This window comes from Camellia sinensis, chromosome 3 (assembly GCF_055761805.1).
Source record: "Camellia sinensis isolate YWXY chromosome 3, ASM5576180v1, whole genome shotgun sequence".
Taxonomy (NCBI): Eukaryota; Viridiplantae; Streptophyta; class Magnoliopsida; order Ericales; family Theaceae; genus Camellia; species Camellia sinensis.
Genome location: NC_138963.1, coordinates 94,740,089 through 94,812,177, shown reverse-complemented (window position 1 = coordinate 94,812,177; position 72,089 = coordinate 94,740,089). Strand labels below are relative to the sequence as shown.

Here is a 72,089-nt window from a genome sequence, read left to right as displayed (position 1 = left end):
GGTGCAAACATTGCTTTGAAAATGCATTGCCATGTTCTGTCTGTCTTCTGCTGCAGCAAAATAGGATTTTGCAGGAAGAGATGGTCGGTCGACCATCTTTAATGCCGACCTTAATTGTTAGCCGAGATTACCACAAATGGTTAATGACCAATTCCCCATGGCCGGTGGCCTCACCTCTTGGTCGGTGACATCCCACAGTGCTCAGGGAGTGATTATGAAGCTTTCTTGGGACTTGTGAAGTTTTCAGAAGTACAGATCAGTGTAAACAGAGGCAGCATGAGTATGGCGCTGGATTTCCGAGCGGAGTCGAGCGTGCACGCATTCATCTCTCTTCCCGAGGCCTCTTTATTGCTTTCTTAGCTTAATTAATTCATTCAATTAATTAAGTATTGTGTAATATTTAATTAGCTTGTTAGTTAATTAATTTGTATTATTCTTTCGGTCCCTCCCTCGAGAGGGTGCGATTGTGTAATAAGCGTGCGTGTGTGTGATGCATGTCTTCCAACCCCCACTTCTTTCTCCCTTTTATTTAACCGCTTATGATGGTTAGTTTTAGGGCATATTTGATTTAGCATACCTTATGCTATGCATGTTTGCATTTATTCATTTGTATTGCATGCACCAGGCTCAGTACATCATACTAACTGCATAGTATTTCAATTCCAACTTGAATACGTGTATCGAATTGCCGCATATCATATGCCATCTTAGATTAGCCGAGCCTATTCTAATTGCATTTCGTGTGTGTTGCATTAGCCATCTTAACATGGACTTGGATCATACATTTGATTACTAACATGTTCTTGTTTTGGCTCGGAGTACACTGTGAGTGTTTATGCTTTAGCATCTTGCATGTGTGTAAGTGTTAACACGACAGCATGCTTGCCATGAGGCTAATTGCTTATGTGATATAACTGCCTGAATGCTTGTGGGTGAAGGTTGGATTACTTGAATTGGAACAATTCATCAAATCCGCATTTTAGCCTACTTGCGAGTAGCAAACTTCGAACCATTTCCAAACAAACGGATATGCGATGCTTTGTTCCAAATTAGGTAATCTAGTCTATACTTGTGTGTTGTGCGCATCACATAGTAATTCTAGCTAATTAACCGGAATAAGAACACATATGTTTTCAAAACTAGATATCATGCTTAGTACAGGCCGATCTTCGGATCGAGCGAGCAAGGGTGCTCATAGATGACCTCCCCAATCGTACCCAAGTTCCCGAGCTGAGGCAACTTTGGTAATGACGGACACGTGGCCTTAGGCACGAGTCAGGGTTTCCTAAATTCCTCTAAAATAAAATATTTAGGTGCCGACTCTGTATCTGGCAAAGCAGTCCATGTTTGGCACTTCTTTCTTAAAAATCTGTTTTCCAAAACGATTTGCCGGATTTGGACTCTTTGGTGATTTATCAATCTCACATCGCACATTGTGAGATTAGATTCAGAACCGTGACATATTGAGTCCGAACTGTGGGAAAGCATAAGCCCACGGTGCGCGTCCATAGTATGCCATGTTCTTAGCATTGAGTATGCCATGTTATTGTTTGCATTGCGTATGCCAAGGTGTTCTTTGCATTGTCTATGCATGCTCTTAGCATTGGTAGTTTGATCATGTTGCATTGCATGTTGTTGCATGCTTGTCCCTTACATGATTGTTTGCATGCTAATGTTGCATTACATTGAGTCGCATGTATTACATTGTATTTGGCATACTCATGTTGCATTGTGTTTGGATTGGGTGTTAGTCCAAACACGAGAAGCGAGGGATATTTCATACTTGAAGTAATGAAATGTGCCTCAATTCTCGGTCACCGACCCTCTTGATCAAGCATGATAGAGGTCAAGGCTTTATGTGTTTATGTGTGCATTCATTTCACATTGAATTGTGCAATTTGGCTTCTCGGCCATCATGCATTGAAATGCGCAATTGGTGGCCCGAGGGTCGAGAACCACACTCCCTTGAGCTTATGAAATGATAGGGAGGGTGGTTGTGCACACATACCTTGCAAATACATTGTCATGCCCTTTCTTGCTCTCTGTTGCAGCAAACTTAAGAAGTGCAGCAACAAGTGGTCGGCAGACCAGAAAAACTAGCTGGCCGACCACTTTTTCTGGTCTGCAGCAAAGATAACTAGTCGGCCAGTGGCTGGCAACACCCCTAGGTGGTCGGCCTTGTTCCTACAGGTTCCCATGATGGAGTAGAAGCTTTCTGGAGCTTGGTGCAAGGTTCTGAGAACAGTTGCAAACAGAGGCAAATCGAGGCATCAGATTGGATTTCCGAACGAGGCGACCGAGCATGCATGCACTCCATATCCCGAGGACCTCTCTTTACTGCTTTCCTTAGCTAGTTTATGCTTTGGTTCTGTATTTAAGTAGTTAATGCATTTAGCTGCTTATTTGTGTTGTAATAACTAGTTTGTTAACTTGTTAGTTAATTAGCTTCGTTTTGTACTTAATTAATTAACTTGTTAGTTAATTAGTTTTATGATGTAATAATTAGCTTATTTAGCTTAGATTAGATAGTTAGCTTCTTATTTGGACCCTCCGTCGAGAGGGCCAACTGTTGTAATAAGCGTGCATGTGTGATGCATGTCTTCCAACCCCCATTTCTTTCTCCTTTTTACTTAACCGCTTACGATGATTAGTTTTAGGACATATTTCAATTAGCATACTTATGCTTCGCATGTGTGCATTCATTCATCTGTGTTGCATCCACCGAGCTTGGCGCATCATACTAACTGCATTGTATTTCAATACATTTACTTGAATACGTGTTCAATAGCATGTTATCAAGTTGCATTTCACATGACATCTTAGAATAGCCGAGCCTATCTGGGTTGTATATTTGCATGTGTTGCATTAGCCATCTTAACATGAACTAGGATCATGCATGATTTCTAACTAGTTCTCTGTTTTGGCTTAGAGTACACTGTGAGTGTTTATGCTTTAGTATCCTTGCATGTATGTAAGTGACTGCCATGTTTAGCATGCTTGCCATGAGGCTAACTGCTTAAGTGATTAACTGCTTGAATACCTGTGGGTGAACGTTGGATTACTTGAATTGGAACAATTTAATGAAATCCGCGACTTAGCCTACTTGCGAGTAGCAAACTTTAAACCGTTTTCAAACAAACGAATATAAAATGTTTTGTTCCAACTTAGGCGATCTAGTCTATACTTGTATGTTGTGCGCATCACATAGTACTTCTAGGTTAATAACCGGAATAAGAACACATGTATTTTCAAAAACAAAATATCATGTTAGTAAAGGCCGATCTTTGATCGGGCGAGGGGGGTGCTCATTGCATGACCTTCCCCTCTCGTACCCAAGTTCTCGAGCCGAGGCAACTTTGGTGATGACGAACACGTGGCCTTAGGCACGAGTCCGAGTTTCTTAAATTTTCCAAAATAAAACATTTAGGTGGCGACTCTGTATCTAGCAAAGCAGTCCATGTTTGGCACTTCTTTATAAAAATCAGTTTTCTAAAACGATTTGCCGGATTTGGACTCTTTGGTGATTTATCGATCTCACATTGCACTTTGTGAGATTAGATTCAGAACCGTGACACTAGTCCGAACTGTAGTAGCCTAGAACAAAACGATTCGCGCCCTCGCAGCGCGGAGAGCGGAGTTCTCGGGGCAGTCTACACATTTTTCATCCCTCTCCAGATATGGTTGATGGATAAGTTGAAGGTTGTGGACTCATGCCCAGCATATTCAGCTCACATCTATTTCTTCCGGCGACGTCTAGTTGATGCCCCTGATGAGGGATGGCGGTGCGAATGGATGTGCAGTCTATCTACTACCAGTATTGCTTGGCGCTGCCCCTTGGCTCAATCTGCCGGTGATGAGTTACAGCACGTCTCGTCATCCTGGGATTCAGTTGATCAGCCTGACTCACTATGTCTTTTACTTCCCATTCCAATTCCGGCGCCAGTTTGGACATGATCAGACTTGCCCGGAAGAGGGGATAGAGTACTCTGCTGCATTTCCGGTCCAAGGCGCACAGCTAGCTCGGTGTGCCACAGCATGGTGGACGAGAGAGCTTCTGGCCCCGCTCCCACTTTCAGCTGCACCCTTTTTGATGAGTGCATAGCTTGGCTTGATGAGGAGGCGTAGATTGGGCCTACTTTGGCATCAGAGGCTTCCACAAGCTTTGGGAGGGGACGCAGGAACACCTGACGATGTCCCAAATTTATTTGCTTTAATCAGTACTTTCAAGTTTTCTTTATGAATGTAATTAAAAGCAACTTCAATTTGTATTCAAGAGTAGGAGAACTCTGTATTGAAATCAATATAATTGAAGGTTGTGAGTACTGAAAATTTTCTGTTTGGTCCAAAAATGGTCTAAGTCGTAAAAAGATTAATTTGAGCAAAATCAACTTTTATTAAAACTTTTCAAAATCATTTTCGATATGGATCAAAACCGGACACGCCTGAGATCTATCACTGAGATGCACGACCCCGGACCCCATCAACTGGAAAGTTGCCCCTAGTCTAAATAGCACTGCACTGGAGATCACAACCGAGCCCTTGAATGCAAAATAAACAAAGATGACCGACACGATCACATGGACAAAGTTGATTTGGAAGTGTTTATGGCTGGACTTCAGAACGAATTTGCCTACGTATCCCGAAGATGGGAATCAAGCCTTACATAGTTCGGTTCAGGTTCACTCGTGTATTAACTCTCTCCTTTTGCGCTCTAACTTTTGCCAAGGCCGCTCTTTCTGGGTTTTCAACCTTGCGAGCTCAGTTTTTATTATTTCAAATTTTTCATGCTCTAACTTTTGCCTAGGTCTCTTTTTCTGGTTTTCAGCCTAGCGAACCACTCAGGGATAGTATTTCTTCAACTTGTCCATGCTGATCAGTTGGGAAAACTCTAGGCCATCTAGGTCCATCAGAACGGCAGCTCCACCCGACTAGATAGACTTGATGATGTAAGGACCAGTCCAATTGGGTCTAAACTTGCCGCTAGGGTCGTGGATGGGAGCTCGGTTGTCTTTGAGCACTAGATCCCCTTCCTTCAAATACCTGGACTTAACCTTCTTGTTAAAAACCCTGGCAATTCTTCGTTGATAACCCTGAACGTGATACAGTGCTTTTAGCCTTTTTTCATCAAAGAGCATGAGTTCTTTGAACCTACTTTGCTGCCAATCTGCCTCAGCTATTTGACACTCAGTCAATACCCATAATGACGGAACCTCAACTTCGATAGGTAGAACAGCCTCCATCCCATAAACTAAGGAGTACGGAGTCACTCCAGTAGAAGTTCGAATTGAAGTCCAGTAGCCCCACAGAGCAAATGGCAGCTTATCTGGCCAGTCCCGGTAGGTTTCCACGATCTTCTGCAGAATGTGCTTGATGTTCTTGTTGGCGGCCTCAACTGCTCCGTTGGTTTGCGGCTGATATGTAGATGACTTATGAAAAGTCACGTTGTACTTCTCCAACAAATCGATCACCTCCTTTTTGAAGTGGGAACCATTATCCGAAATAATCTCATTCGGGACCCCATAGCAACAGATGATGTTGTTCCTGATGAACTTAGCAACGTGTGATGCCTTCAACACTGTATAGGATTAGGCCTCGACCCACTTTGTAAAATAGTCTATCACCACCAGGGTGTACTTATCCCGTTGGACCCCTTCGGAGTGACTGCCCCAATTACATCAATCCCCCAGACTGAGAACGGCCATGGCGAAATCATGTTGTACAGCTTCGACGGCGGAATGTTCATGCGGTTTGCATGGATCTGACATTTGTGGCATTGCCGGACAAAACCAATACAATCCTCCTCCATAGTGGACCAGTAATAACCTTGTGCAAGGATTTTCCGAGCTAGCATCACCCCGTTCATGTGCGATCCGTACTCTCCTCCATGGATGGCCTCTATCAGGTGCTTGGATTCTTCAGCATCAACACACAGTTTATGCATCCCGAGATGACCTCTCTTGTACAATTTACCCCCGCAGACGATGAACTGAGCAGCCATTCTTTGAATTGCCCTCTTATCTTTGGCATTTGCCCCTGGTGGATACGCTTCCTTTTCCAAAAAGTTCCAGACATCGTAATACCAGGGATTCTCATCTTGTACCTTAACTATGGCAGCAATCAGCTTGTAGGCCGGCACAAATTTCTGGTCGATGATGATCGGACGCATCCGGACTCCGAAAGGGATGTCTATCATAGAAGATAGAGTTGCTAATGAATCTGTGAACCTATTGTTCTCTCTTAACAAATGAGCGAAATTTAGTTTCTCAAACGAGGAATTAGCAAGTCCAAGGTCTGGTGGTAGATTCTCATCTTTTCTTCTTTAACTTTCCAATCTCCTTTAGCTTGAGATACAACAAGGTTCGAGTCCCCGATGACGTCCAACCGTTTTGCCCCTAGTTCTAGGGCGGCTTCTAAACCTGCAATACATGCCTCATATTCTGCCTCATTGTTCGATACTCTGAACCGGAGTTTGAGTGCTAGAGGTATACGGGAATTATCGGGTGCTATCAGCAACACCCCTATCCCATACCCGTATTGGTTTGACACTCCGTCAAAGTACATAGTCTAAGTTTCTTCTTCAACATGCAGATGGCCTCACCTGGGAACAGATACTCAACTGCTTTATCCCCTTCAACAGGGTGATCAGATAAGAACTCCGCTACCGCTCTCCCTTTCACTGACTTGCACATCATGTACTTCAGATCGAATTCAGAAAGCAGAAGCAACCAACGGGCTAGCCTACCTGTAAGTGTCGATTTCTTGAAAAGATATTTGATGGGATCTAATCTCGAAACCAGTATTACAGAGTGAGCTAACAGGTAGTGCCGCAGCTTCCTGGTAGCCCATACCAAGGCCAGACAAGCTTTCTCCAGCAGAGTGTAGCAAGTCTTGTAATCCAGCATTTTCTTGCTCAGGTAGTAGATAGTTTTCTCCACTTTGTCCTCAGACTCCTATGCAAGCATGCAGCCCATTGTAGTTTCAGTCACTGAAAAGTACAAAATCAACGGTTTCCCCGGCTCAGGCGGTGACAACACAGGTGGGTTCTGTAAATATTGCTTGATCTGTTCAAAAGCAACTTGGCATCGGCCGTCCCATTGGAACTTCTTTCCTTTCTTCAGGAGACCAAAGAGTGGTTCACAAGTTAAGGTTAATTTTTCAATAAACAGTCTTATGAATTGCACTTTGCCCAGAAAGCCTCGCACCTCCTTTTCAATCCTCGGTGGTGGCATTTCTAAGATGGCCTTGATTTTAGAAGGATCGACCTCGATAGCTCTCTGTGTGATCAAGTACCCCAGCATTTTCCCTGTTGTAACACCAAATGTACATTTCTGAGGATTTAGCCCCAACCGATATTCTCTGATCCGTTGAAAGAATTTCTGCAAGGCGGTGTAGTGGCCCTCTCTTTCTTTGGACTTGACAATCATGTCGTCCACGTACACCTCAACCTCTTTATGGATCATATCGTGCAATATTATGGTCGCAGCCCGTTGATATGTAGCTACAGCGTTCTTCAGCCCAAACGACATCACCCTATACCAATAGGTTCCCCACGGGGTGGCAAAAGTAGTCTTCTCCCGGTCTTTGGGTGCCATCAGAATCTGATTGTAGCCAGAAAACCCATCTATGAATGAGAGCAACGCATGCCCAACAGTGAAGTCCACTAATTCGTCGATATGCGGCTGAGGAAAGTCGTCCTTCAGACTGGCTTTGTTCAAATCCCTGAAGTCCACACATACCCGAATTCTGCCATCCTTCTTCGACACCGGAACTATATTGGCCAACCAAGTTGGGTATTCAGATACCAGCAGGAACCCTGTGTCAATTTGCTTGATGACCTCCTCTTTGATCTTTAGAGCCCAATCAGGGCGGATCCTTCTGAGCTTCTGCTTAACAGGTCGGGCCTCTGGGTCAAGAGGGATCCGATGTTGTACAATCTCAGGATCGATTCCAGGCATGTCTTCGTAGGACCACGCGAAAACATCTTTGAAATCTTTTAATAAAGCGACTAAGCGCTTGCGCTCCTCCGAAGACAACGTGGACCCGATCTGGACCAGCCGCAGGTCCTTCTCAGTACCCACATTAATTGTGGTGATTCATCAACCAGCGATTTTACAAACCTCTCCTGCTCTTGATCAAGCAAATATTTCAAAACTGAAGGAATTTCTTCCTCGTCGTTTTCATCAAAATTTTGAAAGTCTTGATTAATGCAATAAATTAAGGACACAGAAAAGTACTCAGAAGCCACAGCCGCAGAATTCTCATTAATCACTTCCAAATCGCCTGATTCCTTTGTTATAACAGACTCAAAGGAAAAAGAAAAGGATGACCTAGACAGGACTGTGGCATCCGGGTTGTCACCCCCAAGAATACCGGACTGAGACTCAGACAAGCTGGAACCTGATTCCGACTCCACAAACTCAGTGGAATTAGATTCCGGCTCACTACCTGACCCGGTGCTGCTCGATAAAAATCCCTCATCGTATTGCCAAACGAGGGAGGGTGCAATGGATGCATCCAGAATGTTTGAAGATGAGCTCACAGCCGTTTCATTCCCGATCATGGACACCAAGAAGTTATCCCCCAAACACTCATGTACGATCGGAGGATCTGAAAGTAGACAAGCCAGTGCTACCCCCATTTCAATCTTTGCGCTCTCGAAATCCTCCTCCCTGCACTGCTCAGCCTCAGCTGGTGGGTCTGTCTGCTCCTCGGTAACATCATCCCCAGACAATTGCAAGACAAAGAATATCTCGAATCCCGACAATCGATGCCTCTCTGCATTTAGCCATGGCTCTGGGAAGCCACAGAACGAGAAGTCTTCCCTTTCCCGGACAAAGCATCCGTTCAGGGTGCCCTGGATAGGTCGATGCATCAACTCATAATGCTTCCCGGCCTGCTTGGCTCTGGCTCTTCCGGCCATTTCTTTACCTTTCCTTACCCAATCCTCTTTGGTAGGCAGATAACCTAAGCCAAAGGTATATGGGTTATGCGGCACTTCGGCCGATGCTACAATGCCCTTCCAGCCACTTCTCCCTAATCCCATCCCGGGGATGTGCTGGAGCTTGTTCATGAGGTACACAGACTGTGCGCTGACATATAACCCCTCATCGATAGCTAGTATGTTTTGTACAACCCGGGCCTCGGCTAGGGTAAATCCTGACAGGAACACATCCTCCGCGCCATGTTCGATATCCAGAACCGATGTAGACACCTCTGGCGGCGGATGGATTGAAGAACTTACAAAGACAATGGCCACCGCAGGGTAGAAGAGACTGCCTTCACCTAGTGCAGCCACGACCGCCCTAGGAGTAGATTGAAGGTTGCAGGAACGTCCAAGACATGAAAGTCAATATCCTGTTGTCCTGGACCAACCTGAGTCCGAATCTACACAGTCCCCATCACTTCTCTGTTGGTATTGTCATATGCCCAAATCACCTAGGCAGTAGGCACAAAGTCCACGGGCTTCAACCCGATAGCATATGCCGTCCTCGACGGGCACACGTTGATGGGAGATCCTGTGTTGACAAGGACCACTGGTATCTATTTCTCTCTACACTCCACAGAGATGTAGAGTGGTTTGTTATGATTTACGCCCTCAGGCGGCAGTTCCTTGTCAGTTAAGGTCAACGTCGGGGAAGCTCCTCCTGGAAAGACCAACCCTACCAGTTGTTCAGGCGTGGTGTCGATTGAAAGCTTGGCCCTGTCCATCGCAAAAAGGACAGCCTATCTATGAAGTCTTGAGGCCATAAGCAGTCCCCAGATGGAGATGTCTGCTTGGATTTTCTTGAGCTATTTCAATACAGCCTCTTCCTCGAGTAACTTTTCTTTCTGCTTCTCTACCTTCTTGTCCGTCCCAGACGCCTCTAGTTGATCTAAGTGTGGGGGCTTGAAGTACCGCCCACTCTTAGTCATGTGGTCCACCTCTCCAATATACCAGGTATCATCCGGTTGGTTGTTCCCCCAGTCTTCGTCAGTATGGGCAAGACATAGGTCGTCGTCTTCCCACCACATACTGTCAGCAACCGACAAACACCTATCCAATTCCGTTATAACTGCTTCTATGCGCACGGCACATTCCGTCCTTGTGCTCACAGCACATTCCATTCCCACAGGGGCTTTGGCCTTTCTGGCTCTCTCAAGATCTTTAATATTTTCCTGTTCAAACTTCTTCAGCGCAGCCTACTGCTTAGTATCTTATGTATTCAAACTGCTCTGATACCGAGCAAAATTCTTAACACCGGTGCTCTCCGGTGGTCCATTCTGATTTCCAGCCACTGCTGATGTCCCCTTCTTTGACAGACCCTGTTCTGGCTGAGGCTACTCAACAACATCTGGCTCATCACTAAGTCACCCAGTAGCTTCCGCTGACCCTTCCAGATCAAACCAGTTGACTGTCACGTCCCCTGAGTCCTGTTCGTTGAAGAACTGAAGGTTGGCAATGTCGTTTCCAGCTCCGCTAGGTCATCTACCCTCTGATTAGGTCCATCCTCTCGAACTACACAAATCTCTGGCCCAACCGGCAGCTCTACTCTCGGCCTAACCTGGCTTGTTGAAGTAATGTAACCGCTCGGGTTGTACACAAAGCTTGCAGACCCCTCAGGCTCTGAATCCTCATTACCATCTACCTCAGCAGTCGTCTCAATTCTATCTTCAATAGAAACCACCACCAGTTCAGGTTGGGTTTGGGAGATGTCCAACATGCACAAGTTAGTGCTATCAAGAATGAACACCTCCGGCTTGGGTAGGTGGAAAGGGGTGATATATATGCTAGGGTCATATGACACAACCCCAGTTTGGATCAAGTTGATGCATTTAGGAAGTGGAGCTTGGTTATGTGGTGGGAATGGGTTGGTTATGACATTCGGCTTCTCCGAAGGCACGATCACCCTGTTGTCAATGAGATCCTGAATCTCATGACGCAATCGAAAGCACTGGTCGGTTTCATGACCATGTTGTTGGTGATAGACGCAGTACTTAGCCGGGTTATGGGAGGGAGGAAGTTTGTCTGGTAAGGGTCGCGGCTCTAGGGGCTTCAAGTGCCCTTTCTTGATTAAAACCCCCAAAGCCTTGGACAAAGACATGTATAGTGGGGTGAAGGTTCTTTGGCCTCGGGGTGCATACCTAGCTATTTGCGAGCTACTTTCGGACGCACCAGTAAAAGGTGTAACTGCAAGGGTTTTTGGAGTGGTGGTGGTGACCATGCCCACATCTGAAGCTCTGGCAGCTGCAGCACTACTTGTGCCTGCATTCGTACTGCGGTTGAATGCCCTCTTAGGCTACTCTCTTTCATAGTCAATCAGACCTTGTTTCATTGCGTCCTCTATCTGCACCCCGATCTCATGTAAATCTGCAAAGGTGGGTAGGAGGAAGACGATCATCTTTTGCATGAGCTTGGGCTAGAGGTTGTGCACAACCATCTGAATCTGATCTTTGTCAACGGGCTTGATGGTCATCATCGAGGCTTTAGCCCTCTAGCGGGTCACAAAATCAGAGAAGCTCTCCTTTGGCTCTTGCCTGGTTGTCTCAGAATCACGAGTTATGACCTCGGTCTGTGTGTTATAGGAGTATTGAGCTATGAAGGCCTCAGCCATCTCCTCTCAGCTTCTCTTAACAGAGTCCTCTAGCTTCGAATACCAAATAGCTGTTATACCCGACAGGGTCCAGCCAAAAAGGGAAAGCTTCTGCAATCTAGAGAGGCCCATCGGCCTTAGGATATCCGAGAACAGCCGTAGGTGTACCATAAGATCTCCATAACCATCAAAATGGTCCATGTGCGGCATCTTAAACCGGTCCAGCAAAGTCACGGCCGAATCGGTATACCCATCATCGATATCCAGAATTGATTTCACGCCTTGAGACTTCTTGAATAGCTTTTCTAGCTTGCTCACTTTTAGCGTTGTGGAATCCGCCTCGAACTCAAACGGTGTGTCCGCTATATTGGTCGGCGCTTTGGATAGCTGGGGTAGGATTGGGGGTGGAGCTGGTCCCGTTGGAACGTTCGTATTTTCCTGGACGCTAGCGGTCTCCCCGAGTATTGGAACTCTAGGTTGGGGAGGAGGTGGGTGCGAAGCAGATGCTCCGGTTTGCTGCTGTAGCCTGGAAATTAACTCTGCCTGTTGAGCCACTACTTCTGCTTGACGTGCAGCCACTTCTGCCTGGCGGGCAGCATCCCGCTGCATGGCTTAGTCTCCTGGAGCTTATGCGTCATCTCTTCCATACCTGCCATATTGTGCTGGTCTAACTGAATAACCGGTATATCTGTCTCTGCCGTAGACTAAGAAATCTCAGCTTGACTACTCAAGGACCACTGATCTAGCAACCGCTGTACTGATACACTGCGCCTTACTGACCTCCGTCTAGTAACCGGGGGTAAAAAAAGGAACACGGCTTGTCCGTCTATCAGATCCTCGAATCGATTAAGTCTTCGACCTCTAACCCAAAGTGCTCGGGGAATATCTGCCTGGTCGGATGCAATTGTGCTAAACTACCTTGCAAAAAGATAAATAAAGCATAATAAGGAAACAAACAACCAGAAAGTGCAGTGTGCTATGTTATGAGCTGAATAAATTAAAGACAACACACAATTGGCAAACACAAGCTGAAATAACTATTCTCAACCACTGATCACTGTTCCCCAAATCACTGCCTCGAATCTGATACCCTCAGGTAAAACTGATTCCCCAAATACTGATGCCCTCAGGCCTGATGCCGAGTCTTGCAAACTGATACACACAGCCCTGTAGAGACACACTTTGACAGCAAATATCATGCAAGTAAAAGCCAAAACACCCCTATGTTGGGGTAAGGTTTCCCTGTCCTATTTTGTCAGGAGCTAGGGTTTTACTACGCACGCAGTGATTTCAAACAACCTACAAACAGAAAAGCAACCTGTCCTAGTTTGGAATAGTCACTATGGATTCCGATATGCACTAGGTCGAATGGTCAAAAAGGGTGCCCTGGTAACAACCAGGGTTTGTGTTCCCATCATGGCAGAGCCCGTAAACGGTCTACCTTATGGCATACAACCTTTGACAGACCGTTCAGGAATAACAGACGGCGAACGCAATGACTTAGGCGCACCAATGCAAATGCAATGCAAAGAAACACATAAGTGTAAACAAAACAAGATATCACGAGTTCAAGTCAAGTTCTCTAAGTCCCCAGCAGAGTCGCCAGAAACTATAGACCGCCCTGAGAACTCCGCTCTCCACGCCACGAGGGCGCGAATTCGTTTTGTTCTAGGCTACTACAGTTCGGACTCTATGTCACGGTTCTGAATCTAATCTCACAAAGTGCAATGCAAGATCGATAAATCACCAAAGAGTCCAAATCCAGAAAATCGTTTTGAAAAATCGATTTTAAAAAAGAAATGCCAAACATGGACTGCTTTGCCAGATACAGAATCGCCACCTAAATGTTTTATTTTGGAAAATTTAGGAAACCCTGACTCGTGCCTAAGGCCACGTGTCTGTCATCACCAAAGTTACCTCGGCTCAGGAACTTGGGTACGAGAAGGGAAGGTCATGCAATGAGCACCGCCGCTCGCCCGATCAAAAGATCGGCCTTTACTAAGCATGATATGTTGTTTTTGAAAACACATGTGTTCTTATTCCGGTTATTAACCTAGAATTACTATATGATGTGCGCAGCATACAAGTATAGACTAGATCGCCTAAGTTGGAACAAAACATTGCATGTTTGTTTGTGAAAATGATTTAAATTTTACTACTCGCAAGTAGGCTAAGATGAGGATTTTGATGAATTGTTTCAATTCAAGCAATCCAACCTTCATCCACAGGCATTTATGCAGTTAAACACTTAAGCAGTTAGCCTAATGGCAAGCATGCTAAACAAGGCAACACTTACACACATACAAGGATGCTAAAGCGTAAACGCTCACAGTGTACTCCGAGCCAAAATAGAGAACTAGTTAGAAATCATGCATGATCCTAGTTCATGTTAAGATGGCTAATGCAACACATGCAAAAATGCAACTCAGATAGGCTCGGCTATTCTAAGATGTCATGTGGATGCAACTTGATAACATGCTGTTGAACACGTATTAGAGTAAGTATTGAAATACTATGCAGTTTGTATGATGCGCTGAGCTCGGTGCATGCAAAACAGATAAATGGATGCACGCATGCGAAGCATAAGGTATGCTAAACAAAATATGCCCTAAAACTAACCACTGAAAGCAGGTAAGTAAAAGGGAGAAAGAAATGAGGGTTGGAAGACATGCATCACACATACGCGCACTTATTACAACAGTTGGCCCTCTCGACGGAGGATCTAAATAAGAAGCTAACTAGCTAATCTAAGCTAATTAAACTAATTATTACATCACAAAACTAATTAACTAACAAGTTAACTAATTAAGTTATTACAACACAAATTGAATAGTTAAGCGCATTAACTAATTAAGTACAAAACCAAAGCATAAACTAGCTAAGTAAAGTAGTAAAGAAATGTCCTCAGAGGGAGAAGAATGCATGCATGCTCGGTTGCCTCGTTCGGAAATCCAACGCGATGCCCCGATTTGCCTCTGTTTGCAACTGTTCTCAGAACCTTGCACCAAGCTCCAGAAAGCTTCTAACTCACCTTGGGGACCTGTAGGAACATGGCCAACTAGTTGTTGATGTTGCCAACCACCTACCGACCACTTTTCTTTGTTGCAGACCAGAAAAAGTGGTCGGCCAGCTAGTTTTTCCGGTCGGTCGACCACTTGTTGCTGCACTTCTCCAATTTGCTGCAACATAGAGCAAGAAAGGGCATGGCAATGTATTTACAAGGTATGTGTGCACAACCACCCTCCCTATCATTTCATAAGCTCAAGGGAGTGTGGTTCTTGACCCTCAGGCCACCAATCACGCATCTCGATGCGTGATGGCTGAGAAGCCAAATTGCACAATTCAATGTAAAATGAATGCACAAATAAACATATAAAGTCTTGACCTCTATCATGCTCGATCAAGAGGGTCGGCGACCGAGAATTAAGGCACATTTCATCACTTCAAGTATGAAATGTCCCTCTCTTCTCGTGTTTGGACTAACACCCAATCCAAACACAATGTAATACATGCAACTCAATGTAATGCAACATTAGCATGCAAACAATCATACAAGGGACAAGCATGCAACAACATGCAATGCAACATGATCAAACTACCAATGCTAAGGGCATGCATAGACAATGCAAAGAACAACTTGGCATGCACAATGCAAACAACAACATGGCATACTCAATGCTAAGAACATGGCATACACAATGCAATGAACAAGATGGCATACTCAATGCTAAGAACATGTGAACAAACATGCTCAATGGACTTAAACCAAATATGGATAGACCTCAGTCATGCCTAAAACAATGGCCATTAATGTTGAAATAAAGGCATGAAATGCAAAACAAAGCATGCACATGTTATGGCTCTTCAACTAAGCGCAAGAGCACAACTCTCAAGAGTGCTCAAGAAGTGACAAAAGTGAAAGTGTAACAACACTACATGCACTGAAATTAGGTATGAAATGATGCCAAATCACTCAAACAATACAAGTATAGCATGCAAAGGTCCTTAAGCATTAAAGCTAGCGAAGAGGACTACAAAGGGGGCATGCGATACATGGTACAAAGGCATGAACCAATCATGGACAGAGCTCAAATAGATCTAAACAAAGACCATAACATGCTAAGATGGAGGCTCAAAGGCCTAGGCACGCATCCATACAAGCTAAGCCACAAACAAGGCAACAATGCACAACCCTCAGAGGCACTCAAAAGGTGAAAGAAGTGGGAGCATGGCAATGCTATATGCTCTGAAATGTCATGATAAATGATGCCAAATCATGTACATGCCACAAATTAAGGATGCTATGATGCTCAAAACTCAAAGCTAGCATAGGCACTTGCATTATAGCTATACAAAACATGAAGCATATGGTTGAGGCAACCCAAAATAGTCCTAGAACATATCAAAATGAGTCTAAAACATGCATGTAAGGAAGTCAAAACAAGCTAGCATGAAGGGCATAAGGCATGATGCATACAAGGCCAAAAGGAAGGATTACACTACACCTATCAAGACCAAGCATCAGATGACTTAACCAACAAAAATCAGAGTTATATCATGGCAAAATAACCCCAAAAACACACTGAAATGATAGCTCGCAAGCTTAGGCATGAAGGCATACACAATGGCTCATGCTTAAGGCACAAAGGACCAACCCTTCAAAGCATGGAATAAGTGAAAGATGAGAGTGTATGACCATGAAACATGCACTGAAATCTCATAACAAATGATGCCAAATCATTCTAATAGGCCAAGCAGTGCATGCTAGTGGACTTGATACACAAAGCTAACAAGCTAGAATGCATTATAGCTATACAAAGCATGGCATGCATGACCAAAACAACACAAATCAGAGCTAGAGCATGCTAAAACACACTACAGGAAAAGGGGCTACAGCAATGTTTTGTTTGTGACGTTTATAAAAATACCGCTATTTTTCAATTAAAACAACGTTTTTAAAACGCTGTATTAGATTTCTTTTAAACATCATCTCTGCGTGTTAATTGGCTAACGCTGTTACCCACATCCTAAAGCCCTAAAGCTGTGATTTCTCCCTCTCTCTCTCTCTCTCTCTCTCTCTCTCTCTCTCTCTCTCTATCTATCGAGCTCGAATTCATTCTGAGCAAAATTTATTTGCGATTTGCGATAGTGCTGTAGTACTCAAATTCATTCTGAGCAAAATTGCTTTGCGATTTGCGATTTGCGACTTCTCTCTATTTCTCACTCCAGATTTGCGATTTGCTATTGATTGTCGAAGATTTGAAGATTTGGAGATTTGAATCTGAGCGATTAAAGTTCTCAGTCTACTCCTTCAGATTTGTTCTCAGTCTACTCTCTCGCTCGATTTCAAACACGCTCTCTGTCTCGATTTCGAAAACTCTCTCTCTCTCTCTCTCTCTCTCTCGATTTCAGATCTGGCGATGATTTGAAGGCCACCACTTGGATTGTAGATTTTGAAGTTTGGTTCTCCATTTTGTGAGTTTCAATTCGTTTAGCCATTTCTTTTTCTTTTTGTTTTTTTTTTTTTTTTTTTTTTTGGTTGAAGAGTGTATACATTCATACTCATATCTTGCATCTCTATAACACATATCTCTGATGGATAAACATGAGTTGAGATCGATTGCTTTGATTCGTTTTATAACACATATCGCTGGTCAATGATTTTATGAAGATGGCTCCATACATTTAAACTTGATAATTTTGTTAAACGTGTTGTTGCTCTTGCTTTGTATGGGTCCACTGTTTAGTCTATGGCCATTCGTTGTGCCTCAGATTAGTGATTAACCTTTATGCTCGAGTTCTCCTTCAAATGTTGACTCTAATTCCCATTGTCCTTCAAATGTACTATGTATTTCTACAGATTCTAAACTTTCATTCTTGTTGATTTGAACATCTTTGAAATCATATCAAATTCTCAACCTCCATACTTTTTAAATAGTTTTCAAAGTATTGCTTCTCTTATTGATTCCTTTTAGCTAATTCGTTATTAAATACACTAGGATGATATTGGAATACTGGACTTCCTGATCTGCTATTATTGTCTTTATTGCTTCAATATCCTAGTTAGTCATATTAATGAAGTACCTCCTATGTTGCAATTTGTGTTGAAATTTTTATTTAATTGCAGGAAGGGATCTTGACTTGGACATGATTCTCTTGTTGATGGTATGTTGAAAGATGGATTGTGGGATGTTTATAACGATTATGGAATGGGAGTTTGTGCTGAATTATGTGCAGAACAACATAAAGTAACAAGAGAAGAGCAAGTTGGTTACAAACCTACCTATTGAGATGTTGATGTAACATTTCTTACTCATTTGGTCTATTTTCTAGTAACTCAAATTTATAATGATGAAATTCTCCATTTGTAATTAATCACTCTCTTTCATTCCCCCTCACAAGAATCATCTTGCATGAATTTTGTTATTTTTCTTGCATAAAAGTTGCATTACTTATATCTGGATAACTTGTGCAGGATGATTATGCCGTTCAGAGCTTTGAGCGTGGTATTGCAGCTCAAGATTCTGGTGCCTTTGCATGGGAAATAGTTCCGGTCAAATAACTAGTTCTAAGTTTCTAGTGAAGCCAATGAAATTTTGTTGTAAATCAGTATGTAAACCATAATTTGGTGATGTGCAGGTTGAAGTTTCTGGAGGAAGAGGAAAACCATCAACAATTGTTGATAAGGATGAGGGTCTTGGAAAGGTGAATTATTTTATCAATATGTTTACATGGAGTAACGCCCCCTCCCGTCTTCCCCAATAAAATAAGTACATAAATAAAAAGAAAATTTTTGTGGAATCAGTTAGTTCTATTTGCCTCAATACCTGGTTGTTGATAATGTTACCAATTGTTGCTTTTCTGTGTTGCCAGTTTGATGCTTGAAAGTTGAGGAAGCTCCGACCAAGTTTCAAGGAGACTGGAGGTTCTGTCACTGCTGGCAATGCTTCTAGCATAAGGTTTATTGCTTGTTCTTCCACATTTTGATCCTTAATTATTTTTTATTTTCAATTTGCCTGATTAAACCATGTATAAGGGGCTTCTTTTCACTTATAGTGCTTATTTCACTGTATTTCCTTCCAATCGTTAGTTATTTTTTATTTTCAATTTGCCTTATTGAACAATGTATAACGGGCTTCTTTTCACTTATAGTACTTATTTCACTGTATTTCCTTCCAAAGCATCTCATTGATTTTAGAAGAACCTTACTCTTGTATATGATCATACTTGGAGTTATAGGGTGCTGTTCTCCATCAATTTATTATCTGATTTTCCTACTAATAGTTAAAGTTGATAATATAATTGGTTGCACTTTTTTGGGATGGATATAGTTGCTCTGTTTCTTAGTTACATTGAAGTGGTACCGTGGTATTCATTTTCTTGTGCAAGTCTTATAAAAAAACTGAACAGCAACACTTTACTAAAAGTAAATTTTTTTACGTTGATAGTGATGGTGCTGCTGCTTTAGTCTTAGTGAGTGGAGAGACGGCGCTTAAGCTTGGGTTGCATGTGATTGGAAAGATCGCAGTATATGCTGATGCTGCCCAGGTACTTATCCAATATATAGTAGACTAAATAAATGCTAGAGGCTTCTGTGAACATAAAAAAGAAAAATATGTTGCTCATTTTCGTTTCTATCATCTTTTGGGTTTTATGTTCTCGGGGCTGATATGAGATATGCCGTGCAGGCACCAGAACTATTTACAATTGCTCCAGCCCTTGCAATACCAAAAGCTATTTCAAATGTTGGCTTGGAGGCTTCTCAAGTTGATTATTATGAAATTAATGAAGCCTTTGCAGTAAGCTTTCATGCCTAATTGATAATTTGGACCTAGCAACTAATTTGTCAAATATGAGTTAATTAAAATCTTATTTATCATGTGGTCTGTGCAGGTTGTCTCCCTTTCAAATATGAAACTTCTGGGACTTAATCCAGTGAGTTTATTAATCTTTGGTCAATGATCTTGTTTGAACTTTTTGTTCTAAATTTGTTTTGTGTAGCTCTTCTTTTGTTATTACTACCCTTTGCCTTCAGAATTTCATGGGCACGAGGGTTGGCCCTATCCTATTTTGTTAATCACCTTTTTAATGTTGATTGTAGGAAAAAGTAAATGTACATGGTAGAGCTGTATTTTTGGGCCATCCTCTCGATTGCAGTGGTGCCCGTATCTTGGTCACGCTTTTGGGGGTATGTTTCTACTGTATTACTGTTTTATGTTATGTAAATATATACTGCATAGCTATTCTTGCTGTGTGACTATTAATTCTTGGGATGAAGGGTTTTCCCTGTGGCTTTGCATTAATTTGAAGTGTAATGTTTTAGGTACTGAAGCAGAAGAATGGCAAATATGGAGTTGGCAGTGTTTGCAATGGAGGATGAGGTGCATCAGCCCTGGTTGTGGAGCTCCTGTAATTTTTTTTTATGTTTGGTAAGTCTCATTAATAGTGTATTTCAATTAGTACTCGTATCTATCAACCAATGGACTTAAGTCCCTCAGATCCTTTTCTCAGTCTCGATGCCTTTTGCGTGTTAAATCTTCGATGCCAAATCCACATTTGTTCATTCTGACTGAAGCAGAAGGAGAAGATAAACTAGAGTCCAAGTCATCCATCCTAAAAACAAAACCAATATATTAGATGCCATTTCCTGAAGCACTCAAAAAGGAACACATGCAGTTAGGAATCAACAACCCTTGATATGTTTTCATCAATAGCAAGAGAGGAAATGAAAATTTTCACATAAACATATGTAAATTGTCGAGCCTCTATCAAATATGCATTTACCAGCAATTTAATGGTGGTGAATGGTGAGACACCATTACAATTAATGGTAAGTGAAACAAATAAACAAAATAGCAAGTCCATGTGAGCATCCATTCATATCCTCTACCCAAAACCAGCATATTTCTCAAACTATTATATCTATCTACCACACCATATACTATGCCATCCCACCAAATAGCATTGGGGACTTTAAGAGATCTTTATACCGTATGATGAGTATTTTTCCATGATCATAATAAACTTGAAGAGTTGGAGAATAAACTTAAAGAGTTGGAGAGAGTTGACCCTTGCTAGAGGTTCTTCTGAATTTTGTAGGCACCATGGAGTGTGAAAGTTCATAAGGAATAGTTCTGTTTTTTATACATATAATGACCCTTGGGCGAAAGATTTTAGATAAGAAGCAATAGTACCATATATAATTTTAGTTTATTTGTGAATTTTATTTTATTAATGAAGTTGAATTTTTTTAGGATTTTATTCTTAGTTTATATTTGTTTCCTTATTGGAATTTATTAGTTTGGCTTGCCTATATATTGTTTTGGATGAACTATACTTTATTATTGTCTCTCTTCTTGATTGAATATGCATACAAACTCATAGAAAGTAGACCGGGTTATTTGGTCTTATTTATTGATTGGCTTCAGGTTCATTCTAAACCATTCTAGTTGGATTGCTTTCTCCTTCTCACTTATTTGTTGATTGGCTTCAGGTTCAATCTAGTTGAGTTCTATGATGTGCATGGTCATAAACATTAGAAAATGAGGGTCAGGAAATTAAAAGGAGAGATTTAGAAGGTGGAAAGTCCATGGACATTAAATGGATTTTGTTTTTTCTCAGTGATTTAAAATTGTTGCCTAGATTCTGTAATCTACGCACACAAACTTATTATTTTCTGTTTCAATAATATGCTGCCCTGTACTTCTTGTTTTTATCATTTTATTCTCTTTCCTTCTCAATCACCTTATGGGATTGTTGGAATTGCAGATTGTGAGTCTAGTAAAGACATTGTCTTGGAACTCCACTTGTTCTCTACATTAATGGGAATGGTGGCTTTCTTGAGCGGATGAAAGGAACTGGGGTTGATGTGATTGGACTGGATTGGACAGTGGATATGGCAGATGGAAGTAAACATTTGGAAATGGAATTAGCATATACAAGGAAATGTGGAACATGCTTGTTTATTTTCTACTCTTCCTGCTTTGACTGATGGAATTAAAAGGTTTGTGATGAGAACTAAAACTTGGGACTGAACTTTTCCTATCAATTACTGCCTATACCCGATGACTTAGGAATAACTACTAGATGTTTGGATATTGACTTGCCTACTTGTTTTTTTCTTCTTATTGTACATATGACCAAATTTGATGTTTGTATTGATTTCACATGATTCTGGGAACTTCTTTAATTAAATTATTAATCAAATTTCAATCAAATTTGATTTCACAGTATTTGGTGTGTTTTTAGTTTTTTGATGTTCGAAATTTGATTGCCTACTGGATTGGACAGTGGATTTGACTTGTTTTTTTGATGTTTGCCTATTGATAATTTAATTGAGTAAGTGCCAACAGGCACATGATCACTAGCTTAATACATTACTAAAGCACAAATTTCACTGGTTGGATTGTAGCCCAACTTTCTGGACTGGTTGGTCACTACAGATGACCAGAAAAAATGCAAAGAAATGGAAAATTTGGGGTCCTAGTTGCTTATAAATCTAACAGTTTGGTTGCATAGAGCAAACATAAAACATGAGATCACAAATTATGAATACAGTTTACAACAATAGCAGCATAGAGAAAACAAAAAATGATATTTTATTTCATGTTCTTGCATCAGCAGCCAATATATATTCAAAAAAAATAAAAATAATAAAAAATGCCACTTAATGATGTCATTCTGACGTCACACGTTAGCTTCTTGCAGCAGAAGCAGGACAAAAAAAAAAAAAAAAAAAAAAGGTGGCATTTTTTGAGAAACGCCACTAAATGACGTCATTGTGATGTCATACGTTAATTTGGGACGGAAGGAGAGACGGGCGTCAAATATTTTACGACGTTATAAAAAACGCCGTCTAATATTTTTAGCGACGTTTTTAAAACGTCGGAAGCTATTGCGGCGGCCGTATCAGCGACGAAAAATTTAAACGCCGCCATAAGCTATTACGGCGTTTTTCAGGATTTTCACGGCGTTTTACAAACGCCGCTAAAAAGCAAATTTCCTGTAGTGACATGGACAAAATCTTCTTAGAATTAAGCCAAAATCATGTTAGAATAACAGTCTAAAGCATGATACACATTAGGCTAGTTCATGGAATTGCACTACAAGTGCATGGAGCATGCATGGGGGCATCAAACCAACCCAAAACAGATCTAAGGCATGTTAAGACAACACCAAAATACCTACTGAGATAGCCCCAAAATAAGCTAGAAAGACATGCTCAAACATGAGGCATATAAGACTAGTTTGCAAAATTTACACTACAAGTGTTTAAGGCATGCAAGGGATGACAAAACCAAGTCAAAACAGTGGTATGCCATGTTGAAATAAGGCCTAAAATAGGCTGAGATGTGGCCAACACAAGCTTAACAAACATGCTCAAACATGAGGCAAATGAAGCAAGCATTCAAGAACACAAGGAAAGGGGATGACCTTCTCCTATTTGGGACGTCAAAACACCATTTCCACCACTGAAATTCCTCTGAGTTTCAGTGGTGAGAAGGCCAAAACAAGGTGGTCCCAATAGCTTAAAAGGAAGATTCAAAACAAGGCCTAACAAGACACAAGAGGGGGTAGACTACCCCCAACGCAAAAGAGACCTTAAACAAACATGCTAAGGACTAAAAATCAGAACTTTTTCCAGTAGGAAGTTAAGCCTAAAACACAATGCAAAAAAGGCTAAAATCTTAAGCAAAAAGCAAGGTTCAAGAGGGTAAAAACTCACCCTTGTAGAACCCCTTTAAAGCTGTAACTCCAGCAACTTTCCTTGATCAAAACCAGTCCAAAGACCCCAAAACCAACCTCAAAGAGCCTCAGCAACAAGAGTATGGTGTTTGAGTGTGTGTTTGTGTGCAATAATATGATGAAAATGCACTTTTGAACACAAAAATGAAGAGAAGATGCAAGATATATACAAAGATGTATGTATAACTCTTAAGCACCAAAATCTGAACCTGGAGGAGGGAGGGGGAGGTTCTCTTATATAGAGAACCAGAGGTTAAGCTTGTTGGACAAGCTTAGGCCTAAAGCCATCCCTCTATACACGTGTATGGAGGATCACTTATGTGCCCTCCAGCTATTACAGCTGGCTAAAAAATATCTCCAAAAAGGTGCTAGAAAGCTGTCGACCAGTTGAAGTGGTCGGCCAGCTACTTCTACTAGTCGGCCGACTAGTGGAAGTGGTCGGCCAGGGAAGAAAGTGGTCGGCCATGGGGGGAGATGGTCTGCACACTGAAAGCAAGGTGGTGGTATGGTGGCCGACCAGAAAAGCTGTCCAAAGACCAAGAAAACCAGTTAGCCGACCAAAAAACTGGCTGGCAGGAAGGAAAGTGGTCTCCAAGGGGAAAAACTGGTCTCCCACCCTTATACCACCTTCCAAACAAGGAAAACAAGGTTTGTACCAAAAACAAACCAAAAAAGATACAAGACAAGAGTCCGAGAGGCAAGGCGTGCAGCCGGGAGCCTCGAAAACTAGTCTACAGGCACCAAAAGTGGTCTACAACCACAAAAGTGGTCTCCCAGACCACAGTGGCCCTCTAGGCCAAGGCAACAAGGCATGGTTCGAAAACCAAGCCAAACGGAGAACGTTAAGTAGTCCCGAGACAAGGCGCGCTGCCGAAGGCTCCAAAAATCGGAAACTGGTCTCCAAGCAGGAAAAGTGGTGTACGACCACGAAAAATGGTCTACGACCACACCTCTCCCCCTCTCCAGGGAAGAGAAACATGGCTTGGTCCACAAACCGAGCCAAAGCACAAAGAGTTCAGAGGCCCGGAGGCAAGGCACTCAGCCGAAAACTCCGGAAACTCGAAACGAGCACAACATGCACTATCACCGAGCGCTCAATCGATGATGTCTGTGTCTTAAAGTCGGTCAAAAATGGGGTGTCTACACTCATCGTTGTGGATTTGATATCGGCGTTATGGATTCAACGTTGGATAAGACAATTTTGAGGTGAAGACGGTGGTGGAAGAGGCACATTAGGGTTGATTCAATTTGGGCATGGATTCGCTAAGTAATTGATAGTACACTCGTGTAATTCTTTTTTTGTCTTCTTAGTGGATTGTTTTGTAACTTTGACCCGTGATTTTTTTTTCACAATTGGAGGCGCTCCAATTGTGGTTTTTCCACGTTAAATCATTGTGTCGATTCGTCTTTGATTGTTTGATTGGGATTGTTATTTACTGGTTAAAATTGATACATAATCACAAATAAATATCTCAGGGATTTTTAGATTTTTCATGTTCCTTCATGCCAAGCATGCTCTATTTGGTTCACTAGAATGAGTTGAAATGGAATGGAATGATCATTTCTTAGGTTCTCATATGGAATAACTATTATCTTGAAATGGTGAATGATGATTCCATTTGTAATATATTTTGTCATTATTTTTTTAGTTAACCAAATATGGAAATAAATATTTTGATCAAATGATCATTCCATTTTGCTTCATTTCAGTGAACCAAACACTACCTTAATGTTACCATTTGCAAGTTATGACATTTGTGAATTTGATTACCACAAATGTAGTTTATTATCACAAATTTATTTTTTTAAATAAATTTGTAGTTTATTATGCAAAACCGTGCATGGCATGGGGATTATGGTAATGTTACCATATGCAAGTTATGACATTCGTGAATTTGATTAACACAAATGTCAGTCAATCTTATGAGAGTCCTAACTAAAATAATATATATATATATATATATAAAATAGAAAAGTTATAACCAAATACCATTATACGGACTGGATAAGGGGGGATTGTAATCCACCAGACTATTTGGTTAGACTGAATTTGTATCCTATGTTTGTTTAGTCATTGAATTAGATGTCTAGATCGGATTATTCTATTAAATTTTATGTTTGTTTAGTCATGGGATTAGATATTTGAATTGGACTATTCTATTGAATCCGATGTGTATCCTATTTTATTTAATTTAATTTTTTTACTAGAACTTTTTAAAAATTAAATAAATAGAACATCAATAAAAATTATATAAATTTATTCTAATTTTTAGTTGAGATTTTTTAATTTTATTTTAATTTGAACTTTTAAATAAATTGAACTTTTAATTTTATTGTTAATTAAATAAATTGAACTTTTAATTTACTAAAATTATATAAAATTTACTAGTCCAGATGGACTCATAATTCGGTGCAAAAATTTTGAACCAAATAATAGACTATTCCATCCACCGGACTGTAAGTCCTATCCCATGCTCTTATCTCTCCAAACAAACGTGCTTAAGGTATAATCAAAGAGCTATTGAATTATAATCAAAATAATATTATAAACAATATCAAAAATGCCATAACTCAATCCTTTAGAAGTCATAATTAAAAAAAAAAAAGTTATAACTAAATAATTCATGAATTATAATCAAAATAATGTGATAACTAATATTATAATAAATCATAACTACTACTCCAATAAATTATGATCAAATATTACAAAAATCATAACCAAAAGTACATATGACACCCACCCAAAAAGGGTGTATACTATAAAATTCTTCAAATTTTAGTTGACTTGCAACATACTTCTCTCTCACATTTTTATGTCCCCAACACTCATTTCCCAAACCAAATTTTACTGAGGCACATATACATATGATATTTGTGCATAAGCACTGGTTAAATAATTACACATCAGATCTTACTATGCACTACTGACTGTTTATTTATTATTTTTATTTATTTATATATTTATTTATTTTGGATAAAAATAAATGAGATTAAAAAAAAAGTCTTTTGAATGTTATTGTTACAATATCCACTGGCATATCGTTTTTTCTGTAACAATTTGTCAAATTTGAAAATGTACAAATAAGTGTTTGAGAATTAATTGAATGTAAATGAGAAATGGTCAGTGTCCGGGAGCAAAATTCTCACTAGCAATCAATTTACAATTAGCGTATCACTCGTGTTATGCACGAAATAAAATAATATATTATTTATTAAAAATATAATAATTATATTTAAATTTTTTATATTTTATCTCATGTAAATAAAATTTTATATATAAATTTAAGGATTTTTTTTTTTAAACATTTCTTTACTATAATATATAATATAGATAGATTAAAATTGTTATATTGACAATTAATAATGAAAATTATACTTTGTTATTAAAAAAATGACATAATTCTAATACTTTACTATTTTAGAATAAAAATATATTAATTTTAAAAAATTATCATATTGATTTTTGACAGGGAAATAATTAAAAAAAAATTAAAAACTTAATGAGTAAGAAAGAACCATTGTAACATGTAAAATCACTAAATCACGGTTAAACCAGCAAATCATTCAAACCAAAAATGATCTAGCTTAATCAGTTAGGTCAAAAGACCAACCGGCTTACATAAAAATTAATTAATTAAAACTTAAATTTTATTTTATTAAAATTTAAACTATCACTAAGGAGTTGTTTGGAATGATCTATATAAGTGCACTTTTTGACTTTTTGACTAAAAGAGTAGAGAGAAAAAAAATATGTATATTTGGGATAACTTTTTAACTTTTTACGAAAAAATATGTAATAAAATATTGTATCCAATATCAAAATTACTCTTGTACCCTTCGTGACACATACTGTGTGCATTCAGTGCATTGTTCAATTTTGTTGACTTTGGAAATTTGTAGCTTACAATTAGCCATGTTAGTGCATTGGGTAAAATGTGTAAAGATAGGTACACTAACATTCACTTTTTCTTATTGAATTCAAAAGGGCAAATTCGTACTTTTGTCCTTTGTTTATTCAGCATTTTTTTCCCGCCTAAACATGGGAATAGTGTTAACTTTTTTACTTTTTTTAGTAATTTTTTGACTTTTTAATTTTTTTGGAGATGCTAAACATCCACTAAATATGGAAAGTAATCTATTAATTTAAATTTAAAATCGACATAATATAAATTTAAAATTATAATAATCTATCTCATAATTTATAAGTTTTAAATACAAATTTAAAATTATCACAATTATCTCATAATTTTTGTATTAAAGAGCAGTAAGAGCGACATTAAGATTATCGATATATCTATATATTTTATAAAAAAAATACTTTTAAGGAGAGATATTATGAGAGTTTCAAAATCACATACAAAATTATTTTTAAAATCAAAATCTCTATGTTGGATTGTAAAATAAAAGTTAAATGAAAGCTAACTAATCGAGATTTTATTAATTTTTTTAAATTAAAAAAATTTAAAAAAAAATTAGTATGAGATATTGATCATAAGGCTTCTCATTAAAAATCTCATTTTGCTTATATAAATGGGAGTATAAGATTCACTTTTTATAAGTGAAACAATTCACTTTTTTCTTTTTTTCTTGATGTGGGATTATAAAATAAAAGTTAAATGAAAGCTAGCCAATGGAGATTTTCTTAATTGTTTAAAAGTTAACAGTTGTTTGGGCGGAAAGTTTATTTCGAATCGAGCAATCTTAGCAGTTTAATCTTTAATTAAGTCAAACTTTAATTTATTTCGAATCAAACAAATTTAATCAATATATTTTAATAAAACTGCTAAAATCACACTTAAATCAGTGAATCAGTCAAACTGAAAACAGTTCACCCTATTGGCTAGGTCAAAGGACCAACAAACTTATACAAAAATTAATTAATTAAAATTTTTAGATTTTATTTTAATTTTTAAATTTAAACTGTCTTGAACTGAAACATACAAAACATTACAGTATTAAATAGGAGCATAAGGTTTATATAGTGAAACAACTTATTTTTTCCTCCTTTTCCTGATGTGGGATTGTAAAATAAAAGTTAACAGTTGTTTGGACGAGAAATTCATTTCTAATCAAGTAATCTCAATCATTCAATTTTTAATAAAGTCAATCTTAATTTATTTCAAATTAAACAAATCTAAGCAATATATTTTGATAAGGGTCCAAACTATCTCCAGTCCAAATCTGGGACAGTCCAGTTCAGTTCGGCCCATTGGGCCTACTTTTGGGTCCATTTTCGACAATCAAAACCGTCACATTTTAGGGTTTGTTGCGTACATTATTTCTGTAAAAAATTACATCAATTGGATAATGGATACTATGTATTCGGATCACTTTTGTCTGGAAAAAAATAGACAGCCAGAAAATTAACGGTTCATAAAAAAGTGATCCAAAATACATAGTATCCGTTATCCGATCAATGTGATTTTTTATAAGGATAATGTACTCAACAAACCCTAAAATGTGAACGGTTCGGATTATCAAAAGGATGCCCAAAATTGGGCCCAATGGACCGAACTAGAGCCTTCAGTCCAGTTTTGTCTGGAAAAAAATAGACAGTCAGAAAATTTACGGTTCATAAAAAAGTGATCCAAAATACATAGTATCCGTTATCCGATCAACGTGATTTTTTATAGGGATAATGTACTCAACAAACCCTAAAATGTGAACGGTTCGGATTATCAAAAGGAGGCCCAAAATTGGGCCCAATGGACCGGACTGGAGCCTCCAGTCCAGATGGGGGATTGGAGGCAAGCCCCAGCCTTTTGATAAAACAACTAAAACCGTGGTTGAACCAGTGAATCAGTCAAACCGAAAACGATTCAGCCTAATCGACTAAGTCAAAAGTCCAACCAATTTACAACAAAATTAATTAATTAAAACCTTTAAAATTTAAATCATCTTGAATTGAAATATGCATAATACTATAATATTAAATGAGAGTATAAGATTTACTTTATATAAGTGAAACAACTCACTTTTTCTTTCTTTTCTCGATGTGTGATTGTAATTACTTTAAAGTTAAATATTATGAGAGTTTCAAAATCTCATACAAAATTATTTTTAAAATCAAAACGTTTATGTGGGATTGTAAAATAAAAGTTAAATGGAAGCTAAACAATGGAGATTTTCTTAATTGTTTAAAATTGAGAGAGAGAGAGAAAAAAATTTGGTATTGATTATAGGTCTTCTCACTAAAAATCTTCTTTTACTTATATAAATGGGAGTATGAGATTCACTTTATATGATTGAAACAATTCAATTTTTCCTTTTTTCCCAATGTGGGATTGTGAAATAAAAGTTAAATGGAAGTTAATCAATGGGAATTTTCTTAATTGTTTAAAATTAAGAAAATTTAATAATTTATATAAATTGGAGCATAAGATTTACTTTATGTCAATGAAACAATTCACTTTTTCCTTTTTGTCCCGATTTGGGATTGTAAAATAAACGGTAAGTGGAAGCTAGCCAATGAAAATTTTCTTAATTGTTTAAAATTAAGAAAGTTCAATAATTTTAGAATGAGAGTTTGAAACTTCTAGAAGGCTTCTCCCTCAACATTTCCTTTATAAGATTCACTTTATATAAGTGAAACAACTCACTTTTTCTTTTTTTTCCCGATGTGAGATTGTAACACTTTATATAAGTGAAACAACTCACTTTTTTCTTTCTTTTCTTGATGTGGAATTGCAATTATTTTAAAGTTAAATATTATGACAGTTTCAAAATCTCATACAAAATTATTTTTAAAATCAAAACTTCTATGTAAGATTGTAAAATAAAAGTTAAATGGAAACTAGTCAATGGAGATTTTCTTAATTGTTTAAAATTAAGAAAATCAAAAAAATGAGCATGAGATATTGATCATAGGGCTTCTTACTAAAAATCTCTTTTTACTTATATAAATGGGAGTATAATATTTACTTTATATAAGTGAAACAATTCACTTTTTCTTTCTTTTTTCGATGTGGGATTGTAAAATAAAAGGTAAATAAAAGCTAACTAACATGAATTTTTTTAATTGTTTAAAATTAAGAAAGTTCAATAATTTTGGAATAAAGGTTTGGAGCTCCTAGAAGGTTTCTCCCTAAAAACCTTCTTTTTCTTATATAATAGATATAGTGAAACAAACTTTGCTTTTTCTTCTTCTCCCGATGTGGGATTATAAAATAAATCATAAACTAATTAGAGTTTTATTTTTATATGGTTAAATGAAAGCTAGCCAATGAAAAAAAATTTAATTGTTTAAAATTAATAAAATCAGTACAAGAAATTGTGATTAAACTCGCGAATCGGTCAAACCCAAAATGGTTTAGCCCAATCGGTTATGTCAAATGACCAACCAATTTATACAAAAATTAATTAATTATAACTTTTAAATGTTATTTTAATTTTAAAAGTTAAACTATCTTCAATTGAAGTATACACAATACTACATAAGATTCACTTTATATAAGTGATACAACTCTTCTTCTTTTTTTCTTTTTCCAATGTGGGATTATAAAATAAAAGTTAAAAACTATTTGAGTGGAAGGTTTATTTTTAATTAAGCAATTCAGTCTTTCAATCTTTAATCAGATCAATCTTTAATTTATTTCGAATCAAACAAATATAATCAATATATTTTGATAAAACCGCTAAAATCACGGTTAAACCAACAAATCAATCAATTCAAAAATGATTTCGCCTAATCGGTTAGGTCACAATTAATTAATTAAAATTTTTTAAATTTAAACTTTATTGAATTGAAACACGCATAACATTACAATATTAAATGGAATGAAAGTAAAAGATTCACTTTGTATGAGTAAAATAACCTATTTTTTCCTTCTTATTTTCCCAACATGGGATTATCAAATAAAAGCTATCTATTGGAGATTTTTTTAATTGTTTATAATTAAGAAAATCAAGAAAAATAGTATGAGATATTGAAACTCTCACAAAACTCCTCACTAAATGAGATGGGAGTATAAGATTCCCTTTATATTAGTAAAACAGCTCATTTTTTTCTTTTTTCTCAATGTGAGATTATCAAATAAAAGTTAGTCAATGAAGATTTTATTAATTGTTTAAAATCAAGAAAATCAAGAAAATTGGTATGAAATATTAAAACTCTCACAAGGCTCTTCATTAAAAATACCATTTTCCTTATATAATATATAGATAGATAGATTAGTTTCTTCATGCATTCATTATGTTTCCACCAATAATAATATGAAATTTTCTATATATATATATATAAAATTCATACAAAAAATTTAACAAAAATGATGTGATATTACTATTATAAATAAATTTATCTTCAATAATAATTTGTTTTAAAATAAAATATTCATAATAAACTACATTATTATATATATAAATTATATATATATATATATATATTTATTTATATAACATTACTCCAATAATATATGGCATCTTAAATTCTCTCATCCTCTCTTGGGAATTACAAAATGAATTTAACTTTTGCGCAAGGGCTTAACTAATGGTCACTGACCTCATCAGCCGCCGGTAAAAGAAAAAATCTGAGAAATTCTGCTATACACACCTTCTATTATATTATATGCATTCACAAATTATGTCAATTTATTTTTAATTATAACTAATTTTCTTATTTAGTTATAAATCGTGAAATCTTTAATTATATCTCATGTATTATTTGGTTATGACATTTTTTTTTTTTTTTGTGACTCAAAAAGTATAAAATTATATAATTTTATTTTTTAGTTATAATGTGCATATGGTATATACACCATTCAAGGAGGGTGTATCATATTTTTTTCCCAAAAAAAAATAGGGAACAAAAAGAAAAGGATTTTTAATTCTAGTTCTCGATAATTGTTTGCGCCTGCTTGTCTCGTTAACCCAACGATCATAGTTTGAAATCTACCCCACAAGTTTTATAGTTTGAATTAAAAATCCTTTGCTTCTTAGTTTGTGCAAATTATTCAGACTACACACTTCACTAGTATAGGTTTTTTTTTTTATTTTAATTAATAAAAGTACATACATTTATATTTTATTACAAAAACAATACCGTAGTCCGTGTTAAAATTTCTTTCTATTTTATTTTAAATTTTTATGACTGAATTAGTATTTCAGTCTTTGCACGACCCATCAAATAAAAATTATTAGATCGGCCACTGCTTTATAATATAAACCACTGTGGTAGTTTGGTTTAAGCAGCCAAAAAATTACAGTTCTAAATCAAACGAAGAATCAACAAAGAAGATACAATCACAAATCCATCACCCAAAAAAAAAAAAAAACCTAAAATTCTCACTCAGATTCCTCAACCGAGGCTTCGATTCGGAGAAGAACAAAACCCACAGCAACTCCGATAAGAACAAGCCCATTCATGATTGCTGCAATCTTGAATATCTCAGCAGCTGCGTCACAGGTGGAAGACAGAGCACCACCACCACCACCTCTGCCTAGTGATGGAAGCTTCAAAGAGCTAACAATCTTGGCAAATGACTGTTCAGTGCAAACAGGAACGCCTAAAGAGGCCACATTGTTATGAGCTTTAAGCCCACTAAAACAGTTCATTCCACCAATGTAGTTTACTCTGGTTTTTCTCCTCTGGGAAGACCGGCCTGAGCTCACGGTGGCGGCAAATGTTGCCGCAGACAGAGTTGCTGATGCTGTTGCTGTTGCTGTTGCCATTGTCATCTTACCCACAACCTGCTATATATATATACATATAATGAGGAGTTTAGCCCAAAAAATAAAGCTTAAATAGTACACATAAACAGACTATAATTAAGGAATATAAGAAAGTGTTGTCAATCTATGCAAGAGTAAAAAGTTTACCTGATTGGGGATGGGGTATGAAAGTTTCTGGGAATTGAGAGAGAGCAAGAGAGAATAAAATGGGGAGGTTCTGTGAGGAGAAAGATGAGAGGAGTTGGATAAGGTTGGAATGGGATGGTTGGTTGACAAATAAATTGGATGCTGGCCAAGAAAAGTGTGGCTCGTGGCAACAAAATTGGGAAAATATAATATTTATATATAAATATATAGTGTGTTAAAATAAGAATGGTAAAATTAAATTAATTTTGATATTTATAGTGTTGAAATATTTGATTTTAATAAAATATTATTTTTCAAGTGCACTTAAATTAGATGTCCATTTCTAAAACACTTATGTTGTGTTTGGTATGAGAATTTAAAGAGGGATTTGGAAAATAAAATGAAAAATGTGGGTGAAATGTAAATAAAATATACCTCAATTTCACCTAATTTTACACATTTTTCCTTTCCCTTTCCAAATCCCTTCCCAAATCTCTTCTCAAATCTCCCAATCAAACACAACATTAGGCTAATAGTCCCAAGTTTAAATTTTTTTAAGCCCAAAGGAAAGTGTTTGTCCAAATAAATACTTATATGTTCTAAGTTTACTTATTTGTCTATCTATTCAAATGTTATCTATTTGTTTACATATCAAACTATTTGTTCAAATATACCGTTATTTATCTATTCAGCAACAGCGACTTTTTCTGTAATTTTTTCACACGTGTAATTCTCACCAAATAAGATTAATCTTGGACTAAATGCTTAACGCACCCCTCAACTTGAATTTACCAACAATTTTTCCCTTCTTTTTAAAATGTCCCAAAAAAATTGTTAAAGGAAACCCTAATTTTTTTAATTATTTCAGTTTAAACTCTCAATTTTAAAAATAATATCAATTCTAACCAATAACTCACAAATTAGGAGCAATTTAGACAATTTAATCACTTTTTGTCAGTGGTGCTAAACAGTGACAATAGCTGACAATAGCTATTGACTAGAGAAGGAACAAGGAGGTAGCATTGAGCTGAGGAATGAGAGGAGTAACATTTGACGGGAAAAAGAGATGAAGTGATGGCAGTGGATTTGGAAAGATGAGAGGTGGTGATCGATGATGGTAGGGGTGAGAGATGACTGTCAACAGTAATTAATGCTGTGTTTGGTTGGGGGATTTGAGGAGGAATTTGGAAAGAGAAATAGAAAAGGTAGGTGAAATGTGAATAAAATAAAAAAGAGTTGTTAAATTATCTAAATTGCCCATTCTCCGTTAGTAACTAACAGATACAATGGATAGTTAGAATTGATACTATTTTAAAAATTTATGGTTTGAGTTAAAATAAATAAAAAGTTAAGGTTAGATTTATTACTGAGGACTTGGTTTATTTTTATAATAATTTTCCGAAATGTTATTAGTGAACCTTATCATAACAGAGATAAAGAGAATGTTTTACACATTTTACCAATGCCAAAACTAAAAAAATTTCTTGATTCCGAGAGGTTATGCATGGATAACAAAATCTCAAGAGAGAACGAAAATATCATTATTACAAATTTCATTGCCAGTAATAAAATTACCATCAATGTTATTGAAGTGTTTAGTTTTGTGAAGAATTTTGATTGAAAAGATAAAATTTTAAATATTTTAAGTCCAACTAATTTTATTACTCTTATATAGTTAACATTCATCTAGGACTGTGAGATTTCAAAGTGAATTATATTCTTGCTTAGGTTGAGAAATGATTATAAATCTCCTATTTCAATTCGTTTCAAAGACTGGAATTACCAAAATCCAAAAATCACATTTTTATTCACTTCAAAATTCCTGGCATCCAAACAGATATGTCGCAATGCAATGTTATCCATTCCAGAATCCATGCAGAAAATACCATGCCTGCTCGGAACTCATAAGCATTTGCACATGTGCATCTCTATCCCTATTTACCACCGCTGCCACCACCACCATCACCCGTCCCACCACCCCCCCAAGTGTACATTAGTTTTAAGGACACATCAAAATATAAGAAAATTATGAAAAATATTTTCTGAAATTTTTTTTTTCCTGCTAAACCAAACAGAGTGCATGAATATGTGATGAGGTAATCCAGCATTACTGGTGTGATACAGCTTCTTCTTACATCTCTTTCTGCACTATTCCTTTCATCCTACTCTTCATTATCAATTTTGATGACCATGCAAGTATTAATTAGACTCAGAATTGACCATGTGCTGTGCTGAAATGGAAGATTGATCCAACTTCATTATGGTAATCATATCCATAACTCAAGTCTGTAAATCCAACCATCCAATCAAGATCATACCTTGACCATCTGCAGCAGTGGGTCATCTGCCTTCTTAAGCTATCTAAGGTCTGTGAATGGAAGGACAACTGAAACAACAATGCTAAGTGCTCAAAAAAGAAAAGAGAAAAAAAGACCAGAATAGTACTCAAAATTTAAAATTTGTTGGTTCTGGTTCGATAATTTCAAAACTCCATTGGGTAATGTGAATCTTGATGAGTCTTGTACATTAACTACTCAACTACAACATCCAACTTTGCAGTAAGTTGGCAGGGGTAGGGCCCCCTTGCCCAAAGGTGGGTGTTCGGAGGCCTTGGCCCCAACCTGAATTTGGAGTAAGGGTATTGTTGGTATTTTCACACTTCTGACCTGTTATTCTAATTCTATTTATATGCAGTTAAGCGGATGCTATCACTATATCTCTTACAACTTTTCTAATCACAGTGTAACTATGGAACCGTAGCAACCATGGACATAATCCTAGTTTTGAGGTGAACCAAGTAAATATTGTGTTTGTTCTTCTCGCTTTTTCATATTCTACAGACCCTATTTAGGTGTTACGAATTCCTAACAGACTCAACCATTAATTAAAAACCCTAATCAAAAACACATTTTTATTAACAACTGAACAAACAATGCAAGGTTTCAAGTTAAACTGAAAAGCTGATGGTGATAGTGATACACGATACATCAGCATTGGCATACCATTTGTGCAAACCACATCAGTTGATAGAACAGAACACCCCCAAAACACATAAAGAAAAGTCACTGCATCCAAGCAAATCAGCAACCAAGACAAAAGGTTAAATGGATGCAACAAAATCAATAGTAACAAGAGGGCCGCCAAAGAGAAATAAGTACCTGAGAAAGTTCAGTTAAGTTTCACTTCAGAAGTCAGAAGGTTTCTTCACTGCCTTGCGTGCGAAATATGGACACTTTCAGCACATCATCCTTAGCCTGGATCAATTCAAAGACACAAACATCCCCTTCCACCAAATGATTTTCCCTCATAAATGTTGACCATCCCTTGGTTAGATTTAGCACCCTACCATCCACACAAAAGCAACTTACTTTCCACCGTTTTCCACCAGAAACCTGAAGTTCAATGAATTTCAAAGCCGCATTCAGATGATTCCGTGCAAAATTGGCTGGCACATACTGCACAAGCAAGAAGAATTTAAATATCAAAATGAAATCACACTCGTACATATTATTGGCATAGATATTTGGTTAGCTTCCATGGTTCTATAACACATAGTTTGGATCGTTTGTCAACGCTTCCAAATTTCATTTTCATTTTTTTGGAAACTAGAAACGAAAACTTCTTCGATATATTGTTTTCATTTTCATAAAAGTGGAATATATTCTACAATTTTCAAAAAATTTGGAAACAAAAAAAAAGAAGTGTTTTCTTTTGTTTCCAAAACAAGCTTTCATTCTCTTTCCTCCCTCCCCCATCACCCATCATTGTCCACCACCTGCGGCCACCTCTGACCTCCAATGAGCAACTCTTTGGAGATGTTCGGCTACCCTTCGGCTATCCAATGGTCTAGCCACTCCGTGACTCCGAAACACTCCAACGGCCACCACCACCTCCAGCAACTCACTAAACATGTTTCTTCTTCTTTCTTTTCTTTTTCTTCTTTTTCCTTCAAAATATTTGTCTACGCCAAACAAATTTTCATAAATTTAAAAAAAATAAAAATACAAAAAAAATCTTGTTTCATGTTTTATGTAAATAGAAAACATAGAACATTGTTATCAGACGAATATATTCACAACCAAGGAAGCAACACAAATGGCTCTGCCATATTGAAAATAAGATTTTAAGGGCTAACCAGAACACAACGACGGTGAACATTATATTGCCGCAAGATGGCTGTAAAAAATGGATTTTTGGGCTTGAACATCATGGCAGCATTAACCGCCTTCTCTCTTTCTTGGGTTGTCACTGGTTGCCTCGTGACAGAATTGCTACAAGTATTTATGCCCAGAAATTCTACTTCCTCTTCATCCTTTGCTGGATACTGTTTTCCATGACTTGGTTCTTCAGAAATGCTAATAGTATTTCTTGGATAGTGAATCTCACAAGCAGTTAAATCAAATATATGAACATTGAACTTTGAATTTTCTTCATATTTGAACAATATGAAGAATCCGCAGCTGATAGAATGATGCTCTGCAAATTCTTTCCAACCGTTGTGAAACCAAAGCATGTTGTCAGCTTTTTCCACTCCCAAATGCCAAATTCGACCATTTGGAACAGTTAACGTGACAATGCTAGTGAGTTCATTCCCATATTTCGCAGCAAACTTTTTTGGGATCCTCTGGAGATCAATCAAATTAAGGTTTATTCATTTGTCTAGTGGATATAATCATCAGGCAAACAAGTATTTTCATAAGATGAATGTAACTCCAAAAATTGCAGATGTTAGATTGGCCAATTATGGAAACCAAACAAACTACCCAAAGTCTCCACTAGTAGAGATGGCCTTTTGTTTCTTCGCTTATAAACAAAATGACCAAAAATATCCCATTAGGCATTAACTAATATTTAACTTTATCAAGTTAGCCCCATGAAAGTTTTCAATTGAATCAGTCCATAATTCTTTGCATATCCTGTCAACTAAATTACGGATACAATTGCACAAGAAGATCTTTTGCCATCATTTGTGAACTAATGAAGAAAAATGCAGGATTGTTATCAGGAAATAAGTCTTTTTTCTCCCGTTTCACAAGCCCCTAAATCTCTTCCTTTGCTCAATCATCTTGGGATATAGCATTTTGTGCCTTTCACAAGCAATGTAATGAAGATAGGCCGTAAACTAGAAGAACCCTTTGTTGAAGCCAATGGTGAACCAAGTCTTGAAAAAATGAGTAAAAAGGTTCTAGAAAAAAAATGCATACATCATATAATAAAAGAAATGAAATAATTGTGGTCTCTAACTTTACAAGACGAGAAGAAATGATTATGTTTTCTCATTTGAAGTAAAAAAGAAAAGCATAAGAAATAGGGATACAAGTAACATTTCTTTTATCTTCATTTATATTTTGATGGGCAATCTTAGTATTATAAAAAATATGCAACCAATAAAAAAAAACCCTCTAAATGCACCCAATAAAAAATGTTGGACACCCATTTCTAAATTTGAATTTTGGTTTTTATGTTTAAACATCCCAACTCTACTCCCACCCACCCACCCAACCACCATTTGCCACCTCTGCTGCAAGTGTCACCTCCTCCACCGACTTGTCCCCGGTCCGATGCTCACTTCCCTCTCCTCTTCTCTCCTACCGCTTACCATCCCCTCCCTTTCCCTCTGCCCTGATAGCCCCCCACTTCTCACCTTCCTTCTTTTCAAACCTTAATCCTAACCCTAAAAGACAGAGACATCCACAAGGGATGGAGGGAGAGATAAGGAGTCTTGCATAGAAAGGGAAGGGTAGAACGGGACTGTGGTGTGGCAGCTAAAGGTAGGGAGGGGTTGGCAACTTGGGTGACTGCCAGTGGCGGCGGCAGCGGCGGCCAGAAGGAAGTGGTGACTAGGAGAATAGAATGAAAAACAATGGTATTGGCTTACCTATAAATGAGGTAGAGGCCATGTATAAATATATTCATGATACAATTTAGGAAACAATATAAACAAGGCTCTAAATCCGTGATTCACACAATCATGGATTTTATACAATCTACTAAAAATAAAATTATTCTAATTCCTATATTCAACACTTCCCTTCAAGCTGGCATGAAGACATTCAACAAACGCAGCTTGTCAATGGATGACTAAAGCAACATCAGTCCCACAGACTATGTGAACATGTCTGTTGTTAAGTGTTAGTGTCTATGTCATCCATGACACACCATGACATCAGCCCTATTCTGATGTCATCCATGACATCAACCCTATTTTATGATGTAATCCATGGCATAAGCTCTGATCTACTTTGCCTTATAAATAGGCTACATCATCTCATTGCAAAACACACAATTCTACATATCAATAAAATCTTCTTTCTCTCTTCTTCTTCATCTATATTTCTGACGTAGTATCAGAGCCATATCTTCCTCCTTGAAGATTTCTTATTCTTGCCCTTGTTTCTTCGTTTTTTACTTCAGATTTTGTAAAATATATATATATATATATATATTCAGCATATTCAACTAGGGCCGAAAATAAGCCCTATGATTTTATTTTAATTTTTTACTCATTATTTGATTGGTTTTCTATTTTTCCTTATTTTTTGAAAAAATGTGTGGTTTTTCTTGAAATCATTGATAGTGAGGTTTTTAGTTGATTTTTCTCTTCCTCCCTAGTCCTTGGGAGCCGACTGGTGCATTGTTGGCCTTTGTTGTTCATGTTTTGCAGTTTCTCTGGGACTTCTCTCCTTGAATGACTGATTCGGCTCATATAGGTGTTGTCCCAACAGTGTTTGCTTGGGTCTAGCTTTGTTTTTTGGGCTCTACAAGTAACATACTAGTCCCGAGTTTATTTTTTTAGACTTGCTTCTGTTTGTTTGGGTTGTCCCTGTTGTGTGGTTTTAATTTTGAATGGCTAAGGGTGAGAATAAGGATCCTTCGGTCAATGCGGACTATAGGCAACATCATGTTGTGACTCTTAACGATAGCCCATCTCTTCAAATCAGTCCTGTGAAACTTGATGGCACCAGCTACCTGATTTGGTCCTGCTCTTGTAGTCTTGCTATGCTGCTCGCCGGTTGACTGGTTATATTACCAGTGATCTTCCTCAACATGCCTATGATGATCCTTTGCATACTCAATAGGTGTCTGAGAATGCTTTGGTTATGACTTGGCTCATTAACTCTATGCAGCCTACAATCAATAGGTCTTTTCTTCTACTGGATACTGCTTATAAGATTTAGACCGCTGCTTCCCAAATGTATTCTCAGTAGGGTAATGACGCACAAGCATGAGTTGAGGAAGAAACTTCGAGTCTTGGATCAGAAGGATCTCTCACTCGCGATGTACTATGTTAAATTAAGTAGCTTCTGGCAATAACTGGATTATTATCAGAGTTTCCGGGCTGTTTGTTCCAAGGATGCAACTTTATTTTAGCAAACCGTGGAAAAGAAGCGTGTATGACTTCCTTGTTGGCCTTAATTTGGAGTATGATCAAATTCGCCTTCAAGTGTTGGGTCGCTCTTCTTTTCCCATCTTACGAGAGGTTTATGCTCTTGTTCAGCAACAGAAAAATCGGTGTGCTATGGTCCGTCCCTCTATTCAACATCGATCTGCTTTGGTTGTGACTCCTACTACTTGTGATCCTAAGCCTAGTTCAATTCAATTTCGTAGTAAGGGTATCATAGGTGATCGGGATTGTTTAAAGTGTGATTATTGTGGAAAAGACCGACATAATCGTGAGCATTGTTGGAAATTGAATGGTGCCGTGGTAGTACAGCTCATCCACAAGCACGTGTGTCTAAGATTGCAACTAGTACTTCCTGTGAACCCAGTACTCTTTCCCAAGATGAATTACACACTCTCAGGCATATGATGGCTCGACTTGATTCTCCATCTACCACAGTGTCTTCGACTCCTACTTCTTCCAATTTTGCCTACACAGGTACTTCTGCTAGTGCTCTTAGTACATCCTCATCGCCTTCTTGGATTATTGATTCTGGTGCTACTAATCACATGACAGGTGCCTCTAGTATTTTCTTTACTTATTCTCCTTGTTTTGGGTGGGATAAGGTTAGAGTGGTCCAGCAAGGGTTCTGTTCATTGCTCATCTTTACTTTCTCTTTCCTCCATGCTTCATGTTCCTAATTTTTCTACCAACTTACTTTCTGTTAGTAGCCTTACTACTTCCCTAAACTGCTTAGTGATATTTTTTCCTACTCATTGTGTCTTTCAGGAACTGGCTACAGGGAAAACGATTGGCAGTTGTAAAGCATATGGTGGATTGTACTTTATGGATGTTGTTCCTCCTCCATTACCGTTGTCCAACACTCAGCCTCTTCAATGCACTATTGGTTATCCTCTTCCCCTCCTTCATCAATGGCATCGTCGTTTAAGTCATCCATCCTTTAGTATTTTAGAAAGACTTTTTCCTTCCTTAGTTTGAGATTATTCTAGGAACACTTTTGTTTGTGATGCTTGTGAACTTGCTAAGCATAAACGTACTGTTATCCTTCAGTTAATTAAAAAAGTATATTTCCTTTTATGCTTGTTCATATGCCTCCCCCCGTAGTGTCTACTTCTGGATATCGTTGGTTTGTCACTTTTATTGGTTGTTATTCCCGTGTGACTTAGGTCTATCTTTTTCAAACTAAAAGTGAGGTTTTTCTTGCTTTCACCTTTTCCATAAAATGGTACGCAATCTCTTTATTGCTACCATTAAAATTCTTCGGAGTGATAATGGGACTGAGTATGTTGATGGAGCTTTCCGAGCATACCTTGAGGAGCATGGCATTCTTTATCAGACTAGTTGTGTTGGCACTCCTGAGCAGAATGGAATTGTTAAATGCAAGAGTGGCCATCTTCTTGAAGTTGCTCGCTCCCTTTTGTTTACCATGAAAGTTCCTAAGTCTTTTTGGGATGATGTTGTTCTTACTATTGCTTATTTCATCAACTGTATGCCTTCCAGTGTCCACCAATTCCAAATTCCTCTTGCACATCTTCCTGTGACTTATTCCATATCTTCCCTTCCTCCTCAGGTTTTTAGGTGTGTTTGTTTTGTTCATTTGCAACCTCGTACTCAGGGAAAGCTTGATCCTATAGCCGTGCGTTGTGCCTTTCTTGGCTATTCTTCTACTCAGAAGGGTTACAAATGCTATGATCCTCACACTCGAAAAGTGTATGTCAGTATGGATGTCACCTTCCGTGAATCTGAGTCCTTTTTTACTTCTTCTCTGTCATCTCCTCCAGGGGAGAGTGTTATAGATGAGATTGCAGATGAGATGAGGCCATATCAGCATAAGTTATCTTTTTTCACTCCTAGTCAGCAGGTTGTTATTTGTGGTAAGAGGGAGCCTAAGAGTTGTTTTGGTGTTGAGCCTGACATTGGGGGCCATTTGGGTAAGGTTGATTTTAAGACTTATTCACGATGCCAGAAAGAGAAACCATCTCTTGTGCCACCAAGTCAATCATCATCCCTTATGCCGTTCCAGATCCTGTTTCACTGATTCTACAGGTAATGTACCTCATTCTATTTCTTCATTAATAGTTGACAATCCTATTATTGATGATTTAAGTTTTCCTATTGCTCTTAGAAAGGAGGTTAAGGCTTGTACTCAACGCCCTATTTCTAAATTTGTATCCTATGATTATTGTCTCCTGTAGATCATGCTTTTTTTTGTCTCTATCTTCTGTGTGTAGCCCACAAGGTTGGAAAGAAACTGTTACTGATCCTAAGTGGAAATGAGCTATGATAGAAAAGATGCAAACTCTAAGCTAGAATAATACCTGGGAGTTAGTCTCCCTTCCAAGTGAAAAAAAATCAATGGGATGTAAGTAGGTGTTCACCATTAAGCAGAAGGCAAATGGGACAATTAAACAATACAAAGCAAGACTAGTGATCAAGGGATATACTCAGACATATGGAATGGATTATCAAAAAACCTTTGCTCCTATAGTAAAGATGAATTTCATTCGAGCCAACCTTTCATGTGCAGCTAACCTAGGGTGGCCTTTGCAACAACTAGATGTGAAGAATGTCTTTCTTCATGGGGATTTAGAGGAGGAGGTTTATATGGATGTGCCACCAGGATTCTCCTCTCAGTTTATAGTTGGGAAACTCTACAGGTTGAAGAAAGCGTTATATGGTTTGAAATAGTCTCTTCGGGCTTGGTTTGACAAATTTTTTAAAGCAATGTTGAGGTTTAGGTATAAGCAAAGCAATGCAAATCATACCATGTTTGTCAAACACAATGCAAATAAGGTAGCTGTGCTTATTGTATATGTGGATGATATAGTTGTGACAAGGAATGATGAAGAGGATGTGACACATTTGAAGATGCAGTTGGCTAAGGAGTTTAAGATCAAAGATCTCGGCCCGTTGAGGTACTGTTAAAATCCACCTACTCTCCACCTACTTCACCCACTTAAACCTACTCCACTAAACCTAACCCACTACACCACTACCACCTCACCTACTCCACTAAACCTAACCCACTACACCACTACCACCTCCACTTCACCTACTCCTTACCTACTACACACTCACCCTCTTCTATATATAGGAATCATGAATCATTGTAATTGATATCAATATATCAATCAATAATAATACATACAATTTATTCTCTCTCTTTCTCTATACATTATTTCTTACATGGTATCAGAGCTGGTTTAAAACCTAGTATTTTCGCTTCCCCGGCGGGCGGCAACCTCACCTTAGCCGCCCGCCGGACCTCAACCTATTCCGCTGATAAAATCAACAAAGATTTGTGCAATTGTAGTCATGTGTGAGGCTGATGGAGAAGAATTCTTCACCTCATATGACGAGACAGTCTGGAACTGGAAACACTGCAACATTCTGCTCTGGAATTCTGCAGCAGCTAGATTATAGCTTGGTTGAGTGCCAAGCTTTGGTTCTTCCACCCACTCTTGAACTTGCCCAGCAAAGTGTGAAGGTTCATGCTTGTGTTGGAGGGACTAGTGTGCGCGAAGATCAGCGCATTCTCTCCAGTGGGGTTCATGTTGTTGTTGGTACTCCTGGTCGTGTGTTTGACATGTTGCGGAGACAATCACTTCGCCCTGTTTACATCAAAATGTTTGTCTTGGATGAAGCTGATGAAATGCTGTCACGAGATTTTTAAAAATCAGATCTATGATATTTTCCAGTTGCTACCACCCAAAATCCAGGTTAGGGTGTTCTCAGTTGCTGCCACCCAAAATCCAAGTTGGGGTGTTCTCTGCCACAATGCCACCAGAGGCTCTTGAAATCACCAGGAAATTCATGAATAAGCCTGGAAAGAGAAAAAGCTCATGCTAGGATTTGCGAAGTGATTCGCTGCAGGAATTTTGGCTTTGGATGAAACCCTTACCATACTCCACTCATTCTCTCCAACTGTTCTAACTTTTTATTTTTATTATTATTATTATTATATCAAATAATCAATGCACTCATGTTCCCCACTAACAGTGTCCACTTTTGACCCAAACCATTTTCAATCCATCATTTCTCCTTCACCTTTTGCACCCCACTCACCGACTCTCTCTCCACTTTATCACATGGGTTTGTCCCTCTCTCTCCTCCATTTGATTTCAAAAATCACTTATTTTTATTTATTTTTTCCAAGTCACTTTTCCTCTTTTTTAAATACCCCACTTTATTTTGAAACAATCGCACCGATGTTTTTCATATAATCCATCTATAAATATTTTTTATCTATTTTCTTTCTCCCTTGTTTTCTTTCATTTTATTTTTATTTTTTCAACAAAACACTCCCAAAAAAAAAAAAAAAAAAAAAAAAAAAAAAACAACATTTTACAAACTTGTCATTTCTTCATGCCGGGGATCAACCCCGATCAGCATTTTACACCATAAAAAAAATAAAAAAATAAAAAAAATAAAAATAAAAAAACACAAAACAAACCAAAACACAACCAACACAAATCGGAACAGTGGGATTTTTCTTCTCGCCTATTCCGCCGGTCTTTTCTTCTTGCCACCGTCTTGGGCGGCCCTTGCCGGTGTTACCTCCGTGTTTCCCACTCCACTGGGCATGATCACTACTCCCTGCTCCTCCACTGCAGCATATGGCGGCCCTCCAAATCGGAACATAAAACTGGCCTTCCGCTTCAGCTCCTTGTTTTCCGCCTTTAGCACACTTATCTCTGCTCGCGCATCCTTATACATGCGTTGGAGCAGAGCCAGTTGGGCGTTTAACTGCTGCACCTCATTTGTCCTACTCTGCAGCCAGTTCGACAAATTTGTAACCGCAGTCATGGTTTCCACACATGACTTCAAGGTATACTGATTGGCCTCCACATCCGACTGCACCGCCATTTTTTGCTCCACCGACCGCATCGGAAAGTTCAACGGAGCAAAACCAGAGGTGTTTGGTTGAGGTTCACTGGCCACCGCACCAGTTATTTCTCTTGTGGACTCGTTCAGTTCTGGAAAGAGCGTGAGCAGACCACGGGAAGAGGAGGCCATGTTCTGGGTAGCTGGACGGAAAGAAGAGGCCATGTTGCTGAGTGTTTCAGAGACGGGTTGGTTACAGAGTATTACAGAGTTTCTTTCTCAGCAAAGGAAGAGTTGTTTTCAGAGGATTTTCAGAAGTTTTTTTGTCTGCCTCAGCCTCAGCATCAACCTTGGTTAAAATAGCGAGGCAGCCACGCGTATCGCGCGCCACTTGACGCCAGACGACAAACGGGCGCGCCAGTCAAGGCACTCACGTGCCTCGCCATCATGTCCGGCACATCTTTTTATGACTTGGGCTCGCCTTTTGATGGCACGTCTTTTTATGGATTGGGCACGCCTTTTGATGGCACGCCTTTTTATGGATTGGGAACGCTTTTTGATGGCACGCCTTTTGAAAGATTGGGCACACCTTTTGAGGGTGCGACTTTTTAAGGGTCCGACAAGACTCTGTAAACTGTCCCGACATTGATTCCGGTTAGCTCCTTTATGGGTCCGACAAGACTCTGTAAACTGTCCCGACATTAATTCCGGTTAGCTCCTTTATGGGTCCGACAAGACTCTGTAAACTGTCCCGACATTGATTCCGGTTAGCTCCTTTATGGGTCCGACAAGACTCTGTAAACTGTCCCGACATTGATTCCGGTTAGTTTCTACAAGGGTCCAGCAAGACTCCGTAAACTGTCACAACAACTGTCACAACAGTGTCTGTTACAACGGTCCGACATGACCCCGTAAACTATCTTCTACATCGGTCCGACATGACCCCATAAACTGTCTTCTACATCGGTCTGACACCGCCATCCAGTGTCCTCTACACCGTTATGACACCACCATACAGTGTCCTCTACATGGTTATGACACCCCCATACAGTGTCCTCTACAACGTTATGACACCACCATCCAGTGTCTTCACCAATGGTCTGACACGACCATACAGTGTCTCTTATCCTCTTTTATTTTTATGTATTTTCTTGTTTTGTTACTCTCTCCAAACTCAAGTTGGTTAGTTCCTATCCCCCTTGAGTTTGCGGGGGGCTGTTAAAATCCACCTACTCTCCACCTACTTCACCCACTTAAACCTACTCCACTAAACCTAACCCACTACACCACTACCACCTCACCTACTCCACTAAACCTAACCCACTACACCACTACCACCTCCACTTCACCTACTCCTTACCTACTACACACTCACCCTCTTCTATATATAGGAATCATGAATCATTGTGTTAAAATCCACCTACTCTCCACCTACTTCACCCACTTAAACCTACTCCACTAAACCTAACCCACTACACCACTACCACCTCACCTACTCCACTAAACCTAACCCACTACACCACTACCACCTCCACTTCACCTACTCCTTACCTACTACACACTCACCCTCTTCTATATATAGGAATCATGAATCATTGTAATTGATATCAATATATCAATCAATAATAATACATACAATTTATTCTCTCTCTTTCTCTATACATTATTTCTTACAGGTACTTTTTTGGAATTGAAGTTGCCAGATCTGACAAAGGCATCTTTATTCTCAAAGGAAGTACATTCTAGATCTTCTTGAAGAAACAAACATGTTAGGCTGTAAACCAACTGATTCACCTATTGAGGTTAACCATCATCTTTGCAGTGGTGTTGGTAACTCGGTGGAAAAGGAAAGGTACCAAAGACTTGTTGGACAGCTTATAGACCTATTTCATACTCACCCAAATATTGCCTATGCAATTGAAATAGTAAGTCAATTTATGCATGATTCTCGTACAACACATTTGGAGGTTGTGTATCGCATTTTGAGGTATCTTAAATCTGCCTAGGGAAGAGGGATTTTGTTTTCTAATCAAGGACACTTGAGGTTGGAGTCATTTACTGATACAGATTGGGCAGGTTCTGTAGATGACAGGAGGTCTACATCTGGTTACTATGCTTTTGTAGGGGGTAATTTAGTCACTTGGCGTAGTAAGAAGCAAACAGTGATGTCCCAGTCTAGTGCAGAGGCAGAATACCGAGCTATGGCGCATGGTACTTGTGAACTCATGTGGATTCAGTCTTTGTTAAGTGATATAGGAATTGTTTGTGGTGATCCTATGACTCTGTACTATGACAACAAAGCTGCCATCAGTATTGCTCACAATCCTGTTCACCATGACAAAACCAAGCATAGTGAGATTGACCGACATTTTATTAAGGAGAAATTGAATAAAGGTTTGATGTGTATGCCTTCTGTGAAGTCGGGAGATCATTTTGCTAATGTGTTTACCAAAGGTCTTAGTAGTAAGGTCTTTCATCCAATTTGTTGCAAGTTGGGCATGAGAGATATATTTGCACCAACTTGAGGGGGAGTGTTAAGTGTTAGTGTCTATGTCATCCATGGCACACCATGGCATCTGCCCTATTCTGATGTCATTCACGACATCAGCCCTATTCTATGATGTAATCCATGGCATAAGCCCTATTCTATGATGTAATCCATAACATAAGCCCTATTTTATGATGTAATCCATGACATAAGCCCTGATCTACTTTGGCTTATGAATAAGCTACTTCATCTCATTGTAAAATACATAATTCTACATATCAATAAAATCTTCTCTCTTATTTTCTTCTTCATCTATATTTCTGACATCTACTAACTACTGAGAAGAAGAGATAAATGATGGACTCACAATGCCAGTCTGAACCTTTTCTCTAATGAAATGTATGTCAACCTCGATATGCTTGGTACGCTCATGAAGGCACAGGATCAGAGCATAACATAATGGCAAATTTATTATCACGAAATAAAGAGGAAGGCACAGTCTCCTCAAAACCCAACTATGTCAAAATAGAGTGAAGCCAAAGAATCTCACATGTCCTATGTGTCATAGCCCGATACTCGACCTCTACAGAAGACTTAGAAACAACTGCTTGCTTCTTATTTTTCCATGATGTAAGATGATCATCATAGAAAGTACAGAAGCCAGAAATGGAACGCCGATCAGTCCTAGATCCTACATAGTCAGCATCTGTGAAACAGGAGAGCCTAGATTGAAGACCAATTGTGAAGAACAATCCCAAGTCAAGAGAAGTCTTCAAATACCTCAAAATGTGATGAACCATGTCAAGGTGCTCTGTACGAGGTGCATTCCTGAACTAACTCACAACACTAACCGCAAATGTCAAGTCAGGTCTAGTGTTGGTCAAATAAATGAGGCGTCCAACAAGGCGCTAATACATGCCTGGGTCATCCAACAACTCTGGTGACTTAGGATCCATAGGAGTAGAAGCAGGTTTACACAGTAACATACCAGTATCCTTAAGCAAGTTAAGAGTGTACTTCCTTTGAGACAAGGAGATCACCTGCCTTGAGCGAGCCACCTCAACTCCCAGAAAATATTTGAGACATTCTAGATCCTTAATATCAAAAGTTTGGCCTAAGTCCTTCTTTACTTGACCAATGCCGACAAAGTCATCACCTGTGAGAATAATGTCATTTACATAAACTAATAAGACTATACACTAACCCGCAAAATTACGACGAATGAAACGAGTATGATCTAAGTGACACTGAACAGAGCCCATAGATATGATAATAGAACTGAAGCAACCAAATCATGCTCGTGGAGATTGTTTCAAACCATACAAAGATTTGCGTAACTGACACACTTTTCCCAAATACTCCCCCTCAGCCCGAAACCCTGGTGGAGGAGCCATTTAAATCTTCAAGGAGATCCCCATGAAGAAACACATTCTTGACATCAAGCTGATGAACAGGCCAAGAAAGTGATACTGCAAGGGAGACAAGAAGACGCACAGAAGTAAGCTTGGTGACAGAGGCAAAAGTGGCGCCAAAATCTTTTGCTACGAATCTGTGTGAAACCTTTGGCCACCAAGGGGGCTTTGTAACGATCAACTGAGCCATCAACAAGGTACTTGATAGTGAACACCCATTTGCAACCAACAATGCTTTCCCCAAAAGGTAAAGGTACAAGATCCCAAGTGTGATTCTGTTCTAAGGCCGCTATCTCAGTCTGCATAGCCTCTACCCATTTAGGATTTTGAAGGGCCTCAGACGCAGAAGAGGAATGGACTCCAACTCAAGCTTGCCAAGGAAAGAACGATAAGAATCAAAAACCTTGTTATAGGAAAGATATTGGGAAATGGGATGATTAGTACTACTTAAATAACCCCAACGATCTAGAGGATGTCAATCTCGAGGTGGGTTACGACGAAGATGTGGAGGAGATGGAGCTAAAGGAGAAAAGTTACATGACCTAGAGATCGAAGAGGCAGCAGGGGATAGCTGAGTGTGTGGACGACAAGAGTATACCTGCAATGGAGGGCAAGGAGGCAAAGGTTGAAAAGAAGGGAGGGGAACAACCTCATCCTCAACCTCGTCCAAGCTAAGCACCGGGTGAACACTGGAAGTAACGGGAGGAGAAGCCTACAAAGGAGGGTTAGTACCAAAGAAAGGAAGATCCTCACAAAAAGTAACATCCAAAGTGTGGTGAAAGTGAAGAGATACATGATCATAACACATATACTTTTTGGGCATAGTAGTACCATAAGAAGATACAACGAATAAATGTGTCATCTAACTTAGTGTAAGTGGTACTCCGATTTTAAACAAAACAGGTACACCCAAAGATATAAGGTAAGAGAAGAAACAAAGTGGTAGTGGTCATAAGGATATGAAACAAAGTGAGACCATGCAACACACGACTAGGGTTCCTATTAATGAGGTAAACAATAGTAAGGAGAACCATATGCCATTAAGACTTGGGAACACCCATGCCCCGAAGAAGACATCGAACAATTGACATAATATGACGGTCTTTGCATTAAGCAACACCATTTTGTTCAGGGGTCTGAGGACAAGTTGAAGAATATTAGTTTGATTAAGATGGGAACGAAATTCATTAGAAATATGTTCCCCGCCATTATCAGAACAGATATTCCTAACAACAGTATGAAACTGAGTTTTAACCATTTGTCAAAACTGAACAAAAAGGGAAAACAAGTTAGACTTATAACGAAATAGATAAACCCCAGTGCACCTAGTGTGATCATCAATAAAAGTTGCATATTGAAAGTACCCCAGACATCAGAATGTATAAGATCAAAGGCACTAGGAGCACGAGTCATATGAGGGATATAGCTAGTACAAGTATACTTAGACAACTCACAAACCACACAATGAAATTTATAATCTTTGCAAGCTTTATTAATTGAAGGAAAAGTTGACATAAATATTGAAAATTAACATGACCCATACGAGCATGCCATAATTCTAAAGTCTGAATCTTAAAAACACAAGATATGTAAACAAGCAAAATAAAGGCTTGAAAATTAGCTAAAGAAGAAGAGGAATGCTCATCCGATGGATCCCCAAAGTAGTAAAACCCATCACACTCATATCCCTTGACAAAAATCATCTTCAAACTTAGGTCCTGTAAAAGGCAAGAAGAGGGTAACAAGATGACGACACAATTAAATTGTTTGGCACGAAGACTAACGGATAAGAGATTATATGCCAAATTTAGAACATGTAAAACAGACGATAAAGTAATGGTAGGGGATAAAGAAACTACACCCTTATGACGAACAAAAGAGGAAGAACCATCAGCAAGACGCACAAATTGGGCAATAGTATTAGGGACAGGAGAAGAAATAAAAGAAAACTCACCTATCATATAATTATTAGCCCCATAATCCATAATCCATGAGGGACTAGCAGGCCGAACATGGAAAGCAATAGAAGTACCGGTAACAAGGGTGGCAACAATAGAAGACAATGGGCCATGAGAACTAGTAGTGAGAGATCCAAGTTGAGCCTGAAGCTAACCAATATGAGTCTGTAACTACTGTAAATTAGGGATATTAGGAGACCCAGGAGGAGGAGTAGCCTCTACTAAAGCAACAGTGTGAGGGTGCCAGTACCACGAGGGTGAGAAGAACATTGCCTCAACTCAGGATAAAGTTTGAAGCAACGAGCCTTAACATGACCAGAAGCACCACAATGATGACAAGTAACTGGACTAGTAGAACCCCGAGAACTAGACTTTGCAGCAAGAGCCATCTAATCAGATGAAATCAGAGACACGAGAAGAGGGCTCGGCTGAACCAAACACCTACGGCACTCATCACTATCAATGGTGACAAAGGCCTCATAGAGAGATGGCATGAGTGATGTGTTTAAAATATGAGTTCGAAGAGATTCAAACTCAAAGTTTAAACCCATCAAAAACTGATAAGTGTGCTGACAAATAAGATGTTTAGACACAAGAAAGGCAGCATCTGCTGGAAACTCATTTAAGGGCTCATATTGAGCCAACTCTTCCCAACGGTCCTGAAGATAGCCATAGAACTCTGCCACAAAAAGTCCCAAAATAGACTAGGAGGCACGAGCAATGTCCTGATAGGGCTCAAAGATGCGAGCATCATTATGAGCATGAGCATACATCTGTGACAAGGCACACCATAGAATCAGAACTGTGTCGCAATAAAGGAACATATGGTAAATACGATCCTCCATAGAATTGAACATCCATCTCAAGATAATACAATTATCAATATCCCACCAGCATGGGTAGGGTCTGTCGCAACAGGCTAAGTAGTAGTAGGTAAAAGACAATAGGCATTCCCCTTTCCCCCTAAATAGATTTAAGGAAGCAGCTCCATACGGAAAAATTTTTCCCATTCAACACCATACTCATAATACGATGAACAAGAGTGTTATAAGTGAGAGAAAATCAAAACCAACGGGGACAGGTTTTGTGGGTACATCAAAAGAGACAATAAGAGATGGTTCAATCATAGTGGAATAATAGAGGCAGAAAAACACACATAATCACAGGAAAACAGTCTGAAACAAGGCAAGAAGCTGGAAAAAACTCAACGGCTTATCTAAATAAATGCTACTGAACAAACTTAGTAGCCCACTAAATATATATATATAAATAAAAACTAGAAAGAGTGCTTAATACATCAGCACAACACCCTAGAAAGGGTAAAAGAGGGCTCGAACCACCCTAGAAGGGTTGCTGAAGCACCTAAGACCAGGAGAAGACCTAGTTGGCACCTATTAAAGCCTCAACAGGGATAAAGAGAACCTACCGAGGAGAGAACAAAGGTGGAGAAGGGGTTTCGGGTGGTCTAGAAGTGGTTTCAGGTGGAGGGGAGGTATGTCGGGTGAAGAAGAGGGAATGGGTAGGGTTATCGAGGGCTTAGGAAGAGAGAAAGGGACTGCCGATGGTGATAGAGGTAAGAAAGAGGCTACGGTTTCTACAACTATTCTCTAATACCAAATAGAATGAAAAATAACGGTATTAGCTTACCTATGAATGAGGTAGAGGCTATACAGGCTATGTATATATAATATATTCATGAAATAATTTAGGAAATAATAAAAACAAGGCTCAAAATCCGTGATTCATATAATCATGGATTTTATACAATCTGCTAAAAATAAAAATATTCTAACTCCTATTTTCAATAGGGAGAGCATGTAGAGAGAAATGGAGGTTTATAGAGAATTAAGATTTTGTCCTTGATGGTAATTTGACTTAGGAATTTAATGGTATTAAATAAAAAAAAAACATCAAACGTAGGTTGAAACAATTGTTTTTGGGGTGCATTCTCTAATCAATTTCTTATTTTTTTGAAGAGAGACCCAATTTGTTTCTCACCAATCCTCATCAAATTTTGTGAGAAATGAAAGTCTCTCCGTTTTCCTTCCTCTCTCACCATTTCTCACCTAATTTATAAATTAAATAGGAGAAAAGTTATGTTTCTCATAATTTATTAAAATTTCTCATCAAAGCACTCAATCCAAACAGCCAGTAATATATGCATTTTATGAGTGATTTCTCATCAAATCATTCAATCCAAAAAAGTACTGTTCTGTTCACTCAATCCAGAATTACGATACTGTTGTTGACACCATATTTTATTTTCCTGTCGATTGTGGCCTATCAATAAGCCAAATCTAATCTAATTGGTTGTAGCCTATCGATTATGGTCTGTCGATTTAGACCATGAATCATCTTTTTACAAATAAACTATGGCCACAATTATTATTATTATTATTATTATTATTATTATTATTATTATTACTATTGTTGTTGTTTTTGTGCAGGACACTTGGCACTTCTTTAATTCCTTGTAGGTTAAGAGAAGTTGAAGGAGAAGTTAGGAAGATTTGATGGGATGAAAGACAAGTGGCAACCTAGGATGAAGATGGAAGTTTTTGGAAGTTGTAGGTGGTTAGCGGTGGTTATTTTCTACATCTATGAATTCCTCTCATGGCTAATGTGAAGGGGATTCTTCAATCCATTCGCAACACTTGTGAAACCTAGGAGTAGGAGTGACTTATCATAGGAGTAGTGCTTGTACTTGGGTGTAGCAGTTAATTAGTGATATTGTAACCTGTCGATCTTATAATTTTTGACACTTGTAATTTCTTTATTGTAATTGAGTAACAAAATCCAGTGTTAATTATCAATTTTAGTGTGTTTTGTACTTCGTTTATTTACATTACAACCTCCAAAAAAAGTCCTTGAAACAGTTAAGACAGAGAACACCAACCATATTGGTTGATTTGTTTGTTGTTTGTGAAGATTGGTTTTGTCCGTCGACTGAACTCTGTCGATTTATCCCAAGCCAGATTTTTACTAACATAATTTGGCACGTCTAGTGGGACCTATCTAATATGGAGTGATGACAAAGAAGGAGCAAATGGACATGCATGGAGATCCAAACTTAAACTAGTGGCTCAAACACGGAAATAAGAAATGCTTTACTTCTTCAAATAAAGCAATTTATGAAAAGCATGTGTCAGATATATAGATGATGAAGAAGAAGAGAGAGAGAAGATTTTATTGATATGTAGAATTGTGTATTTTACAATAAGATGAAGTAGCCTATTTATAAGCCAAAGTAGATCAGGGCTTACGTCATGAATTACATCATAAAATAGGGCTGATGTCATGGATGACATTAGGATAGGGATGATGCCATGGATGACATCATAGAATAGGGCTGATGTCATGGATGACATCAGAATAGTATGTGTCATGGATGACATAGACACTAACGCTTAACACTCCCCCTCAAGTTGGTGCAAATATATCTCTCATGCCCAACTTGCAACAAATTAGATGAAAGAACTTACTACTAAGACCTTTGGTAAACACATCAGCCAATTGATCTTCCAACTTCACAAAAGGCATACACATCAAACCTTTATTCAATTTCTCCTCAATAAAATGTCGGTTAATCTCAATATGCTTGGTTCTATCATGTTAAACAGTATTGTGAGCAATACTAATGGCAGCTTTGTTGTCACAGTACAGAGTCTTAAAATTCTTAAGTCTTAAAATCTTACGAATAAGTCTTAAAATCAAGCTTGTCCAAACGGCCCCTAATGTCAAGCTCAACACCAAAACCACTCTCAGGCACCCCCTTACCACAAATAACAGCCCGCTAACTAGGAGTGAAAAAAGATAACTCAGGCTGATATGGCATCATCTCATCCGCAATCTCATCCATAACACTCTCCCCCAGAGAAGATGGCAGAAAAGAAGTAAAAAAGAACTTAGACTCATAGAAGATGACATTCATACTGACATACACTTTTCGAGTGTAAGGACCATAGCATTTGTAACCCTTCTGAGTAGCAGAATAGCCAAGAAAGGCACAACGCACAACTTTAGGATCAAATTTTCCATGAGTACAAGGTTGTAAATGAACAAAACAAACACACCCAAAAATCTGAGAAGAAAGGGAAGACGTGGGATAAGCCACAGGAAGAAGTGCAAGAGGAATTCAGAATTGGAGGACACTAGAAGGCATACGATTGATGAGATAAGCAGCAGTAAGAATAGCATCACCTCAAAAAGACTTAGGAACTTTCATGGTAAACAAAAGTGAGTGAGCAACTTCAAAAAAATAGCCATTCTTGCGTTCAACAACTCCATCCTGCTTACGAGTGCCAACACAACTAATCTAATAAAGAATGCCATGCTCCTCAAGGTATGCTTGGAAAGCTCCATCAACATACTCAGTCTCATTATCACTCCAAAGAATTTTAATGGTAACACTAAAAAGATTGCGTACCATTTTATGAAAAAGGCAAAAACAAGAAAAAAAACCTCACTTTTAGTTCGAATAAGATAGACCCAAGTCACACGGGAATAACAATCAATAAAAGTGACAAACCAACAATATCCAGAAGTAGTCACTATGGGGGAAAGCCCCACACATCCGTATGAACAAGTATAAAAGGAAATGTACTTCTTTTATTAACTAAAGGATAACAAGTACGTTTATGCTTAGCAAATTCACAAGCATCACAAACAAAAGTGTTCTTAGAACAATCTCAAACTAAGGAAGGAAAAAGTCTTTCTAAAATACTAAAGAATGGATGACCTAAACGCCGATGCCATTGATGAAGGAGGGGAAAAGGAGAACTAGTGGTGCACTGAAGAGCCTGACTGTTGGACAACATTAATGGAGGAGGAACAATATCCAGAAAATACAATCCACCAGGTGCTTTACCACTGCCAATTGTTTTCTCCGTAGCCAGTTCCTAAAAAACACAATAAGTAGGAAAAAATGTCACTGACTAGTTTAGGGACGTAGTAAAGCTACTAACAGAAAGTAAGTTGGTAGAAAAATTAGGAACATGAAGCACAGAAGAAAGAGAAAGTAAAGATGAGCAATGAACAGAACCCTTGCCGGAGATTAGAAGATAAAGTGTCATCAACCACTCTAACTTTATCTCGCCCAGAACAAGGAGAATAAGTAGAGAAAAGACTAGAGGCACCTGTCATGTGATCGTGTTAGAATTTACCATCACCTACCACACACTTACCATCACCTACCACACACTCACCTACTACACTCACCTACTCCTCACCTACCCCCACCTAACCTACATCTATATAATCAATCAATTGTAACAGAATCAATATATCAATTAATACATAATTCATTCTCTCTGTATCTCTCTCTATCAATTTATCTTACATGGTATCAGAGCAAGGTTAAGAATTTAGTATTTTTCGCTTCACCGGCGGGCGGCAACCTCGCCTTGGCCGCCCGCCGGACCTCAACCTAGTCCGCTAAAATTTTTTACACATACCTTGCTTGATCACAAACCTCTCTCACCTTCGGCCACATTTCCGACTGCAACTCCGGCACCTCCTACTTCAAATCCAGCACCACCGACGCCTCCCGCACGGTCGCCTACGCCAGCTGTTCCACCTGCTCTGGTTCCGGCGCCGGCTCCAAGCAAGACGCCGACATCTCCGGCGCTGTCTCCGCTACTGAGTCCCCCGAATTGTCCACAACTTTAAGATTGGTCCTCATCTGTATGAAAGTCCTGCATTGCTGAAACAAGAACTCACTGCATGACATCTCATGTGGCGTTCCCTGTACACCAAGATTGTTGCCAAGGCCTCCCAACAATGAACGGGCAGCACGCAATGATTTGGAAGGGAAAGCTGCAGCCATCTTTGCACTTAATTGCTGTGCCAATAAAACCAACAGTCCCCAATTTGCCAAAGATAGAAGCTTTGAGAGAGAGACAAACAGACCTTGAATCCTCCTCCTCAGTCTGCGATGACAGCAGTGGCGGTACAGCAGAGAAACCCTGAAACCGCTGCGTACTTGGAAGAGAGAGTGGCTGACTCTGCAAGTTGGGGAAGAACTTCTGATCCAGCAGAGAGGGTTCAACAGCGAAAGTTCATCTCTTTCTCTGCAGAGATTTTCGATTCCGAAACCGACAAAAAGTGTGGGACTTGGGTTGATTCTTTTTAACTTTTCTTTTCTTCTTTTTTCCAAAGTTTTTGATCTGCCCAAGACGTCTTTACCACCTCTCTCTCTCTCTCATCCTTTTTGTTTTTTTTGAAAACACACTTTTTTTTCTCTCCACCGCATCTACTTTCTCCCTTAATGTCTTATTATTCTTATTATTATTATTTTTATTATTCTTACAAAAAAAAAAAAAAAAAAAAGGCACCGCCCATGACAGCAATCATGCTGTTCTTATCTCCTTTCACTTTCTTTATTTATTTGTTTTTTTAACAGCACCTTTTGCCCACACCATTTCACACTTTTCTTTTATTTTTTCTATATTACCATCATGCACCCTACAATCAACACCATGTGCTGGTTCCACCCACTTTCCTTTTATTATTATTATTATTATTATTATTATTATTATTATTATTATTATTATTATTATTATTCTTATTAAAACAAAAAAAAATAAACATAAAAATTAAAAAAAAAAAATAATAATAATAATAATAAAATAAAAAATAACAAGAACAAGAAGAATCTCTCTCTTCTCTCTCTGCAACGCACATGGGTTGGTTTGCCCTTTTCATCATTAATATCACACTCTCTTCCACTTTCTTTTCTTTTCTTTTCTTTTCTCTTTTTCTTATCACTCACAAGACCACTCACATGAACCACCCACTATCTCTTATAATAATTTATTATTTTTTCCACTCAAACCCTCGTCATTATATATTCTATCTATATTTTAATATATAAACATATACATGTATATCCATTGAATTCAATTTCTTTTCTTTTTTTCTCTTTTCTTTTCTTTTCTATCTATACATATATATTCTTATTATTATTATCAAAAAAAAAAAAAAAAAAAAAAAAAAAAAAAAAAAAGCCAGCAGAAGCAGATGAACTGCACACCTCCAAACTCATTTCATTTTATTCATGTCGGGGCTCACCCCGATCACCATTTTACAACCAAAAAAAAAAAAAAAAAAACCCACAAACAAACCACTCACACCCACAGGCGGGATTTTTTCTTCTCTACTCTGCCGCCAGTCTTTTCTTCTTGCCTCCGTCCTGGGCGGCCCTTGCCGGTGTTGCCTCCGTGTTTCCTACTCCACTGGGCATGATCACTACTCCCTGCTCCTCCACTGCAGCATATGGCAGCCCTCCAAATCGGAACATCACGGTGGCCTTCCGCTTCAGCTCCTTGTTTTCTGCCCTTAGCACGCTTATCTCTGCTCGCACATCCTTATACATGCGTTGGAGCAGAGCCAGCTGGGAGTTTAAATGCTGCACCTCATTTGTCCTACTTTGCAGCCGGTTCGACAAGTTTGTGACCGCCGTCATGCTTTCCACACATGCCTTCAGAGTATACTGATTGGCCTCCACATCTGACTGCACTGCCATTCTTTGCTCCACCGACCGCATCGAAAAGTTCAACGGAGCAAACTCCGGGGCGCTTGGTTGAGTTTCCAGTGCCACCGCACCAGTTCTCTCTCTTGTTGACTCGTTGAGGTCGGGAAAGAGGGTGAGCAGTCCACGGGAAGACGAAGACGAAGCCATTTTCTGGGCAACAGAGTGTTACAGAATATCTCTCGCAACAGAGTGTTACAGACTCTCTCTCTCAGCACAACGAAGAGTTTTTCAGACTCTCTCTTAGCACAACGAAGTTTTTTTTTTTTTCAGAGGTTTTTCGCAGCTTTTCTCTGTCTCAGCCTCAGCATCAACCTTGGTTAAATAGCCAAGGCAGCCACGCGCATCGCGCGCCTCTTGCCACCAGCCGACAACCGGGCACGCAAGCCAAGGCGCCCACGTGCCTCGCCATCATGTCCGGCACACCTTTTGATGAATTGGGCACGCCTTTTGATGGCACGCCTTTTGACAAAATTGGGCACACCTTTTGAGGGTGCAACTTTTACAAGGGTCCGACACGACTCTGTAAACTGTCCCGACATTGATTCCGGTTAGCTCCTTTATGGGTCCGACAAGACTCTGTAAACTGTCCCGACATTGATTCCGGTTAGCTCCTTTATGGGTCCGACAAGACTCTGTAAACTGTCCCGACATTGATTCCGGTTAGTTTCTACAAGGGTCCAACAAGACTCCGTAAACTGTCACAACAACTGTCACAGCATTGTCTGCTACAACGGTCCGACATGACCCCATAAACTGTCTTCTACATCGGTCTGGCACCACCATACAGTGTCCTCTACAATGTTATGACCCCACCATCCAGTGTCCTCTACCACGTTATGACACCACCATACAGTGCCTTCACCAACGGTCTGACACGACCATACAGTGTCTCCTATCCTTTTTTCTTTTTATGTATTTTCTTGTTTATTTTTATGTATTTTCTTATTTTGTTCCTCTCTTCAAACTCAAGTTGGTTAGTTTCTATCCTCCTTGAGTTTGCGGGGGGCTGTTAGAATTTACCATCACCTACCACACACTTACCATCACCTACCACACACTCACCTACTACACTCACCTACTCCTCACCTACCCCCACCTAACCTACATCTATATAATCAATCAATTGTAACAGAATCAATATATCAATTAATACATAATTCATTCTCTCTGTATCTCTCTCTATCAATTTATCTTACAGATCGGTAGCACCAAAATCAATAATCCAAGAAGGCAACGAGGATGTACTAAGAGCACTAGCAGGAGTACCTGTGTGGGCAAAATTAGAAGAAGCAGGAGTCGAAGGAAGTCTAAGGAACTATGGTAAATGAAGAATCAAGCCGAGCCATCAAACACTTGAGAGTGTGCAACTCATCCTGAGAAAGAGTACTAGGCTCACAGGAAGTACTAGTTGCAATCTCAGACACATGTGCTTATGGACGAGTTGTACTACCACGGTCACCACCCCGAGTAGGGCGAGCATTCAATTTACAACAATGCTCACGATCATGTCAGTCTTTCCACAATAATCACACTTCAAACGATCCCGATCACCTATGATTCCCTTACTACCAAACTGAACTGAACTAGGCTTAGGATCACGAGTGGTAGAAACCACAACCAAAGCATATCGATCCTGAATAGAGGAATGGACCATAGCACTACGCCGACTTTCCTCTTGCTGAACAAGAGCATAAGGCTCGCGTAAGGCGGGAAAAGGAGAGTGACCCAATACTTGAACGAAAATCTAATCATACTCTAAATTAAGGCCAGCAAGAAAGTCATACACATGCTCCTTTTCCACAGTATGCTAAAATAAAGTTGCATCCTTGGAACAAACAGCCTGGAAACTCTGATAATAATCCAGTTCCTGCCACAAGTTTCTTAATTCAGCATAGTACACCACGAGTGAGCGATCCTTCTGATCCAAGCCTCGAAGTTTCTTCCTCAACTCATATGCTTGTGCGTCATTACCCTTTTGAGAATACATTTGGGAAACAACTATCCAAATCTTATAAGCCATATACAATAAAAGAAAAGACCTACTGATTGTAGGCTGCATAGAGTTAATGAGCCAAGTCATAACCAAAGCATTCTCAGACACCTATTGAATATGCAAAGGATCATCATAGGCATGCTAAGGAAGATCACTGGTAATATAACCAGTCAATCGGCGAGCAGCAATAGCAAGACTACAAAAGCGGGACCAAATCAGGCAGTTGGTGCCATCAAGTTTCACAGGATTGATTTGAAGAGATGGACTATCGGTAAGAGTCACAACATGATGCTACCTAAAGCCCGCACTAACCAAAGGATCCTTATTCTCACCCTCAGCCATTGAAAATTAAAACCACACAAGGACAACCCAAACAAGCAGAAGCAAGTCTAAAAAACAAAAAAACTCAAGACCAGTATGTTACCTGTAGAGCCCAAAAAACAAAGCTAGACCCAAGCAAACGCTGTTAGGACAGCACCTATATGAGCCGAATCAATCATTCATGGAGAGAAGTCCAAAAAAACTACAAAGCAAGGACAGCAAAGGCCAACAATGCACCAGTTGGCTCCCAAGGACTAGGAAGGAAGAGAAAAAATCAACCAAAAACCTCACCATAAATGTTTTCTAGAAAAACCACCCATTTTTCCAAAAAATAAGAAAAAATAGAAAACAATGAGTAAAAAATTAAAATAAAATCATAGGGCTTATTTTCGGCCCTAGTCGAACATGCTGAAATTTTTATTTTATTTTTTTTTTTTGACAAAATCTTAAAAAAATAATAAAAAAAAATAAAAAATAAAAAACAAGGACAAGAACAAGAACAAGAACAAGAAATCTTCAAGAAGGAAGATATAGCTTTGATACCATGTCAAATATATAGATGAAGAAAAAGAAGAGATAAAGAAAATTTTATTGATATGTAGAATTTTGTGTATTTTACAAGTAGCCTATTTATAAGCCAAAGTAGATAAGGGCTTATGTCATGGATTACATCATAAAATAGGGCTGATGTCATGGATGACGTCATAGAATACGGTTGATGTCATGGATGACATCAGAATAGGGCTGATGTCATGGTGTGTCATGGATGACATAGACACTAACACTTAACAACATGCTTCCACATGAAAGATAAGAAATATTTGCAAAACTGAAAGCCATATTTGAGTGCAAACCGTTATTCAAGGTATGAAAATAATGTGGCTCGGGGGGTTAATATACATGTTTTTAGAGAACCAAGCCATGAAGATGAAATGACTACATAAGGTTTTCATAAGCCATTAATGGCTAAAAAAGAAAAAAAGCCATTTTGTCAAATAGTATTGAAAATAGATCACAAAATGATGGTGAAGATTTAATTAAGGGGCATGATTTTAAGCCAAACATGGCTGAACATTATGAACAATCCACATTTGTTGAATTTGAATTTTTTGACATGGTTAATTGTCAAAATTTTTGGTTGCGTTTGGTAGAGTTTTAAAATTATGATTTGAGAATAGAGTTGTATTTTGAGTTTGTGAGTTTTGAAATTATGATTTGAAAAGAGAAAATTTGTTTGGTTATGAGTTTTGAAAAGATTTTTTAATTGAGTTTTGAATTAAGTTTTGAATTTTTGATGTGACATATGAATTAAGAAAATTTGTTTGGTTATGAGTTTTAAAAAGAGTTTTCAGAATTTAATTCAAAAAATTATAACTCATAACCAAACACACAACTCAAAACCCCATTGCAAATTCTATTCAAAACTCATAATCAAACTCTTTTTAACATTCAATTCAAAAAAATAATTTGTAATTTTGGTGTTAAAAAAATAAATTCTATATTTAAAAAATATCAAAAACAAATATAATTTTTTTTTTTTCTAAATAACAAGTGGCGATTGGCAATTGCAAAAAAAAAAAAAAAAAAACAACACTGTTCCGGTCAACCAACCAAACGTCCGGGGGACGTCCGGGAGAATGACCGGATAGACACAAAATTCAAAAACTCCCCTGCTTTTCACAATGGAGAAGATGAAAGAGAGAGATATGCCAAACGTGAAAAAGAAATGTGTTTTGAAATGTGTGGTGAAATCACATTTTCAAAACTCTGTCCAAATGGAGGGTGCTGTTAGAATTTCCCATCTTTACCTTCACCTACTCCACTACACACTCCACTTCACCTACCTCCACTTCACCACACACTCCACTTCACCTAACCCACTATCACCTCCACTACACCTACTACCACATTTTCTTCTATATATAGATTGTATAGGAATTGTAATAAATCAATCTTGTAATATAACAATCAATACAAATCAATCAATAATACATATATTTTTCATGGTATCAGAGCTGAGCTAAGACTCTAATAATTTCGCTTCACCGGCGGGCGGCAACCGAATCGTCTTAGGCCGCCCGCCGGACCTCTACACATACCCATCTCAGCCTCATCAGTGGAAGAATTCATCAAGCGCTACTACTACCTCACAAGTTCCGTCTTCTCCGGGCCTCACTGGATCCACTAGATCTCGTCCTCCATCTTTTGTCTGTGCCACCTCTCCATGGAAGGATTCGAATTTGATGCACCACCGCCGTACACGGCGGCCGACGAGACCAATGACTTCTGCAACTCAATCATCACTCGATTCAGCTCCTCCACGGAGGACCACCACCACCGCCTCTGCGCCATCATCGGCGCAATGTCTCAGGAGCTCAAAGACCAACCGATGGCTTAAGGGATAGAAACGAAAAGGATTCATACAATTTCTATCAGGCTGTTGATGGTCAGCACCTAATCCTTCATCCTTTAAACATGAAGTGTCTTCTACACCATCATGGGAGCTATGATATGCTTCCCCACAGAATCAGTGGAAAGATTTTACAATTGGAGACAGTAACTCAATCAGAGGCCATAAGGAGGCGTTACCGTTTCTTAAGCCATTTTTCTTTGACAACAACATTTCAGCTTTGTGAAATTGATCTCAGTGATTTGTTGCCTCCTGATGCTCTTTCTCCATTTATGGATGAAATTAAGAATCGGGAAAAGCAGAGAAAGCGTCTTGCGAGGAAGGAACGGGAGGAGAAAAACAGGGCTGAGGTTGTTTCAACACATTGTGTGCTCGTACCATCTAATTTTGCACAATGCTCTCGCGATACTTCCCCTACCTTCTCCATGGATGACTTTGAAGCTTTGGGAAGTTCTGTTACTCCTTCTTGTGATTCAACCTTATTCAGATCTAAGGCTCTCAATCCTTCTTTATCGAACAAACCCAGCTGTAGCAACACTTTTACACTATTATAATATATTATCATACACCCAACACACCACTCACACATACACGGTTGAGAGAGAGAGAGAGAGAGAGAGCAACACTTTTTATTTTACTACTTTATTTATTTAAAAAAAAAAAAAAAAAAAAAATCTTTTTCAAATCATGTCTCCCACCAAAACAATTACTTTCCGACCCACCAACACACATGCTTTCCTCCTTAATATATTATTCTTATTATTATTATTATTATTATTATTAAAACCAAAAAAAAATATATATATATATATATATATACCGAACACCATTACCGATTTCAAATATATTTTTATTATTTCTTTCTTTATTTTTCTTTCCCATTATTTTTAATTTTTTTTTCACATTCCATTCATACCATATAGCTTTGCACACCACACCATATTTTATTCATCTCAAGGATCAACCCCGATCACAATTTTACACACAAAAAAAAAAAAAAAAAAAAAAAAAAAAACAAAACAAAACCAACACAAATCGGAACAGTGAGCTTTTTCTTCTCTACTCTGCCGCCGGTCTTTTCTTCTTGCCTCCGTCCTGGGCAGCCCTTGCCGGTATTGTCTCCATATTTCCCACTCCACTGGGCACGATCACTATTCCCTGCTCCTCCACTGCAGCATATGGCGGCCCTCCAAATCGGAACATCACGGTGGCCTTCCACTTCAGCTCCTTGTTTTCTGCCCTTAGCACGCTTATCTCTGCTCGCGCATCCTTATACATGCGTTGGAGCAGAGCCAGCTGGGAATTTAAATGCTGCACCTCATTTGTCCTACTCTGCAGCCGGTTCGACAAATTTGTGACCGCCGTCATGGTTTCCACGCATGACTTCAGAGTATACTGATTAGCCTCAATATCAGTTTGCACCGCCATTTTTTGCTCCACCGACCGCATCGGAAAGTTCAATGGAGCAAAACCAGAGGTGTTTGGTTGAGGTTCACTGGCCACCGCACCAGTTATTTCTCTTGTGGGCTCGTTCAGTTCTGGAAAGAGCGTGAGCAGGTTCTGGGTAGCTGGACGGGAAGAAGAGGCCATGTTTTTGGGTTGCTAAGTGTTTCGGAAGGGTTGGTGACAGAATGGCAACAAAGTGTTCCACAGTTTCTCTCTCCGCAGAGGCAGAGTTTTTTTCAGCGAAGGGTTGGTTTCAGAGGTTTCAGAATGGTATGCCTCAGCCTCAGCCTTCGTCTTGGATAAATAGCCGAGGCAGCCACGCGTATCGCGCGCCTCTTGCCGCCCGACAAACTGGCACGCCTTTTCATGGCACATCTTTTGACAAAGTGGACACGCCTTTTGATGGCACGCCTTTTGATGAATTGGGCACGCCTTTTGATGGCACGCCTTTTGACAAAATTGGGCACACCTTTTGAGGGTGCCACTTTTACAAGGGTCCGACAAGACTCTATAAACTGTCCCGACATTTGATACCGGTTAGCTTTTTCAAGGGTCCGACAAGACTCTGTAAACTGTCCCGACATTGATTCCGGTTAGCTCCTTTATGGGTCCGACAAGACTCTGTAAACTGTCCCGACATAGATTCCGGTTAGTTTCTACAAGGGTCCGACAAGACTCTGTAAACTGTCCCGACATTGATTCCGGTTAGTTTCTACAAGGGTCCAGCAAGACTCCGTAAACTGTCACAACATTGTCTTCTACAACGGTCCGACATGACCCCATAAACTGTATTCTACATCGGTCTGACACCACCATACAGTGTCCTCTACAACGTTATGACACCCCATACAGTGTCTTCACCAACGGTCTGACACGACCATACAGTGTCTCCTATCCTTTTTTATTTTTATGTATTTTCTTGTTTTGTTACTCTCTCCAAACTCAAGTTGGTTAGTTTCTCTCCTCCTTGAGTTTGCGGGGGGCTGTTAGAATTTCCCATCTTTACCTTCACCTACTCCACTACACACTCCACTTCACCTACCTCCACTTCACCACACACTCCACTTCACCTAACCCACTATCACCTCCACTACACCTACTACCACATTTTCTTCTATATATAGATTGTATAGGAATTGTAATAAATCAATCTTGTAATATAACAATCAATACAAATCAATCAATAATACATATATTTTTCAGGTGCAAATGGAGGAGTGGAATTATGATTTGAGAGCTTCATCAAACACGGCCTTTAATTTTCTAAAATCATTTGATATTATGATTTCTGCTACCCAATGACCACCATGGGTTTGTTGTTCACATCAAAAGTTGATTTTGATGAATTGGTTAACAAAAACAATATCTTATTCTTGTAAGTTTGATATGGCCATATAGCAGGCCATAATTGGCCAACCAATAATGGGCAATTGTTTATACTTTGAATGAAGTTTGATTGAGTCAAAGCAGAGGGCAGTGACAACTTTGAGTTTGTATCTATTACATACTCGACAAGGGAGCATCAAACACACACGCACACAACAAAAAAAAACAAAAAAAAACTCTGTTAACTACATGTTAGTAGTTTTGGTTTCAAAATTTAAAGAGTGCTAAATGTTAGAAGTGTAAACATACACATTCCTTCAGTAAGTACGAAGGGTTTAAATTACACCATTTATGGGTAATGTAAACATTTAGAAAACATTGGTTCAAAATTGTTCGCACCATAAATTAGTTTCTATCGATTGTGGCCTATCGATCATGGCCAAATCTAGTCCATGGATTTCAGTAAATATGGGTTGGTCTAGATTTTGTCCTTTATATCATTTAAGGTAAAAATTTTGCCTTAAATGAGGAGGGCATTGTTGATACCATATTTTATTTTCCTGTTGATAGTGGCCTATCAATAGGCTAAATATAATTTAATTGGTTGTAGCGTGTCAATTAAGAAGGGCGGGCCTGGCGTAGCGGTAAAGCTACCCCTTGGTGACCTGGTGGTCACGGGTTAAAGTCGCGGAAACAGCCTCTCTGCTTGCAGAGGTAAGGCTGCGTACATCAATCCTTCCCCAAACTCCGCTTAAATGGGAGTTTCTTGCACTGGGTACGACCTTTAGCCTGTCGATTATGATCTGTCAATTCAGACCATGAATCATCATTTTACAAATAAACTACGGCTGCATTGATTATTATTATTGCTGTTGTTGTTGTTGTTGTTGTTGTTGTTGTTGTTGTTGTGTAGGACACTTGGCACTCCTTTAATTCCTTGGAGGTTAAGAGAAGTTTAAGGAGAAGTTAGGAAGATTTGATGGGATGAAAGACAAGCAGCAACCTAGGCTGAAGATTGAAGTTATTGGAAGTTGTTGGAAGTTGTAGGTGGTTAGCGGTGGCGCCGGTGGTTATTTCCTACATCTATAAATTACTCTCATGGCTAATGTGAAAGAAATCCTTCAACCCATTCACAATAGTTGTGATATCTAGGAGTAGCAGGAACTTATCATAGGAATAGTTCTTGTACTTAAATAGTGATCTTGTAGCCTGTCAATCTTGTACTTTTTGACACTTGCAATTGAGTGACAAGTTCCAGTGTTAATTATCAATTTCAGTGTGTTTTATACTTTGTTTCTTCACATTACAACTTCCAAAGAAGTCCTTAAAACAGTTAAGGCAAAGAAGAACACCAATCGCATTGTTTAATTTGTTTGTTGTTTGTGAAAATTGCTCTTGTATATGGACTGAACTATGTCAATTTACCTCAAACCAGATTTTCACTAACAACTGTTCTCTATATTTCTAAGAATTTCTCATCAAATCACTCAATCCCATATTTGCATGCCTTTATTTAAGGTAATGAAGCAGCAAGCATAATCCAGACATTACAGCAAAATCTAGAGAGAAGAGTTAAGTGTTTTTACCAGCTTGTTGTCATGAATGATGGAGGGGAGGATAATCTTGTAGAAACTTGATGAGGATGATGACGACAATGTCCCCCTCACCGGAATATTTGGGCGCTGGCTATCACTTCCCTCGCCTCCCATTCTGCGCTGCCGCTGGTCTTCTCTCTCTCCCTCTTTGCAAGGAGGAATTATTTTGTCTTAATTATAGGCTGAATAGTGGTTGCTTTATGGAATATGGATAAAAAATAGGAAATATGTTAATAGAATTGGAAAAACGTACACGTGAGTGAAAGAATTGTTTGAGAAGTACTAACATAGTATTTTTTTTTTAAAAAAATGACTCGTATCTCAAATTTTGTGGTTTAAAAGTGGCTCAAATGGCCAAAATGATATCGTTTTGGCCATTTTTATGTTGTTCTGTACTCAAAACGACGTGGTTTTGGTCATTTAAGCCACTTTTAAGCCATAAAATTTGAACTACGTAACATTGTCATTTTTTTTTTTATATCTTTTTTATCATATCATTTATCTAGTTTTTAATATTTTTTTTCATAAAAAATAAAAAATATATTTATTTAAAATGTATACTTATTTAACATTTTCCAACGATGTATACTTATTTAACATTTTCCAACCAATCATTTAGTTAATTAGGGTAGAGTCCTAAAGTAAGATTTTAAAATGTTAGGTATTTTTTTTTTTTTAAAAAAAATTCTCAAAAAATTTATAGACTGCTCATGTGGATGTAGATACCACTTTTGTCTCACACGAGCATAAGAAAACGTACTTACTTTATAAGTTGCACTTTAGTATTGGGTTATAGTGATAGTATAGAAGTAGCATTCGATGCTACCACCTAATGGCCCAACTTAAATTTTAATGGGAGTTTTTTTGATAAATTCATTTTCTAGGAGATTTATTCCATCCAACTTATATTCTTTTTGACTATTCCATTAGGTCCAATTTGAGATAAAAAGACCAAAATACCCTTTTCATCTACTTATATTCAATTTAGTTCACATTATTTTCTTATGTTTCAATAAGTCCTATGGGTGACATAATTACCAAAATACCCTTAATGTGAATGTTCACACCGTCAATATAAATGTTTATATTGTCAATGTGTAGGGGCCCGGCTCATGTGGATCCTCGTGGGTGCCCGGAAAAATTTGAGTCTGGCCGGGCCGGCCCACAAGCCAAAAAAATAGGCCCGATCCGGCCCGTTGATAATATGAATATTCACATTGACAAGTTAACATTCACATTGATAGGAGTGTAAAATTGGCATGCGGCCCGTGGGCGGCCCGAAACCAGCCCGTCGTCCGGGGCCGGCCCGTTCTCAATATGAATATTCACATTGACATATTAACATTAACATTAACATTGGCAAGAGTGTAAAATTGGCCCATGACCCGTGGGCAGCCCAAAACCCGGGCCCGGGTCGGGGTGGGCCCGGCCCGGCCCGTTGACAATGTAAATATTCACATTGACATGTTAACATTCACATTGATAGGAGTGTAAAATTAGCCCGCGGCCTGTGGCCGGCCCGAAACCCGCCTACGGCTAGTGGGCTGCCTTGGACGGGCCCGGCCCGACCCGTTGATAATGTAAATATTCACATTGACATGTTAATATTCACATTGATAAGAGTATAAAATTAGTCTGCGCCCCGTAGCTGCCCGAAACTAGCCCACGGCCCGTGGGCGGCCCGGGGCGGCCCCGACCCGGCCTGTTGACAATGTGAATATTCACATTGACATATTAACATTCACATTAATAAGAGTGTAAAATTGACTCGCGTCCCATGGGCGGCCCGGGGCGAGGCCGGTCCGAGCCGTTGACAATGTGAATATTCACATTGACATATTAACATTCACATTGATAGGAGCATAAAATTGGCCTGTGGCCCGTGGGCGGCCCGAAGCCCCCCCTTGACCAGGGCGGGCCCGGCCCGGCTCGTTGATAATGTGAATATTCACATTGACATATTAACATTAACATTGATAAGAGTGTAAAATTAGCCTGTAACCCATGGGCAGCCCGAAGCCTAGCCCCGGGCCGACGCGGGCCCGACCCGTTGACAACGTGAATATTCACATTGACATGTTAATATTCACATTGATAAGAGTGTAACATTAGCCCGTACCCCGTGGCTGCCCGAAACACGCCCACGGCCCGTGGACAGCCCGAGGTGGGCCCGGCCCGGCCTGTTGACAATATGAATATTCACATTAACATGTTAATATTCACATTGATAAAAGTGTAAAATTGACTCGCGTCCCATGGGCGGCCCGAAGCCCGTGGGCGGCCCAGGGTGGCCCGGGTTTGGATCCGGGCCTACCCCGGGCCGCGGGCGAGTTTCGGGCAGCGGACAAGTTTTACACTCCTATCAATGTTAATGTTAACATGTCAATGTGAATATTCACATTGTCACGGGTCGGTCCAAGCCCACCTCGGGCTGCGATCGGGCTTCGGGCCGCTCACGGGCTGCGAGCCAATTTTACACTCCTATCAATGTGAATATTAACATGTCAATGTGAATATTCACATTACCAACGGGCCGGGCCCGCCCTGGCCCGAGGTCGAGCTACGGGCTGCCCACGGGTCACAGGCCAATTGTACACTCTTATCAATGTGAATGTTAACACGTCAATGTGAATATTCACATTGTCAACAGGCCGGGCCGGGCCAGTCCCGGGTCGTCCACGGGCCGTGGACGGGTTTCGGGCAACCACGGGACGCGGGCTAATTTTACACTGCTATCAATGTGCATGTTAACATGTCAATGTGAATATTCACATTGTCACGGGTCGGGCCAAGCCCGCCTCAGGCTGCGGTCGGGTTTCGGGCCACTCACGGGCTGCGGGCCAATTTTACACTCTTATCAATGTGAATGTTAACATGTCAATGTGAATATTCACATTGTCAACAGGCCGGGCCCGCCCCGGCAACGGGCGGTCTTTTGGCCGTCCATGGGCCGCGGGCCAATTTTATACTCTTATCAATGTGAATGTTAACATGTCAATGTGAATATTCACATTGTCAACGGGCCGGACCAGGCCCGCCCCGGGCCGCTCATGGACGGCGGGCAGGTTTCGCGCCGCCACGGGACGGGGGCCAATTTTACACTCCTATTAATGTGAATGTTAACATGTCAATGTGAATATTCACATTGTCAACGGGCCGAGTCGGGCCCGCCCTGGGCTGCTGTCTAGTTTTATACTCTTATCAATATGAATGTTAACATGTCAATGTGAACATTCACATTGTCAACAGGCCGGGCCGGGCCCGCGCCACGGGCCGTGGGCGGGTTTCGGACAATTACGAGGCGCGGGCTAATTTTACACTCCTATCAATGTGAATGTTAACATGTCAATGTGAATATTCACATTGTCAACGGGCCGGGCCGGGCCCGCCCCGGGCTGCGGGCGAGCTTTTGGCAGCCCATGGGCTGCGACCCAATTTTATACTCTTATCAATTTGAATGTTAACATGTCAATGTGAATATTCACATTGTCAACAGGCCGAACCGGGCCTGCCCCGGGCCGCCCATGGGCCGCGGGCGGGTTTCGCGTCGCCACGGGACAGGGGCCAATTTTACACTCCTATTAATGTGAATTTTAACATGTCAATGTGAATATTCACATTGTCAACAGGCCGGGTCCGCCCTGGCTCGCGGGCGGGTTTCGAGCCGCCCACGGGCCAATTTACATTCCTATAAATGTGAATTTTAAAATATAAATGTTCACATCATTAAATTGTTAATCGTTGAAAAAATATTTATAAGGGTATCAAATTAAATATAAGGGCATAAGTGTCCAAGAAAATAGTGTAAATCAAGAAAATGGACTTTATGGAATAAAACTATACATACATGGGACTAAATGGGTTAAAAAATTCATTCATGGACTTCTTGGGTTAAAACAGTTCTAAATTGGACTTATAAAAACCCCAATTTTAAAAAATTATCTTGATAAATTTTAATTTCACCAAAAAACTTAATACACTTGTACCTTCCGTTACATCCTATGCATGTCAAAGGCATAACCCCGTAAGTTGAGCTTCGACTCAAGCTTCTTAATAAATAAATTAATTAATTATATTTTTTGAGAAGACTTTGCTTAAGGGCAGAGTCAGAAAACGTTTGGCAATTTAGTTTGTGACTTGTCCCAAAATAGCAACTAATCTTTTCTAATATTTTATTTAAGCAATCAAGATTAATTGAGCAAACCAAATAACCAGGTTAGATGAATACCGTCAAGACCATTCAAAGTAAACCGAGGAAGAAAGATGTCCCTTCGTA

The 72,089-nt window shown here is 39.0% G+C and overlaps 2 protein-coding genes, 2 long non-coding RNA genes and 1 pseudogene across 6 annotated transcripts; 1 reads left to right on the top strand and 4 right to left on the bottom strand.

The window, feature by feature from the left end:
• The first annotated feature begins 17,645 nt into the window (after positions 1 to 17,645).
• LOC114270093 (acetyl-CoA acetyltransferase 2-like) lies at positions 17,646 to 21,078 on the top strand (annotated as a pseudogene). Its single transcript, XR_014363353.1, has 11 exons — positions 17,646 to 17,650; positions 17,698 to 17,836; positions 18,046 to 18,123; positions 18,210 to 18,275; positions 18,444 to 18,529; positions 19,019 to 19,118; positions 19,259 to 19,369; positions 19,464 to 19,505; positions 19,672 to 19,758; positions 19,894 to 19,999; positions 21,064 to 21,078. The product of XR_014363353.1 is annotated as an acetyl-CoA acetyltransferase 2-like (transcript).
• Positions 21,079 to 32,594: 11,516 nt separating this feature from the next.
• LOC114257395 (uncharacterized) lies at positions 32,595 to 32,981 on the bottom strand. Its single transcript, XM_028197151.2, has one exon. It carries the CDS (start codon positions 32,979 to 32,981, stop codon positions 32,595 to 32,597), a length of 387 nt encoding a protein of 128 aa, XP_028052952.2.
• A 1,905-nt stretch (positions 32,982 to 34,886) lies between these two features.
• On the bottom strand, positions 34,887 to 68,048 carry LOC114257355 (B3 domain-containing transcription factor VRN1). Of its 2 annotated transcripts, XR_014364322.1 has the most exons (6): positions 67,805 to 68,045; positions 37,243 to 37,731; positions 36,266 to 36,562; positions 36,110 to 36,172; positions 35,426 to 35,493; positions 34,887 to 35,338 (listed from the first exon to the last, which is right to left on the bottom strand). XR_014364322.1 is itself a non-coding variant. In XM_028197110.2 (4 exons), exons 1-3 carry the CDS (start codon positions 67,925 to 67,927, stop codon positions 36,299 to 36,301), a joined length of 876 nt encoding a protein of 291 aa, XP_028052911.2. In that variant the 5' UTR covers positions 67,928 to 68,048; the 3' UTR covers positions 36,002 to 36,172; positions 36,266 to 36,298. The 2 variants fall into 2 exon arrangements, 1 of the variants encoding a protein (XP_028052911.2); XM_028197110.2 differs by lacking the exons at positions 34,887 to 35,338; positions 35,426 to 35,493 and having other exon boundaries at positions 36,002 to 36,172; positions 67,805 to 68,048.
• Positions 46,584 to 47,008, bottom strand: LOC145822677 (uncharacterized). Its single transcript, XR_014364324.1, has 2 exons — positions 46,821 to 47,008; positions 46,584 to 46,671 (listed from the first exon to the last, which is right to left on the bottom strand). It is a non-coding gene; the product is annotated as an uncharacterized LOC145822677 (long non-coding RNA).
• LOC145822676 (uncharacterized) lies at positions 56,533 to 58,171 on the bottom strand. The gene is made up of 2 exons (XR_014364323.1): positions 57,099 to 58,171; positions 56,533 to 57,005 (listed from the first exon to the last, which is right to left on the bottom strand). It is a non-coding gene; the product is annotated as an uncharacterized LOC145822676 (long non-coding RNA).
• Positions 68,049 to 72,089: the final 4,041 nt, after the last annotated feature.

Excerpts from the sequence above, each read along its gene's own strand:
- LOC114257395 (XM_028197151.2), bottom strand. The coding sequence starts at position 32,981 with ATGGCAACAGCAACAGCAACAGCATCAGCAACTCTGTCTGCGGCAACA.
- LOC114257355 (XM_028197110.2), bottom strand. The coding sequence starts at position 67,927 with ATGGGAGGCGAGGGAAGTGATAGCCAGCGCCCAAATATTCCGGTGAGG. Across the intron at positions 37,732-67,804 it reads TCATTCATGACAACAAGCTG|AGGATCCCAAAAAAGTTTGC; the intron begins GTAAAAACACTT and ends ATTGATCTCCAG. Across the intron at positions 36,563-37,242 it reads TTCACCGTCGTTGTGTTCTG|TATGTGCCAGCCAATTTTGC; the intron begins GTTAGCCCTTAA and ends TTGCTTGTGCAG.